We start from the raw sequence: 57,465 nt of genomic DNA, 5'->3' as shown, positions 1-57,465 counted from the left end.
TCTTTGGCGCGGGCCTTCCATTGGAGGGGCGCGTGGTCAGTGACGAGAGTAAACCTCCGCCCTAGTGAGCCCAGCCCTATGTAGCTTCATCAGCACCCTCTGCAGATGGTCCAGGTGGTCTTCCCAATGCTCAGAATGGATGACCACATCGTCCAGGTATGCCGCGGTATATGACTGGTGAGGCCGCAGCAAGATGTCCATCAAACGCTGGAACCCCGTGTAGGCCAAAAGGGAGGGTCCGGTGCTGCCAGTGCCCACCGGGGGTACTGAAGGCTGTTTTGGGCTTGGCTGACTCGGAAAGGGGGACTTGCCAGTACCCTTTGGTAAAGTCCAGAGTGGAGATGTAGCAGGCCTTTCCTATGCGGTCAAGTTCCTACGAGTTCATCCACCCGAGGCATTGGATACCCGTCAAACACAGAGACTTCGTTCAGGCGGCGGAAGTCATTGCAGAAGCGGAAGGTGCCATCAGGCTTGGGTAACATGTAGCTCCGTCTTTAGCGCCGACAGCGGACCATTACCCGGACTCCAGGCTGGAACTCACGGTGCTGGGCAGCCCGGTTGTATTGCCGTTGCTGCGCTTGTTGCGCCCGATGTGCTTGAAGGGCACCCCAATGATGAGCAGTGAAATCACGGGCTGGGGGGAGGTTTCCATGAAGACGTCTTTTGGCAGGTTGGGAAAGCCTGGCAGAAACATTTGACCTGTGGAAGCGGTATCGAACTCGGTGGGTTGTATTTTCGGCCCATTTCCGTCCCCGTCAGTGTTTTCGCTCATGGAGAGACTTCTTACCCTTTCCTGAGCACACCCTGTTTATACGGAGCCCGGCTGATGAGGGGCAGGTGGGGGCGATCAGTCAGTGATGAGTTTCGAGCTGGTGCTCCTCATGAATTACCAGGGCAACGCTGATGTGAAATTGGGACGCTCGTCACAGTATATATACCTGCTTTCTGAAGAGTTGCCATCAACATTAGAAGCAACATGAGTGGCAAGTCATCACTTTGTCTTTTTAAAAAGGTATTTGGTGCTTTTCCTTTTATTTATAAAGCCATTAAAAAAAATCTCATAATAACAACTTAAATGAGTTGGTTACACTTTATATTAAGGTGTCCTTGTTACAGTGTAATTACACAAATAAGTACTGAGTAATATTAATTGTACTTACTATATGGTTAGGGTTAGGATATGGGTCTGATTTAAAGAGCCGGTAAGATGAAAATTCTAAGCTTCCTATCACTGTTTATAAGTCCTGTACAACAGGTTTAAATCCACCCAAGGTTAAAAAAACATTGTCATTTTGTCAAAATATCATTTTAAAATTACCTCAATTCTCAGAGATCCCCAAACGGTTCATGCGAAGCTGTTCAAATGATTCAGTTTCCTTAAACCCCACCTTTAGGTAGCATACTGTGTTCTGATTGGTCAACTGACATAGTCGGTTTTGATTGGTTGTTCCGCACACAACTTCACGGTAAATGCGTTAGCATCTTTTTGGGGTGAATTATGTCTTATTCCTCTCATCGCGAAGCAAACAGTAAAATAAAAAACTTGAACAGTCTCGCTCCTTTTTCTTCTGTGTGGGCGTATTCAAGCCGCGTGCTTCAGTTTGAATCTGAATAGCGCGTTCAGCGCAGGGGCGTGGTCCCATTAGATATAATGAAGGGAGACTTGAAAAACGGACATTGCGTTGTTTTCAGATGGATTACTTTATCACAGAATATCTGTGATATTCTCTGCAGCAATTTTTCTATATATACCTCTCTCATGTCTCTTCGTTGAGTATTCACGGAGTTACACTTCATTTTAATGACATGTTTGTAAATGAAGATCAGTGCAGACAAAGGCTGCAGACAGCACACATACTGATAAGACGCTCGGGAGAAAACAACTTAAAGGTTGTGATTAGGAGATGCTTGTTGGTCCAAATTAAGTTGGTAATGAACCCTCTTTTATGGGCAAACACTTTGAAAATCCCGCCTTGAACTAACCGAGATTAGAAAAGCAGTCAACAGTGAAATGTTGTGAACACAACAAAAGCGATTTGTTGTACTGCTCTGGTATGTTGGTAAAAATAAATTTTAGCCATTGGTTCTTCTGATCTTCATTCTTTGGCAGTGAAAATAAAACAAACTTGCCTTCACAATTAAAAACAAACTATCTCCTCGACATGTTGCTATCACACCAACCAGAGTGTCTGTGTGGGGGGTGGGGCAGGTCAGAGTTTTGTTTCTCCCAAAACGGTAGGCGGAGATTATTATGCAAAGTGTTCTAGTGAGGTACATAGAGATGGGCAAAAGATTTGAAATCTATAACAACTCTTCAGCGATTCAGAGTCGACTCCTTACTTTAGAAGCCAATAACTTTATAAATTGTGTACATTTTGGTTTAATTACTTTGCACATTGTTACTTTGCACATCTATAGGTAGATTACTCTATAATCTACCTATAGAGTAGTACTGCATCCTTCATAACTCCAAAAAGTCTTTAGTTTTATTATATTCATAAGAGAAAGATAGTCAGTACCGATTTTTCCCGGAAAAACACGACCGACTGGAGGCGTGACGTGTGGGCGGAGCTAAAGAATCACGAGCGCGAGTAGGCTTTTGCGTTGAGAGCGTCTGGAAGCTGTGACACCGTGAGGAAAAAACCAACCAAAACAAACCATGGCTTACAGTCAGATTCAGCCGTTTATTTATGATCCAGAATCAGATCCCGAGGCTGAAACTGAAAGAGAGCAGCAGCAGCAACGACTCGCTCAGAGCGGGGTTCCAACCAGGCAGAGATATTTTAAGCAGTTTTACTCACCGCCTGCGGCGCAAGATCGTGGCCCTTTTTCGTTGGGATTGCATCATCCTTAAGAAATAAACATACGCAAATCCGTCTTCAAACTGGGCCATGTTTGTAAAACAAGCATCTTCGAAATGCTGGAAACAAACACAAACACTTGCACAACTCCGTTGATGCTCTGTAAAAATAAACTCCATCCGCTGGTCACTTAATGCTGTTTTTTTTTTGGTAATCTGTGCAGGGTTGTCTTGCCCTGGCAACCAAAAATACACTTCATTTTGTGACATTTCGCAACGCTCTCGCTCTGATCAGTGAATGTCTGTGCTCTCAGTGCTGTGCTATACGGGAGCACGCGCTCTTCCGGCAGAAGTGCCCTAGCACCCATATAAGGAAATTCCGCTCCATCTAACGTCACACAGAGCCATACTCGAAAAAAACTTTCCGAAACTTGTGACAAACCGGAAGGAGTATTTTTGAAACAGAAATACTCCTTCAAACGTACAACTTAATTTTTGAAACTTTGTCCATGTTTAGCATGGGAATCCAACTCTTTAACAGTGTAAAAAACTCAGTATGCATGAAATAGCATTTCACCCCCCCTTTAAACAAACCTGCATTTTAAAATGTTTAGTCCCGTCAGCCCTGTGGACCATCATGAAACTGTGCTCTTCAGACAACAACAGTGGTGCTGTAGCGCCACCTAACTGCCTCACAGAGCATTTCACCTAACAGCATGAAGCACTGCACTGCAGTGGACTGCAGCAGTCTCTCCCATCTGTGCTGCACTAATGCAACGTCTCAGACCACAACATATGAGAACATTATCGTATGAGACAGATATCTGTATGTACGTAATATGTCTATTCACCTATTTTCTGACAGAATGTACTTTATCTTTTATATCATAAAACCTGCAGGTCATGACCTCTGTGTAATCCTCAATCACAGACCAAATCGTGTGTTGACTGAGCAGGCATGACATCATAGTTTCCATACATTTACCTTTCAGAGGCTTTATTTATGGTCGTGCTGTTTTAATCCCAGTCAGTGATGTTTTCATTTGGCCAGACACCCTTTTCCATTGGTTCACAGCTCTATGGACAGTGAAGGAGTAGAAGGAGAGAGAATTGGAGAGAGAAAAGAAGGAAAACGGTTTGTCTCCCCATTTTGAAAGAATTAGAAAATGCTATTTACCAAATATTAAGACATTTTGAAATTTTGTTGTAATGAACAGAGTAAAACTTTGACTGTACATCAGTCACTGGCCAACACTTATAAAGCATTTATTAATTATATTAGTTATGGTCAATGTTATTTTTTTTTTATTGATACATTTCAACATATAAAATTACATATGTTAACATTTGTTAGTGTTTTGAAATAAAATGACCAAAAAATTGTATATTTTTAAATTAACATTAAACAACAAAATAATTTCATAAAGATAAATTAATTATTGGTTAGTTCATGATACCTAATGGATTAATAGATACTATAAATTGCTGTTGATATGAAATGCCAATAATGAAAAACCTTGAGTCATGGATTACTTTTTCTAACTAGTCTATAAACATGTATCACTTTATGAAATAATTAAACATAAACACCGGCAGAATATAATAAAGAACATTCTTTTCAATATTCGGAGTGGGACATGATTTCTAAAATATGATAGATATTTAGGACGTATAAATATTGACCATATTATTCAAAATCTTTGCTTGTGCTTTTTGACCTACTATTTGACATTACTACATTATTCATTGAAGTAAATACGTGAGATCTGTCATTCCCTGGCAGCTGCCAATCATTTGCTTCTCTTACATTTTACTTTCAGTAAACACTGTGGGTGTGCTCTAGTGAACTATATGTTTGTTGCTCTTTGCATTTAAATTAGAGGACAAATTAGCATGTAAAAGGCCTTTATTGTCATTTTCTCAGATGGAGGCAGGTATATAATCAGAAGAAGATAATAACCTCAGACAAATGCAGTTTCTAGACAGGTGAATATCACACACCACAGTGTTTATTGTTGCATTACTTTCCATGGGAACAAATGATTATTTATTAAAGAGATTACAGTGAGTGGCATCTCTAGTGTTTCCTTAAGTGGCAATGTATGCTTTTTGAATAGCACTGACAGCTCATTGCTGAGGTTGAGAATTAATTCCACTGTTTTATTTTGAATTGTTAATTTGCCGCGGCTGATAACAAAGATGTTTTCCATTTGAAAGGATTTCAGAATAAGCCATGACAACCTGCCCTTCACAACGAATGAAGAGATTAATTCAGCTGTACCATACAAATGTTGATCATTAATGTATTGCTTTGGAGTCACTACAAAAAGATGAAAAATGCCTATTTAATTTTATTTAAATAACACGATAACAAAAATTACAACAAAGAATTTCATAATCATATTATAAATAGTATTGTAAGTAAGAATACATCCTAATCAGACTCTACTGCCATAAATAATGTTTTCATCATTATGTTATAATGCAAAAGCTTTTTCTTTTGCACCTTACAATCGAAATTCCACCCAATTAACTTAAAAAAATTCAACTCAATTGTAGTAATTTTATAGAGTTTTCATTCATTCATTTTCTGAAACCATTGTTATGGCATATTTTCATCCTTGTGCAATTTACTGTAGTTTTAAGGAAGCAATTCAGTTTTTATTTAGTGGGATGAAATGTTTACATTGCTTTGCAGTATGTACTGAATTATCAACAAAAAAGTATTCGGTTTTTAAAATACATGAATTGGCCTTCCACAGCATTTGCGTTAATGTTTTTACAAAAATTAAAGTACTCCTATACAGCACTAAACTAGTGCACGATTGCAGTCGTTGGTAATATAAACTGTACTATATTTTACATTATATTAGCACATGAATATAGTCCTCACTTAATTATTGTTTGAGCATTCTGAAAAACAGTTCTGAAATTGCATGTTCTTTTACTGAGCACCAGAGGGAGGTGTAGGTCTAAGCCTTTGAGACGCGCACCTACCCTAAATTTCATTTCAATTCATTTCCAGAACTAGAATCTGGGTGTTATCACACAAAGCTGATCAGTGATAGACAATACTGAACTATTCATAAGACTGTACTTTGTTTTACTTTTCATTGCTTCTGCTGCACAGTTTAACTCCTCCTGGAACTGTGATCCATAAATCGTCTTGTCCTTAATCACCGGACGAATCAGCTAGACCAGAGCTGCAAGTTGGGCGCAACTTTGAATTCTGTGCTGGTTTGCGTCAGCTGACGTTCTCTAAATATCCTAGTTTAACCGGGACCAGGGTTTACTGTTAGGTGAAGTTAATACGACGAGTTTCAACGGAACAGATGAGGCTTTTAGAGACTTTTGTCAAAAGCGCATGGATGAGGAGGATAACCGCGCCAGGACGACAGGACAACAACTGAGCCAAGAAAATCCGTTCACTCTTTAGTCTAGGCTGCAACTGGACAGAGACCTTAAGTTGATGTTGATAAGATACGGCCACCCATTCTTCTTTAATCTCAGTGCTTTAAGCTGCTTTGTGTTCGATCCGCTGCCCACGCGCGCAGTTCAAAGCGCGTCTCGATGCGCGTGATTGTTTTACTCAATCGGTTTGAAGGGTTCGGTCCAGTGCGTGGTGGCCGTCCGAACTGGACAATTGGACACTTAAATATCTTCAGTTTTCCTGTCACATCTTAATAAATGGGGAGCCTGGATAATTGTTCTCTAAGGGATTGTGCATTCTGTTAAACTCATACCGCACCACTTGTTTTGAAATCAGTAGACTACATCTTACACAAGATGTACATCATAAACATGATACTTTTGAAAGTGGTTCTTCCACTGATGTCCATCGTTTTGACACGAGGTAAGACAGACTCTTTCTTCTTCGTGTTCTTTAATATATCTGTCTCAATTTGTTTAACTGTAACGGACTATATTTTCTGCTATTTTTAAAAACAATCGATTTAGGCATTAATTAAAATAACTGTGTGCTATTCTTTAGAGGTCCACCATGCAGTTTATCATAGAACCGATATTAAAGAATACATTTTGTAGAAAAGTGTAACTTGGTTAAAAATAAAACAAAACAGCCCTTTTGGTCAAACTGGTAGTTCGTCACTCTTCACTAGCGGTCAATATTGTATTCCTGACCAATACCAATTATTATTATGAGTCTTATAACCGATATGCAGAATCAGATTGTTGTTGTTGTATTCCTGCTTTTTGACACAGTATTATTTCAATAGCCCGTGTTTCCTGTAGAACGTACATGAATTGTTCATATGTCAGTAAAAATATCCATCCATGTAGGTCTTAACAGAGAACAACATAACGGATGGTTAAATATGTTGAAAGGTGGTTCTTAAAATTTCAGAATTATTTCACACTATCTCTTTATATTTACAGCTTTCAGCTTTTAGAGTTGAAATAATATCATAATTCATGTAGTGCAAAGGTCTGGTTGAGCATGAACTGCCATAATTATTTCCGTTCTGGCACTAAACAAGCTCTGTTGTGTTGAACTGGATTAATTTACGAATGTTGGTAACATCAGAATCACGGCTTGTGATGTAACAGGGTAAGTCTGCAGAGTCTGCCTTTTTACAATCACATGGGCTGTCTGAGATGTCCTAGACATTATGCTACATTTAAGAAACATCTGGTGAATTGTGATTGGTTTTTTTTTGTTGTTGTTGTTGTTGTTTTTTTGTGTGAAAGTGAACGCAATCCGCTTGTGTTGTGGAATGAATCAACAGCTCAAGTGCAGTGTGCTGGATTTATTGCAGCAATATTTTTTTGTGCTGTTTGTACTCATCTATTAATGTATATATTAGCACTGGAAAATTACATATTAAACATCTCTCTTATTTCTTCAAGTACATGAATCAACACACTTTTATATTAGGAAAACACAGACTACTTAACAACATGTTGCTCAAATGTTCACAATGTTGTTGTTGTGGCCTAATGTTCAGAGAGTCGGACTTGTAGCCCAAAGGTCACAAAGATGTAAGTCTCGGTACCGGCAGGGATTGTAGGTGGGGGAAGTGAATGACCTGCGCTGTCTTCCACACTCTGGAGCAAGGCACCGAACCCCCATCTGCTCATCGGCACCACACAAAAATGTCTGCGCACTGCTCCGGTTGTATGTTCGCTGTGTGTGTGCGTGTGTGTGTGTGTGTGTGTGTTTGTTTGTACACTAATCACTGCTGTGTGTATGCACTTGAATGGGATAGATGCAGAGCATTCTTGGCTATGTAAAATTGTGGGAAATAGGCTACTGGCATCTTTGAGAGCTTTATCAAGAGAGTTTATCATGCTTTAAATCCCCATTTTAGTGGACTTTATAAAGGTTATTCAGCCCCAATATGTTTAAATGTAGTTGCAGTAAGAATTAAATCCTTATTCAAACACCCTTATCTAATCAACTGCAGTTAATGCCACAATATTAGGATAACAAATATTAATTTATATTTTGATTTATATGCGAAACATGCCACATGTGTCTTGGTCACAACAATATATATATATATATATATATAAATAAAATTAAATTTATGCATTTAGCAGATGCTTTTATCCAAAGCGACTTACAGTGCATTCATGCTAACAATTTTTACCTATCATGTGTTCCCGGGGAAATCGAACCCCTAACCTTGCGCTTGATAACGCAATGCTCCACCAATTGAGCTACAGGAACACAATAATATATATATACACACACACAATCACCGGCCACTTTGTTAATTACACCTGTTCATTTGCTTGGTAACACAAATTGCTAATCAGCCAACCACATGGTAGCAACTCAAGGCATTAAGGCACCTAGATGGGGCGAAGGCGACTTGCTGAAGTTCAAACTGAGCATCAGAATGGGGAAGAAAGGGGATTTAAGTGACTTTGATCGTGGAATGGTTGTTGGTGCCAGAAGGGCATGTTTTTGGCAGATTTCAAGAGATGCAGCCTCATAAGTCTTATTTATTTATTACTTGAACAAGCCTTTAAAAAATGTGCTAGTGTTGAAGAGATGGCAAAATAGGTCAAAAATACTTGTATGTTTGCGTGACACTTTTGGATGGACATTTGTCAGATTTGTGTGTGATTCCAACAATTTATGCCTAATATTTTTTTAATTACGTAAAATTAATTTGTAAAATATTTGTAAAATCTTGAATTGCTGTGTGTTGAATTGCTGTGTCTGAAAAGGCTCTCATTTCATTTGCTACTTTTTCCTCGAGGAGATCCCTAAACAGAACATCAAACTTGAGTATGATTTATGAACTGTTGTCAGTAACAACCACAGAAACTGGTTTCTTGTCATCTTGACTTAATGTCAGGACACAGCTAAGGAAACAGCAGGATGTTTGCAGCTGATGAAATTCTTAAGAACACTCTCAGATGATTTAAAAATTGATTAACAACATCAGAAATGTGACGTGTGTGAAGACTGCAAGTTTTTTCTTAAAACACCTGAGAAATAATTTTTAATAAAAATCACTTTTTTCCACTTACTTTAGTATGAAAATATTTGCTAAAAACATAACTAAATGTAATATGTGAAAGGTCATGTAGAAAGTGCTCGACTATTTGAATAATGAACTTGCATATTTTAAATCCCTGTGAAATATAAATGCGTTCTTCCTTCTGCAGCTTTAATTAGAAGGAATTATTGAATAACTTGTCTGTGTGTGTGGCCTGTCTGATGTTAAGTGATGTCTGGTCCTGCTGTGGTTGATCCTGACCCACTTTTCCCTCTTACTATCAGTGCTCCCTCTTTAACTGCCACTGAGCACAGGATCCCAACATCTGTTATCCCCTGGCCCATTGCCATGGCAATACTGGGAGTCTTTTCTAAACGGGTAATGCCGTAGTCGTGGGTAATGTAGTACAGGGCTGAACTTCAGCAACAGGTCATTGTAATAAAACCACAGCGTTGGCATAAGCCAGCTCAGTACATGTGACGCAGCCCTCTGAGCTTGAGTAATGATGAGCTGTGATTAAGTTGAGGGACTAATCACTAAAATGGTGAAAATACAAAGTTCTGTCATGAAACTCTAGATGGCACAGGCCGATAGGTCTAACCCAATCCGACAAAATGACATCATTTACGATCATTTATTTTTCTGTCAGCAGCCAATGAGCTTGCAGCTAAACATTCAAAATACTCGATTAGTGTTCACTGTGGCAGATGCAGCACACTTCAGAAACCCTCCACCTTCCCCAGCTCCACCTGTATAGTTCTCTGCAGCAGCCGCGTAGCAGATCTATTCCACCAAGACCAAACACACTGACATTGCCATGTAACAATGTTAAACTCTCAGAGAGTTGTCATGGCAGAACCATACCGACCCACCAGATGCAAATGAGTAACGTGGGAAAAAATTAATCAGAAATGGCATCGAATAAATCTGGAGTAAGAGTGTTCTGTGGTGGTGGGGATTTTGATTCATCTAAGTGACTTTGGAATCCATTCACCGATAATATTTGTTCAGGGTTGTTTAATGATTAATTCAGTTACCCTTTCTGCAGGTCACTGTTCTGTGATGAAATGAATGATAGAATGATAGAATGTTAGAATGAGTCAATGAATCGTCTGTCCAATTGATTCATCTTTCATGACTGAAACAAGTCTTAGTATCCTCTAATTTAATTTGTGTGTTTATAAATAAAAAAATACATATAGAAGCCCTCCATAAGCATTCCAAGCAAGTTATTCTGTTTTTTTCCACTCAAAGTTAACAAGTTGTTAAAGCACTTTTTTTTGGCATATGCAGCAAATAAATAAAACCGACTGAGTTTTTACTCTTTTAGAAGAGTTTTTTTTATAACGTGCGGTCACATGTGGATTGAAAAAGTGTACAGGATCCTTAATTTTTCTTCTTCAAATGCTAGCTAAGATCAGCATTATTTTAGTGTTATTTATAGTAAAATGATTTTTTTTTTTCTGAATCCAAACAGGACTTTGTGTTCTGTGCCGTGTACTGATGTTATTGTCTTGTATTCTCCAGTTGTATCATGTTCTGATCATTATGTTCTCTTGTCCTTCTCAAATTTTGCATGACTAAGCATAATGACTGCAGATAGCTAAATTAGAAAAAAAAGATCAGTGATGCTGTCCTCTCAGACAAATGTGAACAAAAAGGACTTCTGTGAAAAGGATGTGTTTTCTTCAAAAACTGTATAAGCAAAACTGATCTCATCTCATCTGGCTGTCTTTGTCTGTATGTCTGAGCTGACTGAGTGTATACAAATCCAACAAGAAAAACCCAATAAAACCAGTCAAAAGAGAGATATCAAACTTGAGTGTTGTAGAACCGTGTCACTGTATGTAATAGTAGGTCCACTGGTGAAAGCTGATAACCCTGCCTCATGGTATTATTGCAGAGAGGGCTCTCACGGCTTACTGGCACATCATGTTAAGTATGAAAGCTTGCTTAAGGCAGTGTACTGCTGTAGTGCTCAGCTCTGGTTAGCTTCACCCAGTACTGGTATTAAATCTGTAAAGTACTGTATATATTATCTGCACCTCTAAAGTCACCAAACAGAATAATGGTCAATAATGGACAGTATTTCTCTGTATTGTCATTGGATAATCCTGCCTCCAAACCGACTCCACTGGTTGTGTATAGAGCCAAAGTAGGCGATCAGTCTATGAATAGCTTAACTATTATTGTTTCTGCATATCAAGCTGGAATAGAGTATTTTTACATTAAAATTAAAATATTATATGGTCAAGGCTGTGTGGGTATGTTTCTGTTCCCTTTTATGTTTGCTAGCATCAAGTGAATATGATGATTTTTGACATACCTGCAGACTTATAAGTATGACAGTATATTTTCAAAGAAATGGCTATAAGTTACCTTTGTGTATTTCAAGAAGTGATTATCACAGATCATGTAATACATAAACTTATCATTGGTGGCTGCATCTGTGTCACTGAGTTTGAGACACGACGAGTTAGTTTCTTTTTGAAAATTAGGGACAGACTTGATGGTTGTTTTTCTGCTACTACAATGGCTTTTTGGCGTATCAAAGCGATTCACACCTCTTTTGCTGATTATTTCCAGCTTTGCCTGTCTGCTTCTAGATTAACAGCCTAGTGCTTACAGATAGAGCAAATTGTGATGAGTATCATGATGGACGGCTCTCAGGGAAAACAGCAGCGCAGCAATGCTTCTGTGTTTCTGATGGTACTGTTACAATAATCGCTATTTCACACATTCACAAGAAGTAAGGCCGCATAAGCTAGCTATTTTAGTCTTCATGAGCTGTTCACAGATTTGGCTTGAACTTTTTGTTAGAGTGATGAAGAATATGGAAATCCTCTCAACCTTTGACTTCTCATCCCTTATCACTGCTTGGTTTTAAGTTGTTTCTTTCTGTAGGTATTTCATCAGTATTAAACCTGTGAGATACTAGATCCTCACGATTCTAAAAAAGGGGAAAATGAAACAAGAAAGTTATTTTTACTCTCCTGAAGACCTCTGATAACTGCCCCGCTAAACTAGTGTAATAATCATAAATCCTCTTGAACATTCCTATGGAAATCGACAGGGCTCAGCTTTGAGGGTAAAAAGTAAAAGGTAAGCTATGCTCACTCTTGATCCTAACACACAAGTAATGAAAAGGGGATTTCAAAATTTAGGGTGTGCAAGAGTGCTGGGCAATAGCAGTCATGTCAGTGTGGTACTAGAAACTAAATGATTGATCACTCATCATCATTATCATCAGCAAAATTACTAAAGGAGTCTCAAAAGCACTCTCAGTAAACAAAAGGTATGAAAGCAATCCCTGGGGCAGTTCCTTTTCAAAAGGTACTCTTTTGTACCTTTTAGGTACCAATATGTAAACTTTAGGTACTAATATGGACGCTTTAGATAAAAGTTTCCTGCTTTCATACCTTTATTTCAGAGTGTGAGAAACTCATCATGACTTTATTACATTAAATGAAATGTCAGGTCCTTTATTTTATTTTTTACGTTTATATTATTTTCATAATGTAATTAATACTATTTTATTATTTTGATAAATTATTGAATAATAAAGTTTTGAAGTGTTTCTGATGTTGAGACAAACTATTCTCTCTCTCTGCATAGCCAAGTTGTGCAGAAAAGACCCTTTAATCATATGTATACAATGTCTGTGATGTTAATGTTGAACTTTTTATTAGACATTGTGAGGACTTTTTGCAGTTCAGTATTTGTTGTATACAGATAAGATTGAGCAAAAATTGTTCATTCTACTCATAAAATGATTGGGAATGTTCAGTAGTCTTGTTCATATAGGTGTTGGATACATTGTAGCTCTCGTTCCACAAAGCTTTTAAGCAGCTCAGAGACCAGAACTCATCAGTCCACCAGCAGAGTGTTTTATTTATTTAATATATTTAATATATATTACAGTTTTGTTTAAATTATCTTGTTATTTTTGGATTAAATATCTTCCAGTTCTGTTTCGTTCGTATGTATTTGGTCCACTTGTTGCGCAAGCCTCTGCTTGTTTTAGAAAACGTAAAATTATATCTGCATATAGCAGATGGATTTTATCTTATCTTCACTAATTTTAAATTTAACAATGAATGCACAATTAGTGTCTGAACACTTGGAACATAGCATACTTTTATAGCGCTTTTGCATAATTTCAAACCTTAAAAGATTGTTCATTTCATTGTGGTTCCTTGGAGAAAAAAACGAACTGCATGAAAAACAGTCTTGTTCGTACAGGTTTGGAATGAGGGTGAGTAAATGATGACAGAATTTTGGGTGAACAAATCTTTTAACACCATAAGAGGCAAAGCTGTAAAACTCTGTTTGCTTTTTTATCGTGCAACAAATGTCAGAACAAATTCTGAGCTGATAGTGCATGCTGTGTGGAAGTGTCTTTTCCGATTGACTCACAAATACAGTGAGGAGACTGGACAGCTGAACAGCAGTTTGGACTGTGTTCTTGGTCCCATTTGTTGACGGAGGGCTTTCATTTTTCATTAGCCTTTGTGCTCAGTGTCATGACAGCTGACTTATGAAGCACAGTGCAGCCCCCCGTGTCAGGTCAACATGTCCAGATGACAAATATTGTTTTAGTTTGGCAGGTCCTTATGAAAAATTTTGTTCAGTTTAGTACTTCTGTTGAAACTGGCTTCTGTGGTTTTGTGCATTTTTTAATTGACATCTGCAAATCAGCTGATTATATAGTCTGATAATGTAAGATTTCAGTTTGTTATATTACGTGATTATACAGTACTTCCTGATTTCAGCCATCTTTCTTCTAATACATCAGAAATTTGAGAATAGTTAGGAATGTTGTAAGTCTTCTTTGTGGAAGTACAATAAATGAGAACTGGAGCTTTCAAACAACATCATCACAAATCAGCCTTTTCCTCCTCACAATTATGAGAAAAAAAGTCAGAATCTGATATGAACTCAGAATTTTGAATTTATTTTCCACAATTCTGAGTTTACTTCACGCAATTCAGATTTGTTCTCAGAATTCTGAGGTTACATCAGTTTTTTTGCCACAAAATACAAAAAAAAATGCAACTTTTCACATTTTTTCACTCACAATTCAGACTTTTTTTCTTGCAATTGACTGTTCATATTGGGGGAAAAACTGAATTGTGAGATAAAATAATAAAGTAATAATAATAATAATTATCCCATGGCAAACTTGGCTGATATTACAAGTCTTTTGAGGCCATGCAGTTATTTTATGTGAACTACTTAGCAAAGTCCACACTGTAAAAAATAGGTGTAATTTTAACTGTAAAATTTTGTAAAAACGCTACGGAAAAAAACTGATAATAGGTTAACAGTAAGTTCCCGTACTATATACAGGGAAAAACTGTAAAAGATCTAACAAAGCATTTAATGTAAATTTACAGTAAAATTCTGTTAATTACAGCTTTTAGAAGTAAAAAAAGAACAAATCAATGTATAATTTACAGTCTAAAACTGTAAACTGATATTCCCAGAATTCCCTGCGTGACACTCCACGTTTGAAAGTATTTTGTTTAAATAATCATGTTTTTAAATAGTTCTTGTTTTCAGTTATGTACATTTGAGCTTTATGTTACATCTTCTGTTGCTTAATGAAAGTTTTTTGCATTATTTAAGTATCACGTGTGTTACCATGATGGTGTTTTGTGTTTCCATAAATGTGCACCTTCTATATGTTAATATATACTTCTGCTTGTGGTGAAGCTACTTGTGATGAGCTTTGATACTTCATGTGGCTTTCTCTTATACAGTACCATCTTTATTATTATGGTGGTTGTCAGTATTTTCAAGGTACAAAACAGATTTAATTTTGTGTGTTGTTGAATTTACTGGTTTATATTCACATTTTCTTGTTTGTAAATTACAGCTTTATATTGTAAAATTAACAGTTTTTGACGTAAATGTGTTTACAGTTTTCTGTATTTTTACAAAATTATTCTGGCAACCACAGCTGCCAAAAAGTTTTTGTAAAAACAACAAGAATTTTTTTACAGTGCACATTATGAATACATTAAATCAAATCTATTCACTGAAACAGCTGATTCATCATTTCACAAATCAGAATGATTTAAATGTTTCTGAATCAGACTGATCTGGCTATTGAGTTTAGCTCAGTTTGCTAGAAGTAAAGAATATGAATGATGACTGAATATAGCATAAAAAATCTCAAAAAATGTATGTGTCTTAAAATAATTATTACTTACTGTAAGTTTTGAATCTTTTCATAAAAGGGAAACAGGTCAGTTTAGATAAAAAACAATCATTTAAGATTTTATAGGGAATTTGGACAGAAACATTGTTTTACGGCTAATCAATGAGCCAGCAATTAATTAAACAAGCAGTACAACATTAACTCTGCATGGATATTAATGTCCAAAATATATTAAAAACACTATTAATTAGCACAGAAACAAGATCGCCAGTTAAATACATTAACTTGTAAGCAACAAAACACAAGATACTTCTCTTTACAATAAAAACAAGGGCTTTATTGGGTAAATCTAAGATATAAAAACTAATCTAACACATAAACATACACACTCATATATTCACACAAGTTGCAGAAAGAGAGAAAGTGGGGAAAGAATGAGTTTAGAAGAGTGAAAATATGAAATCCAAAGTTTATAGCAATGTAATGCAATTGCATAGACCTGAGTAACCATCAAACATCTAATTAACCCTCACATTGAGTCTCTCAGTGAGGCTATAAACTTTATATTAAATGCACCAGTACAGCTAGAATCTGGAGTTTGTACTTGCATTGCCTTTGTGTTAAGGGATTCCATATTGTCATTGTTGCAGAAAGGGGTTTCAAAAGGTTGCAGATTGGCTTGAAGTTCAGTGGTCGCTCATCGGCTGAAGTTGTAGAGTCTTGGCCTGTTTGAAGTTTTAGACAGGCACTCGAGGTCGGACTCGGAGACACTGCGTTGTGGCAGAACTTAACTCAGAACATTAAACTCTCAAAGGAAAAGAAAAGAAATTAAAGTAGAAGCGTGATGAGACTAGATGGCATTTCTCCTAATGGTTTTAGAGGAGCAGCTGGCGTGTAAGCCATAGCATGCTCAAATAACATGGTGGCAAAAAGGCAAGAAAAAGCTACATTTGATGGTGTATTTAAACATGGCTGTTGCACACATCCCAAATGGTGTCTTGAACAATTAGACATTGTCTTAGCTCAGGGTGTTGCTATGTTTCTCCTCCCAATACATATATTTTAGCTTATTATCAGTCACATGGTCCACATTTATTCCGCTCTTCAGATTATAATTTGAACATGATTTCAGTAACAAGAATATGATATATTTGAAAATAATTTATTGGAACAAACAATTCAAACAAGAAGATTCAACAGACACATAATAAACATGATTATGAACACTTAAGCTGTTCACTAGTTATTAAAAATACATCACATGGATCACAATGAGGGATTAGAACATTATAGACAAATATGTGGGTTACATACAGTTATGCAATGCACTGTTTTTCATTAAAAAAAAATCATTAAGATAATTTTAGTCTTAAAATGGTTTGGATCCGGACAGATTATTGACGTTGTCTTGTTGTCCTGGGCATCTGTGTGGAATTTGACCCTTTGGGTTGTTCAACACCAATCTGATCAAATCTGAGATTGTCTGATTCACTCTGATACTCTACAAAGGTGATAAAATATAATCTCATAATTGTTACGACGTCTGGCTCAAGGGGAAACAACAAAAGACGGACACACACAAGCCAAAGCTGAGCTCAAAAAGAAAAGGCTTTAATAAGAAGAAAATAACTTCAAAAATAAAGAATACTTCATCAGTTTCGTCAGTATGCAGGGTGTCTGTATGAATATATAAAGCAACCCAAGCCCAAAACAAATGGGGGAAAAATTAATAAGACTAAAGAAAATCCAAAACTAAACAAACAAAGAACGCTCCATCAACCTCCAAGCCAACTCTCATTCCCCCAAATTAACTCATCCAGCAATCTCTTTTAATAGGAGCGCCCCAGCCAGAACGACAGGTGCAGTCAATGAAGTCGTAGGCGGGGCAACCAATCACCACTTTCACAAAGTGAAAGTGTAGAGACCGTCACATAATCCTGACCTGACATGCACCATTGGTTCTTTATGGTTCTGTTCCGACTAATGGGTATCACAAACAGTATATGATTTCTAGAGTAAATGTTTATCTTTTAATGACAAAGGATGTGTGGATGGCATTCTGTGGCTTCTCTCTTTATGCAGGTATCTATGCAGGTTAATGCAGCATCATGCATAGGGCAGTGCACTATTATTCTTTGTTCTGTGGTTGGAAGCAGCTTCAATATCCTGAGTGCTGTAATCTGCTGCTGTCGCTAACATCCTCTAACCTGTCGTCCAGCAGCTCCCATTCAGCAGGGCTTCTCTGTTTGCGCAGGCTCTCATGAGTAGCCCTAAAGCCTGGGAAAGCCAGTTCCCCCCTCCTCCCGCTGTCTGCTCTAATCCAGGAGGCTTTCTGCCTGCCATTGACTCGCAGTAAAAAAAAACATGTTCATCACTGTATAAACGGATTCATATAAATCAGCTACATTCTTTTTCTTAAATTTGATACATTATTTTATACCCTCTTTTTTATTAATTATTATTCATGTTTCAGATTTTAGTGGGTGTATTTTTTTAATAGGCTCCATTCTCTTTCTATATGAACAGTTTTATTTAACCATGTTGTCAGTTTTGGTATTGATTATTACACATTTTAAAATGAACCACAAAGTAATGCATTGTCCTCCCACTCAAAATCTGTTTCAGTCAATAATTGTTTTCAATTTTTTTTATAAAAGCACTTTGTACTATGATCATCACTGTTTAACCAGTTTCATCTACACTGGCATGCAGCTACATGCTTAATTTTATAAATTATATTAATTATCTGCATTTTAAGTATCTTTTTACCTTTTATATATGAATTATTTTTTAACAGGTTACATTCTCTTTCTATATTAAGACGTGTTGTGTACCTCCTACTCAAACTTTTCTATGTCAATTATATATATAAAAAAAGAATAAATAAAAAATCCTTGTGTTTTGAATCCCATATACATCACTTAAAACATGCAAATACTACTACTGACATATCTGATCCTTCGTGCCTCAGAAAGGACTAGAATTTTCCCAAAAAGAGGGGAAAAAATTTTGTGTTTACTGTTATGTAAGGGACATTGCCTCAGTAAAATGCAGCCTTATTTGAGAGAGGGATTGTTTCCTGTTTTAAGTGGTTTAACAGTAGAACTCCTCTGGCTACGTGGAGGTTTGGGATTGGAGTATCATGCACACGTCCCACAGGTAAACACATGCTGTGTTTACAGACATCCTTTAGCCAGGGTGGGTGAAGTACCTCTCTGTATCTTATTGTAGCCGTGGTTCTTAAACCCTCCTATTTTTAGACAGCTAGATTTAAGCCCAGTCTCAGAGGCAAGGAGCTGCTGCACCTTATTTACCAGCAACAGGCTCACGGTAAAACGTCTCGTCTCCATCTTTCATTGCTCCTTGTCCTCCACATGCTATTGTATTGGTAGATAGATGGAGAAATCTTTGTAAGTTGATAAGATGAATGTATCCACTTGGGAATTTACTAGGTTATTTGGTCCAGTTCTGAAATCACAGGACCCATATTTACAGTATATCTCAGGACGAAGTGAGCACTTTTGAGATGTAATATATATATATATATATATATATATATATATATATATATATATATATATATATATATATTTTTTTTTTTTTTTTTTTTTTTTGATTTGACGCTAGATATCTTTCCATTTCATCCACATGTTGTGTGAAATGACTTTATTTTTCTATTCCCAGGTGTTCATGGTCAAATGGTTCAGATGGACAGCAGTAAGTCAGGATTTGTGGGCACACAGGTAGAGCTACGCTGTCAGTTTGTCAACAGCAACCCACCTGTAAAAATCTCACAGGTCACCTGGCAGAAGCTTGTCAATGGCACCAAGCAGAACATTGCCATTGCCAATCCAGCCCTGGGGGTGTCGGTACTGAACCCCTTCAAAGAGCGTGTGCATTTCAAGAACCTGGCCATCCGCCAGCGCACGCCATCCCTGGAGGACACCACCATAGTCTTCAGCAAACTAAAACTGTCGGATGAGTCCACCTACATCTGCGAGTACACAACCTTCCCAGCTGGCAACAGGGAGAACATGGTTAATCTCACTGTTTATGGTATGTAATGCTGCTGTTCTTCTAATAAAAACTGTACAGAAATCTTCTCAGTCCACCACTGTCACAAACGCGGACTGTATTATGCATTTAAAAATATGACTTTAGATGAGATTTAAGAATTACTGAATGACTTCAATATCAGTTGGCAAGTAAAGATTTAAAAGAATAGTTCACCAAAAATGAAAATGTACTCATCCTCAGGCCATCCAGGATGTTTGTTTTTGTTCATGAGAAAAGAGGCTATTTAGCACTACATCACTAACGGATCCTCTGCAGTGAATGGGTGCCGTCAGAATAAGAACTCAAACAGCTGATAAAAACATCACAATAATCCAATTGGAAAGCATAATGTGACACAGAAATATTACAGTAATCCAGTGGTTGTCTGCAGTGCATGAAATATCCCAGTGTTCTAAGCCTATGTATTTGTCCTGCAGCTCGTCCTATGATCCAGATGAGTCTGTCCACACCCTCCATAGCAGCAGGAACCAAAGATCTGAAGATGACTGTTGCCACGTGCGTTTCTGCCAATGGGAAGCCACCCAGTGTGATCACATGGGAAACTGATTTAGATGGAGAATCCAACACTCAGGAGATACGCAACCCTGATGGGACAGTCACTGTGCGCAGTGATTTCTTGGTGGTTCCCAGTCGAGAAATACACCAACAGTTGCTCACCTGCATCTCCACATATAATGAGGAACAATACACAGACAGTGTGATGCTCAACATTCAGTGTAAGAAACCAGCTATACACTACTGTTCAAAAGTTTGGGGCCAGTAAAATAAAAAATAAAAAGATAAATAATACTTAATCAGCAGGGATGCATTAAACTGATAATAAGTGACAGTAAATACATTTACATTGTTCCAATTTCAAATGCTGTTCTTTTAAACATTCTATTCGTTAAAAAAAATGTCTCAGGTTTCATAAAAATATTAAGCGTTTTCAACAGAAATGTTTCTTGAGCATCAAATGTCTACTGAAAATTCAGTTTTGTCATCAAAGGGATCAATCATTTTTAAAATGTATTCAATTTTAAAACAGTAACATTAAAGGGTTACTTCACCCCAAAATCAAAATGTTGTCCTTAATCACCCATGTCGTTCAAAACCCGTAAAATCTTTTTTCGTCTTCAGAACACAATTTAAGATATTTTGGATGAAAATTTACTTGCCAGTGAATGGGACAGTCACCAGCCTCCCGGTTTTCATCCAAAATATCTTAAATTGTGTTCCGAAGATGAACGAAGCTTTTACTGGTTTGGAACGACATGGGGCTAAGTGATTCATTTTCATTTTGGGGTGGAGTATCCCTTTAAATTTCCCAATATTTTTAAAAAAGACTTCTTTCAAAACATTTTAAAATCTTACTAACTCCAAACTTTTGATCCAGCATTTTTTTTTATCACCTTAAATTAAATTATTAATTGAATCATTTATTTCAATGTATTATTTATGTCCATTACTTATTACATCTATAATGTTTTATTTTTCATTTTAGCTTAATAGTAATTGCAGTTTAGCTTTTTATTTAAAATATATTTAAAAATACATCATCATGAGTTATCTCTTAAAATTATTTTATTCTAAATCTAAATCATTACTGTTCAAATCCATTTTATTAAGTGTCCACTGAAGGAAAGGGAAAAAAAGGTTCTGGAATAAATGTATGCCCTTCTTTCTCCTACAGATGAACCAGAGGTGATAATAGAGGGCTTCGATGGGAACTGGTATTTGAACAGAGAAAACGTTCAGCTCACCTGCTTGGCTGATGCCAACCCACCCATCTCTTTGTTTCAGTGGAGATAGTAAGTCACTTAAGTCTACGTAAATAACAATTCTGTGCTAATTTATTTATTATTCAAAGAATGTTCAGTTAAAATGCATTGAAATGGGTGATGATCTCAAAATATACAATAGCCTTATTATAAAGTATCAATATCAAAGAAATGTGTTGATTACCACAGAAAATAATGTAAACTGTTTGCAATGCACTTACTGTAAAATGGAGATCCACGGGGCAAGGCATTTCTTGTGAAATATGAAGCTCATAGTTTTGTTGAACTGCTTATCTTGTTTCTTCTAGTCTCATGGCTGTACAGTACATGTGTGTTTTAATAGAAGTGCATTACTGTAAACACAATTATTGAGGGTCAAGTCAGAATTATTTTCTGTGGAAAATTTCAGCCTGATATAAATGTTATTTCACTTTGAATTAATTTTCAGTATTAATTTCAGAACACTCATCTATCATATTACAAACATTAATGCTTTTTTTTCAGTTGTTGTTGGCATCTTAACATCAGTCAAATCTTTCGCAAGACCTGAATTCAACCATATCTCTCTCTCTAGCTTGAATGGAACTATGCCGAGTAAAGCAGAGCTTCGCGATGATGTGCTAATCTTTAAAGGTCCCGTAACTTATGACATCGCTGGCACATACATCTGTGACGCCACCAACAGCATTGGGACAGGCTCTGCGTCTGTTGAGATCATTGTCACAGGTGCGTTGTTTATACTTCCTACTCGACTGAAAGCATGTGGCTTAACTGCTTCTGTGCATGTGGATATGCATGTGAATCTTTAGTCTTACTTTCGACTGCCTCTGAAACATCACCTAATCATGCCATTGTTTTCTAAATAAACAATGTAGATGGTCACTACTTGAAATGTGGAAGCTCAGTCTCCTGCCTGTATTTAGTTCTTCAGCTCTAAGGTGTTTTGCTTTGATTAACTCGCTTGCTGGCGCAGCACTTTGCATGTGGCTACAAGTTGTCTGCATGTGGCTCCTGAATGAACCTTGCTCTGTGAGGATCTCTTGAATCCTATTTTCTTCTTTGCATGCTTTGAGCACAAGGTGTGGTCTATAGAAACGTCATGTTTGCGTTTACTTGTGTGTACATGTACTTTATGTGTTGTCCTGGCCTGCTGCATGTTTCAGTTTCTTTGCCGTAGTGATGGCACCTGGGATTGAATTTCCATGTGGAAGAAATACAAAGAAAAGAAAAGTTTCCCCCATTCCCACTCCCTCTTTCTACCCATGTTGCTTTTTTAAAGACCTCTGTTGCTTTTAGTCCCTTTAATCTCTATTATGTTAGTGCACTCCTAAAAGTTTTTACACTACTGAACAAAAGTTTGGGGGAAGTGAGTTTTTACTTTGTATTTATTTATTTATTATTTTTTTAAGGATACTTTTCAGCAAGGACACATTCAATTGATCCAACGAAAAACATATACAGTATAATATTGTTACTAAAGACTTTTTATTGATCAAAGAATCATGAAAAAAGGTTTCCACAAAAATATTAAGCAGCTACATTGATAACAAGAAGAAATGTTTCTTGACCACCAAATAAGTATATTAGAATGATTTCTGAAGGATCATTTGACATTAAAGACATTTATAATAAGGAGTAATGACTTCAAATAGAAAACAGTAATAAAATTCTAGTAATATTTCACAGTATTGCTGTTTTTTTTCTGTATCATTGATCAAATAAATGCTGCCTTACTGAGTGGAAACGTTTATATATATTACAAAAAAAAAAAACTACCATCCCTTAACTTTTGAATGGTACTAGTGTAACAGACTATGGGCTGTATAAAATAGATACACGCCATTTGATATGATCCTAGACCCCCATTTCAAAAGGAAAAATTACATCACAGGAGAGAAAACTGTTGAGAAGGTCTTTAACAACCCCATATTGTTATACTTAATGGGGGTGATCTCTTTCCTTACCCAGAATTCCCTAGCTACCTACACGAGGTGTCTCAGGAGCCACAGCAAGCAGGTGCCATCATTGGTGGAGCTGTTGTTTGTGGTACAGTGCTGTTGGCCGCTATTACACTCCTGGTAGTGTTTTTCTATCGCCGGAGATGCATGTTTAAAGGAGATTACAGTACCAAGAAGCAAATCCTTGGAAATGGTTACAGCGTTGCTGGCAGCGCGCCATCACACCCCTCGCTACCTCACAGTCTGACCTTCTCCGAAGACTCGGATGAAGAGAAGAAGCTGCAAATTTACAGAGGCTCCAATACCTTAGCAAGAACTGTTCAGGAGTTCCATTGCCATGACAGCAGGATGAAGGCCTACCACGCAGGACTGATCGAGGACCATGAGAGATTCGAACGTAGCGAGCAGACTTACATTTATGATTATGGATCTGAGGTGGAGGTCTCAGTGGACATGATTCCTCAGATGGACGGCTCTGTCATCTCTAAAGAAGAGTGGTATGTGTAGAACTCAAGTCTTGGAGCTTCTCAGCATGGTCCTTTTCCGCTATCTTCTCGTTCCTTGCCATCTCCTTCCTTTTGAGAAGGCTTTGGGATTCAGACTGACAATGGGTTCAATTCACCTAGAGGACATTGTTGATATGAAAATCCAAACCAATGGTGGATGTTTGGAGATTGACCAGAGATTGGCCATGTTGGTGACTTTGCCTGATAAAATGTCTCTGTTTCCAAATCTAGCGAGCTGTTTACTGTATCCATCATAATTATGCATAGTTATTTGCACAATTATGCTGCCTCTTGAAATGCCTCATTTTAGCTAAAATCTAAATACAAAATCTCACATAGAAGACTGTCCCATAATACACTGTCATTAGTGATATACATATTTAAATGTAATTAATTATTTGACCAAATATTTGTGTATGTTTATGCCTATGGAGTATTGTGCTGTGAGCTTAGCAACAGGCTGACTTTAAACTCTAGTGAAGTCGATTGTGGTCTGTGTTCTTCAGTGCGAAGCATATGTTTCTGCATATGTTGGCCACTCAGACTGATCACTTTCACTTTCACTGTTTTTTAGGATGCTGGCTCACAAGGTTTTCTAAAAGTGCTGTTAGCTTAGCAATATATTAACTTCAAACTGTATTTGAATCAGATATGAATTGCGTTCTCCCTTTCTGTGACACTATATTTCTATCTTTGTTGGCATCCCTAATTGGTCACTGTTGTTCCGTCACAAGGTTTTGAACCAGTGTTGTTAGCTTAGCAACATGCTAACTACAAACTATATTGACATCAGTTGTTTGTTGTGTTCTGTGCTGAGTGTTTATGCATATAGACAATTGTGCTGTTCGCTAAGCAACATGCTAACTTCAAACTTTATTTAAATCATTGTGATTTGTGTTCTCTAGTACAGAGCACTATTTACATGGCATGCCGAGTTTCTACATATGTTGGTGTCTTATCAGTTATTTTCCATTACGTTTTGAGACGTTGGCCGGCTAGGTTTTGTAACAGAGGTAATATCTCTAACATAATCTAAGGCATTTGTTTGGAAGAGAATACATGTCTTGACATTGCCGATGTAATTAGAAAGAATTTTTGCCTCAGGATAGTGTTTACTTTTAAGAGCAGTTGAAACTTCACTATAACCTATGAAGTGTGTCTTACACTGTGTGCATTTTTTTGTGGCAGCATTGCCAAGTTTTGTCAAACATTGTTTTTTTTTTAAATTAAAACTTAATTTCTGGCTGCTTTAATCGCAGGTTTCATAATACAGTACAATAAACCGTACTTTCCTGGACTGCAGTAGACAAAAACCACCTATAAAGAATATGAACATGTAGATAATCACACAAATAATCTGTGTCTGTACAGTAGCTTTCAAGAGTCAGTGATTTACTGCATGTCTCAGTGGCTGCAATCTACAATAAGAGTTCACGTTTGATATTTGAAGTTATTTAAGATGAGATAGGAACATTGTACTAACATTGTACTAAATAAGTGCTTTCACAAAATGATAAACTATTTGAATGACACTGAGGAACAAACTGGTTGAATGTTAAATCGGTCTGTTGCAGGTGGGGTTCAGCTAATGTACTTCCATATGATGTGCTGTAAAATTTGTAATACCTTGTGTTTTATGCTAATTCGGAAGATTTCTTTGGGAAGTTTCTTCATTTGTAAATTTCTTTTAGCAAAGAGGTCATTTTCACAATAATAAAATAAATTTCTATGTTGGTTCAGGACAGTTTGTAAAACACATAATTTGTTAACGTTGCTTAACTTATTCAGGAAACCCTTGATGTGTTTTTTTATGTGTTAAAGTTTATTATCCTGCCAAGACCAACATATTCATATATACAGTGTTTATGTTTGCTGTTCTCCTGTTATTTGTATTTATTGTGAAAGCACACTTGTTAATAAGTCTTGTGAATTCTCTGCTGAAATAAATAAAAAAGTCAGTTAAGATAGTCAAGATAAAATTAAACATTTTCTTTGTCTGATTATGAATAATGTTTTGTTTCTGATATATCAGAATCAATAAATGAACAAGCACAATTTTCCAAGCAGAGCAATTCAAGTGGTTCGTTTGGGGTCATCTGATCAGGACATTCTTTGTGGTGTCAGTCACTTATTTGTGGTTGGGTATTGTTTCGAGTGGACACATTATGCCATTAGCATCTCTTTTTCAGCCATTAGACCGCCCCACAACATATCCAGATCCCCACAGTTGGCATTTACATCATTGTTGTTTTATGTACACAGTGCCATGAGGGAAATCTCCCATGAATCCCTTCCATAGCAGCTCCATTTGTTGGTTTTGGAGTTTGCACAAAAGAAGGGCATGTGAGTCGGATGTGTGTTTGTTTCTCATCAACACAAAACAATAAGACTACAATACGAATACAATAGAGCTATTCTCGTTAATGTTAAAGATAAAACATGTTTCAGAGGCATGTCAGGTTTGAATACTTAAGTACAACTGAGTATTAAAAAGTCAGTGACTTGTGTTATGGAGTGTATATGGTGGAATTAGCAAAGAGATGCCCAACATGTATTTTTCCAGCAGAGAATCCCCAGCCACTGAGCGCCTCAGAGACGGTGATGGGTGTCCTTGGATGGGTGATTGCACTGGGCATCATCCTCAGTATAGCTGGCACAATATATCTGGTCAAAAAACAACAGCGGCCACAAACACACAGGGTCAGACAATGACTCGTAAGTATTTAACTCATTCCCAAATGCTACATTTGCAAGGATACGTATATACAATTCTGAGATTTCTTTATTGAGGCGTAAGGAATGACTAAAGTGTCTACAAAGCAAATTTTCTCAGTTATTGACCTTGCTAAATTTTGCAAAACATTGTATGTAATTTTTTTTTATATTTCATTTTTATTTCATATCAGGCCTATTTAATCATATTTATTTAATAATATATATTTTAATTAATACTTAAAACATGCTTAAATGCTTATATATAATAGACTTTATATATAAACCTTAAATATAATATATAGAACTTAAATATAATATTCATTTTTATATTTCATAATAAATAAATATTATGTAAGTTATATGTAATATATATGTTTAATGTATATATTATTGTTTTACATGATTAGTATTAAACAATAGCAGAAGTGTGAAAAATTAAAAAATATTAAATGTAATATTATAATGTATGTATATATGTACATATATTGTTTGTACAGTAATATTGTTAATGACTTTTAACATTCTCGTTGTAGTCTTTTACATTATTGGACAATGAATTATGCCAAAGCTAAAATATATATAATTATATTACTTATAACTAAGCATAAAGGTAAAATGCTTTTTTTTTTTCAATGTTATGGTGTGGTTTTAGTAAAAAAAAAATCTGACATTCTGAGACATGAAACAAATTGCAATGTTTTATGGCATTGTTTTAGTTAAGACTCTCTATCTCTCCCTCTCTATTGTTGCAGAGATAGTTCTTTTCCTGCCCACAAAAAGCCTTCTTCATCTAAAAAGAGGGCAACTGATGACTTCCAGGTAAGAAAGCACTCAGTAAAGCCACAGAAACACCAGTGAGGGCCATTTTATCAGATGAAAAGATGCACTAATGTACCATGGTATGGCTACGACCTGAATAGAGGAACTGAGGCTTTAATGATAAACCTGAATTTCCTCTGGTCTCATTGATATAGTGAGCAGAGAGTGCCTCCTTCTGGAGAAGAAAACTTCCCCCCGTTGAGTTCTAATAGTTAATCATCACAGAGTATGTTTTAGCAATGACTCTGTATAACTTCCTTGAACTTTGCTACTTTTGAAACATTTATGTATTCTGAATTTGAAAAAAGGTCCAAACTTGATTGTGTCTGCACCAGCATACGTAATATCAAAGTGACAGTGTCAGCCGTGTGCCTGAGTGCACTCATTAAATATGCACAGCGCTCATTCTCTCGCTCTCTCTGTCTGACCTTGTATCTTTGTTCCCACAGAGCCCCGGGAGGTTCTACGATGAGCTCCCAAACACGGCCGACTATGTGAGTTACCGTTTGGCATGTAACAAAGAGGATTATCTGGAGCAACACTCTCCTCCCATTCAACCTCCCTTGACCTTCCTGCCCCAAAATCCCTACACTCAGCACCGTAACAAGACCGCTATATTCACGTACCCCACACCCCCCGGCCCAGTCTCTTCATACTCCTTCCCGAAAGAACAGTATGTATAAATATATTTGTGACCTGTCTCTTTTTGTCTTTCTTCAATTGCTCTGGTCATTGTGTAGCTACTTTTCTTAAACTGTGAATAGATCTTTAAAAAAATATATATTATTCTCCAAGCATAATTAGATTTGCATGCATTTTTTAAAATTTTTATAATAATATTAATATTAATATAAAACGTCATTGTCTTAAAGTAGGTCAGTGGTTTAATCAGTCTGGACACCCCATTTATAACAGACCCATATTGTGTATTGTATTCTGTACAATTATGCATCACTCCATTGTTTTATGTCATTTCTGAACAGGTCTTTTTGCTGCTTTCGTAATAGTACATTTGAGACAATAATATTGTAGCAGTAGAAATATATTTCCTAAGCTAAATTCTTAAATATAATTAAAATAAAGAAATATTGTATGTATGATTTGTTTTTGATAATATCTACTACTGTATTTAATTGTGTGAAACTTGCAACAATCACATGATCGGACCAATATTTCACAAAATAATCATTATTCACTTTTCTTTGCATCTTTAAACTGTATATGCTGTATTTAAATGTATGTGAGAGTGTTTTTGTTTTTTTACATGCACACCAGCAAATTCCAGGAAGCATTTATGTAGAACTGTGATTCTCTTTGGTCATTTGTCCTTTATTATTGTTTACATTATACTTTGTGACAATCATGCACTATGGTTTAAAGTTCTTCCATGCACTGCAGTTCTAATCACTGCTTAAGGAGTATTTAAATAGTGTATAGAGCATGAGAAAGTGTGCAAAAATGTGACAGATTATATTTTATGTATTGTTGTATTGTTACAGTTACCATAAGGTATTGGAAAAGCTGTTATGAAATATTTGAATATTTTAACCACTTGGATTTTTTTGTTTCTTTTTTTCTACTAATAAATACATAAATAAAAAAATGAACATTGGCTTCAAAATAATAATAATAATTTTAATAATAATAATAATTTTTTTAAGGTTTAGTATGTATGATTATAACTGATGAGTCTGAATATTTCTTCTTGCATTTTAGCAGGGTATGATGATGCAATGCAGTACAAAATAGAAGTGCTTGTGATTTACACAAGATTTATAATGAAGTAGTAATCTGATTAAACCTATTTATAGATTGCATTTAATATACATGACATACTGTATGCCATCTGGTGTGAGCAAAATATTACAGATCACAGCTGGTTTGTAAGAACTGATTTCCAGTAATCACATAATTCATATTATGAAGAATTTATATGAGTGATGCAGCTGTAAACTATTTGTGCTCAGACCCATAAAACTTCAAAGAAGTATTGAAAGCTTCTGAATGTCATAGCATTAGATAACAAAATATCAAATTAATGATAGTTTAATTTAAAGAAATATAAGGGTTTTAAATGAACAGTTGAATCAAACAATACATCTAATGTTTAAAACTATCATATCTGTACTAATTTAGACACTTTGAGAAACGTTAATGGAGCATGTTTATGATTAATGTGATGAACTGAAATACTTGTGGTTATTCTGAGGTGAATTGCCTCTCTACATCCAGAAAAAAATCCCCACAACATATGTTCAACAAAAATACATATTTGTATGCAAACACAATGGACATGTCATATCATCATTTTCATTGGCATCTGCGTACACTATATGGGTGTGCACCCTTGCATTCTTAACTGTCCTATGTGGTGTGTTTATGCACTTTATACAGAAGTGTAACATGAGAAACTCATGAATGAATGTACGGAGCACTCCGTTTCCTCTGCTTGGCTGAGCTGTCATGAATGGAAACACACACACACACACACCATTATAATTCTGACCTCAAACCCAGAGAGGGATGAGATCAGAGAAGAGCCAGAATCTGTGATTAAACTGCATCTCCTTGGGCTGTGAACTTGGCTAACTAACCCCTGAAAATCTTTTTTTTTTTTTTAAATGACACATTAGCCACAACCTAATTTGGATTTAGACTTTATATGCAGTCTGCATTAAAACATTTTGGCAGTTATACATGGATTGTGTGGATGGTAACCAAATCCAGATTGATGAAAAATATGTCTTACTGATACAACTTACTGAATTAATTAATGCTATAAGATCATTATTAATGGACTGCAATTATTAGAATTTTTTATTTATATTGGAGAATTAATCATTGTGTTGGAACTCAGCATGTATCAGAAGTTTTATATCTTTTCTCACTGAGGGTGATGGAATGCAAGAACGGCCATCAATCCTGCCACCTTCAATAATTTATGAGACACAGCTATCACTGTGTCATCCTAAACCTTTCTGCTTCAGTCCACTGTATTCTTGTACATGGCGGTCTGTGAATTATTAAAGCCAAATCAGTTTAGAAAGACTCGGTTGCTTCTTTCTCTCATTGAGCTTGTGGACTTCGGCAGTAATCATAAGCTCAGAGAGGTCACATAATATTTATTGGATATCTCTCTCTCTCTGTCTTTTTATTAATTTGTAGACGGCAATTGTACTTTTTTACATCTTGGTCAAGCCATTGGATAGGAGAGTCATGGCACCATGGTCCACAGAGTTTTAGGGGTGCCTTACATTTGCCTGACAGTTTTATTTCTACCCCTCTACCTTCAAGGTAAGAATATCAACAACTATTTCAAATATATTTTCAATATCTTCTGTTCAGTGCTGTCAACCTATACTTTCAATCATATATTTAACTGTACCATTTGATTGGAAGTATTTGTTGATACTCGATACTCTGATATGCAGATTATTTTTTTTTTTTTTTTTGTGGTTGCACACCAAAATTAGGAAAATTATATATATTCACACAGTTAAAGCGCAAGTGGAATGAAATCCACTCACAATGTAACATTTATAACTCAATCACTGCTAATAATAACCTGGAGTAATGCCACCTTCAAAATTTTGTGTTTGCTCTTCCAGGCGTAGAGATCTTGGATCCGGGGCAGGTGGTTTACAGTGAGACCAGGACCAATGGCGTGGTGGGACGTGGAGTGATCTTGGAGTGTGGCCCTACCTTGCCCGATGTCTTTATCTGGGGCTTCACCAAACCAGGCACAGACATCATCCGTGCCGTGGTTTACAACTTTGGAAAAGGTCCTAAGATACAGAAATTAGCCAGTGACTTGGGTAATCTGACAGTAATCAGCAAAAGCGCCTCTCTGTCTATTGAGAAGCTTCCTCTGGCTGCAGAAGGAGTGTATACCTGCCAGGCGCTGTATGATACCCCTGAAGGAGCCAAGCTGTATTACTACTACGTATTTCTGCGCGTTTTAGGTCAGTGGTAATCAGGGGATGTATAAGTACTGATTTGATCAATGGCTGACTTGGTTCATTAAGGTTGGCCTTGACATTTAGGGTGGTGCAGAAACCCTAAATTAACAGCATACGTTCTCCTTAACTAGCATATACATATAACAAACTATTGTTTTTATATTGCTAGCTATGTATAACTGGTCAATAGTATAAGTATAACTAGTATAAGTATAACTTAAAATATATTGGCATGAACTCGAGGCTCCATTTTGTAATTATTTTAATAGTGCCTGTGACCAAACCTTACATTGTGATGAGCGACTCTTCACCAGTGGAGGGAACATCAGTGACCATGCGCTGTGGCCTGGAGAATGGCACGGGGCCTATTAATTACATATGGGAACAAGAGAGCCGGGAAAGCCAGCTCACCACCGTGGCTGAGATCTATGACGACAACCAATTTAATATCACTGATGTCAACCGAAATCACACTGGATGGTACAGGTGTATTGCCAGCAACCAGGTCAACCAGCAGCGCAGTGACCGAGTCTCGCTTGACACCATTTGTAAGAGACTCCCAAGTACTCTTTGAAATACACAACAAAGTTTGGTGCATCATGTCGTTTTAGTGTGTGAAATGAAAATCAATTTCAAAAACAATATCCTAGGTAAGACTGTATGGCTCTTTTCCAGTTGGTCCAGACCAGCCTCAGATCGATGTCACCCCTTATTCAGTGACGGAGAGGGGTTATTCTGCCTTGGAAAGAGAGACCGTTTCTCTCCTGTGTCAAGCTTCTTCTAATCCCTCAAGTCAGTACGTCTGGTTCTACAACAACTCCCAGGTGTTCACAGGTCCACAGTACACCATCACAAGGGTCCTACGCATGCACACAGGCCACTATGCATGCCTGGCTCAGAACACTTACCTCAACACCCGCTCCAGGAAAACCATCACGCTCACAGTCTACAGTGAGTGCTCCCACAAATCCCTGCCTGGATTCTGGTGGCCACCTTTGCTGTTTCTTCAACCTGTTCTTCTATAGCTTCCTCAAGTTCCTTCTGTCATTTCTTGCATTTGCATCCTCTTACACCTTTTATTTCACACAAACACGCTCACACAAAGGTACAGTTATGTAAGCAAAGGTGTCAGACTTCCAGAGTGGCCGACTGTCGACGTTCATCTGGAGGAGGTGAAGGACGGTTCTGAGAGCTGAAGGTATATGTCTGGTGTAATTGTTTCTGTGCTATGACAAGTCAAGAAAGGACTGGTGGCCTTGTATTGTTTTGTCATAACACCTTAATCTTCCCTTTATTCTTTGAATGTTACATCTATTCTTGACTGACCTTGAATGATATGACTTTGAAATTTGGCTTAGTTATGGTAGTAATTATAAGACAGATCCTAATGGGTGATGTTTTTTTAACATACCAATGCAGTATTTCAGTACTTCTGAACTTTCTACAAGTCGACTAGCTGTTACAACTGCATAAATAACAGACACCTAATCTGACCTCTTCATTTGGCTCAATTTCAAGAAAGCCTCTCTGCCTCTCTCAGTTTCCTAAATTGGCCCAAAATTTCCTAAGATCCATTTCACTGCCCTGTGTTACACAATGATTTTGTTCCCACAGATCCTCCAGATGGCGCTCAGACTTGCTCAATCTTACCAGTAAACAATCACACTGACCGAGACTTAGGTCTCTGGAGAGCAAAATTGGGCGTTTATCACCATGTGGGTGTTTTCAAACTGCTGGGTGTTTCTAAATCATGCAATCTAAATTATCCCCCTTACCCAACCCAAGTATAGGTCTTTGCAGGAAAGTAATGGGAGTTTCAAGATCAAGGTGTTTTTACACCATGATACCTGATTGGTTGATGCAATAAAGACGTTAGGTTTAGGGGTGGGGTTGGGTAAGGGGGATCATTTAGACTGCATGATTCAGAAACACTCTGCAGTTTGAAAACACCCACATGGTGATAAACACCCACTTTTGCTCTGCAGAGACCTATGTCTCACCCAACCCAACCCCTAAACCTAACGTCACTATGACGTCAACCAATCAGGTATCATGGTGTAAAAACACCCTGATCTGGTAACTCCCATTACTTTCCTGCAGAGACCTATACTTGCACTGACCTGGCCCTCCAATGTACCTGGGAGGGTGGTATCCCTGCAGCCTCTTTGAGATGGACCCCATATGTGTTTGGAAAAGAGAGCGAGGGACTCACAAATATCTCACTCATTGGTTATGCTTTATTTTTAAATCGACCCGTTTCAATGTACCCAATGCCGCCAAATATAAACATCAGTGGGATTATTTACAACAGTCGTCAAAGGACAGATGTTAACCTAGAGTGGAAGCTCCAGACTGAGGGTAACCTCACTGGGTTCTTTATCGAGCGCCAGAGGCTTCCTGAACCTGTGAAGAAATGAAACATTGACCTTCACTGGCAGAAACGGGCAGATCTAAAGTCAGATTCCCGACAATACCAAATCAACAATCAGGATCCTGCCGGAACCTATGCATTTCGTGTTACTGCCATCAACCACTGGAAACCCTTCAGAGATAAAGAGCCCAGGTGAGAACACTCAGGGCATTGAATATCTGACAATCAATGGATAACAATTATTTACATCAAAATTCCCAAGAAAGGCCAGATATAAATTGATGCTGTTTGAATACGTTGGAGTTTTTTTGTTGTTGTAAAAATGATCTTTTAACCATTTTTTGAAATAGTAACTGAAAATCTAATGCTGTCTTTTTTGTTGTCCATTCAGGTGAAATGCACAATCACTTGACCACTTCCATACCCACACATTCTTCTGATCCTTTCCTCTTACATGATCTGCCTTTTAACTTGTCCTTTGATCTTTCCTGAGGTTACTTTGTCTACTCATTCTGTCTGATAACTTGCCTCTAAAGAAAGTGTGTATAATCGTATTTACTAATTTATGCTGTCTTCCAGCCGTCCCTCCCTTCAATGCCTACCCAGCTGTGATCGGAGCAGCCATCGGGGGCATGATCATAGCCACTATAATCACTATTCTGCTCTTCATTTATGTGGTACGGAACCGCAACAATAACCCACGTGAGTTACAAATCTTTAATGTTTCAAGAAATCAAATATTGCATAGTTAACACTCTAGCAAGGTTGCATGATAATCTGACTTTCCCATTTTACAGGGATTCATGACTTGATATTTGGAAGGTACGTTTAACAATTGATATTTTAGTTATTTGATTGTTTATTTCTTTACTATTTTAATATTATTTGTGATTTTAGGCAGAACAGCCAGTCTAGAGAGAACATTAACTTTCCTGAGGATGAGGTTAGTGGAACAGCAGAGGGGGAGAGAGGCGAAGGACAACCAAGCCAATCAGCTAGTCCAGGTACCTCATACCGTTGGCATGCTCATCCAACTCAAACCAAAAAAATAAATAAAAATAAATGATAAAGTTTCACTTCAAAAATGAAAATGAAATACTTTTTCTTGTAGCGGCATCAATGGCACTGCCAAGGCCAACTGCAACACCTGCAAACCTCCCCCCCGGTGAGGAGCCAGTCAACGTAACTATAACTGTCATGGCCTCAAGCTAAACTCAAGGTTGATCCTAATCATGTTTATCACCATACAATTACTACACGATGATGCACTTTGGGGATCAGAAACACATTTTCAGCATCAACAGAAGTAAATAAAGAGGAACATTTTTTGTGTGTTGAATGTAATTTTATACTAATATAAATTTTAAGAGTTTACTAGCAAGCCTCTTCCATTAAGATAACAGCTCCACATCAGTTACTGTAGTTACCTGGTTTTGTTACAGCTAAAATACGAGCACATTTGGTCAATTAACAGGATTGTTATAATTTTTGCTACATTTAACTGTTTACTTCTGAGGTAATAAAGCACATTTTCAGCAATCCTTCTACATCAATGCACATTACTTGAATACCTTTTCATTCACCTTTCATGTGTCTATTTACAATGAACTAAACTGATTCCAGCTGCTTCTAAATCACATTGGATGAGATGACAGTTTGATATTTTTGAACAAATGGTCTTTGCAAGCAAAATGCACTCTTTTCTGAACTATCAACACTTAATAAAATGAAGGCAGAACATTACTGGTGCTAATTTGATTCTCTAGACAGTGAACTGTCTGAAGCAAGTTGCACTATGGTCATGTTACATGCTTCAAAAAAACAAGATTTTTTCCTTTCTTAATTTTCTAATTTAAACACCTGACTAAGCAAACCAGCATGATTAATGACAGATTTATTTTCCTTTATTTTATTTTTTTATTTCATTTCATAAATTCAAAGATGTATTTGTTTTTCACATTCAGATTCTCACATGTTTTTAAGGGGCAGAAATTAAATCCTCTCTTCATAAGTAAATGACTACAAATCAGCAGCTTCTCCTCAATCCTTCACACACAAAAGACATATAAAACTACAAACATAAATCTGAACACATTCCCCGATCAAAAAAACAACTTAGTGTACCTGTGTACGCATGTGTGACAGCAGACTTTGCTTGTAAAAATGTGGACTCGCATTAATTCAAAGGCAAAATCTTTTGGTTACTAATAATCTCAGACAGCTTCTGTTTTAGTTTCAGGAATATCCTCTTGAATTCCAAACCATCACCCTGGAACACAAAAGAATAGTTTTAATAAGACAAAGCTTAACTATTCAAATCAATGATATTATAAAAATTACTCTTCACTCAAAAATTCTTTGATATTAGTTTTACTTGTATGTCCAGTTAATTTAGAATCATCATAGCATAGAAGTAATTCAGTGGTTTGGCTTGTTTTCACCTTTGAGAGGCGGAAATCTACTAAAATCCGTTCCTCCATTTCTAGGAAGTGCACTATGAAGATCAGCTTGTTATTACGGCGATCCATTGTAGACACTGTCGCCTATGAATCAAAAGAGAGAGAAAAAGAGATCAGATCAATGCATTATACAGTTCAAGATTTAGTGCTAAGGATTTCAAATGATTTTAACTGATTGTTTTATCAAGTTACCTGATTGGTGCAGCTCTGTTTCCATGTGTGACCCATAGCAATACAGGCATCACGGAGAGCAATGCAAGATGGTTCTGCCTTTACCGTAGTAAAGAACCTGGTCATCCTTCTCACCAACCGCTGCCATGGGCTCTGAAAATTAATAACAAATATCCATTATTCAGTAAATAAATGGGTACACAAATACAAGAAATGACCCATAGTCTATTAATTAAATCTTTAGAAATTACTACAATATGGGTGACACAAAATTGAAGCGCTACTATTAAATAAGAGCAAATATTTTTGACAGAAATAGCTGAGCCATAATAAATACATCAGCATAATGTCATTAACATTCATTTACCTGACTGGCACCCGGTGTGCCAAGCAGTTGGCTGCCCAGCAGCATGTGGTCAGGACAGGTAGGCTGTGAAAAGCTGACATCAGTGTGCACTGTAACCTCCTTCTCCTCCCACAATCCCTGCGGCTCAGGCTGAGAGCTGGAGATCTGTGCTCTGTCATCACTGCAAAAACACACAGGTAGTGATGGATGAGCTCCTTAGAACATAATACAGCACTTAGTGTACAATTTGTATTTGTACTAAATATCAAGTCAGCTATCTTGTCTATTCATTTGTGGTACTGACCTGTTTTTTCGTCTCAACTGTGAGAGCTCAGAGTCAGCCCTTTGCATCTTGTTTACTGGTGTTTCACTCTGTCGTTTCACTGCTGTGGTCAAAAATTCAGATCCAAAAGAATCAAAAACATTCTTGAAAGACTCACAAAAAGAGGTAGACCGATGTATCGGTTTTGCCAAACACATATTGCCGGAATTGCGATAGTTTTTCCAGATTGAATCCGCTGCTGGACGGTCTAAGAAGCTCTGCTGTATGAGAGCGGCCTCTAAAGGCAGAAATCACTGACACCATGTGCTGTTTGTTTTGACATGTGACCCTGCTATGCACAGCAGGGGAAACTTCACAAGGACAAATGTCTGATCTGATGCAAATGTCATGATTGTTACCATATATTTGCATTAGTTTATATCCAGATGGTCACATAAATGCATTTATTAGCAGCAAAGCTGCAGATTTAAAGCTGTGACGTGAGAAATATGAAAACAGCTGAAAGAAATCGTTTTCCCCATTACATTATATTTGTTCCAAATCATTGTTAATGTACATAATGACTTCACCTTAAAATTGTGTATTGTGGATTTTTCAGTGAAACGTTTGTCTTTCTGTGGGCATAAGATAGTCTATACTTCATGTAAAGAGCTATAATGTAGATGTATGTTTTAATCTGTGTTTTCTACTGATTATTTTTTTTATTGTTTAAGTTTAATGAACAATATATAATTAACATTTATTGCAACAAAAAAATTTATTAATGTGCAAAGTATGGTTCAAACTATCGGTTGATTCATCTGTATCGGCCAGTGTGGTCCAACCTAGTTATCGGTGTAAAATCCACTATGGGTCGACCTGTCCTCACAAACATAATTACTGTGCAGATCTTTGAAAGAAGTACCTGATTTGAAACTTCTGCTAAACCAACGATGTTTCTTAATTTCAGGAATAGTGAACCTGTCCTCTGGATTTTGCAGTAATATCTTAGATAGCAGACCTGAAAAATAAAATGAAACACAATCTTCAGCATCACAGGTGTTTTTAAACATGTTTCTCTGCATTTGTGCAGGTGGGTGGTTGCTTTCTGACCCAAGTCAAAGGAGCCAGCAAGTCTGGTCTAAATGAAGACTGAAGGAAAATTAAATGAAATACTGAAATATACTGAATTAAATAACTCTCAAGAAGCTTACTTAGTGGAACAGCATCAATTTTCTTCCAGGGCGTGAGGTAGATTTTATTTTCTAGCCAATGCAAATACTCTTGACAGTTTTCACTCGGCTGGTCCCATGGTAACTCTATTGGAAAAAAGCAGCTTGCAATAGTGACTCTCCACAAAGATGCAGTCTCTGACTGACACACGAAGGTTACTGTTGTCCTACCTCCAGCTAACATTGCAGTGAGCACAATGCCACAAGCCCAAGTGTCCGCTGGTTGAGCGTGGAATGCTGAGCGTGACATCAGCTCAGGGGCCACATAGGGCAGAGTTCCACACAGACGGGTCAACACCCGCTCCCGGCCACGGTGACGGAATATGGTAGCCAGTCCGAAATCAGAAATCTTCAGATTATCTGACAGAAAACATAAATAGGATATATATAAAAATGACATATCTAGTGTAATTTATAATACACAAATGTTATTCAAATTTGCATTTACATTTATGCATTTAGCAGAAACTTTTATCCAAAGTAACAATATTCATTATGCCAGGTTTATTTGACAACTACATTAGGTAAAATGCAGATTAGAAACACAAGATATTGAAAGATTGAAAATATTGAATTACAAATATTATTTTAATTTATAAAACAAACTTATTAGATGCATTACGTCTTTCCACTAGAACCGGAACAAAGGTTTTTAATCTTTTAGATGCCACAGACCCATCTTAAAATTATATACACACACACACACACAAATATATATTTTTTCTACTATAAAGACCCAAATTATACTGTGATGTAAATGTATTATTTAATTACTTATTTTTTATTTTGGTCAATTTGAAAAAATATATTTTTAAGCACTAAAGCTTATTTTTTTATATATTTATTTTATGTATTTATTATTTACACTATAGTGTAAATAATAAATACATAAAATAAATATTAAAAAAAATAAGCTTTAGTGCTTAAAAATATATTTTTTCAAATTGTTATTATTATTATCATTTACATTTTTCTAATGGCTCCCTATCACTTCCTTGTCCTCTGGGAGCCCCCAGACCCCAAAATATATATTTCCTGACATTAATAACAGAATACAATTTCATGTTTTAGACATAGTGTGGCTGGAACGTTCCACTGACCAATCAGAAGCCAGAATCTGTTTAACAATCACATTTAATACGAGACCATTCAGAGCGGTTTATCATTATTAACCTTTATCATCAAGAAGAATATTCTCAGGCTTTATGTCACGATGCGTAATCCCAACACTGTGAAGATATTCCTATAAGTGAGAGAGAGATCTAGTTTTACAACAAAGGAAGCTATAGAGTGAAAACTGTGCACAAACACACCACTTAACACAGACTCAAAAATTAAAAAATAAATTAAATAAAAATAAAAATCGCAAAACTGACACTTACCACACCAGCTATTAGCTGCTGAAAAAACCTCTGCGCCTCCTTCTCTGGCATCCCAAAATCTGGCTCTGTGAGAAATACAGAATCTTCAATATTTGCTCATCGCAAACATTCAGACTCCTCAGATCTACATTATACTGCCACTGGACAGACCCAATAAATATGTCCTAATCTATGCTTAGCTCACCAATTCTGTCAAAGAGCTCTCCTCCGCTACAGTACTCCAGGAAGATGTACTGTGTCGTCCCCTCACTCCTGTGGCCAAAGAAACGTACGATATTTGGGTGTAAAAGCATCTTGCATATGCAAACCTCCTTCTTTACATTCTCTGTACAATCCTTAGCTTTTGCCATGTCCACAACTTTCATCGCCACAGCCTCTTCTGTCTTCTTGTTGACCAGCAGTCGCACCCTACAATAATTTGAAGTAGATGAATACATTTTAAGATGATTCAGCTTGAGACTGATCAAAAGGACACTGGTCACTTACTCTCCATACGCCCCCTCTCCAAGGGTCCGCACCACATCCCAGTCTTTAACAAAAGGCACAGCCATGATCTGACCTGGGGGCACAGGTCAGAACATCTTTGTGTAATGCAAACTAGTAGCAATAAGCACTATTTGTAAAAAGAACATAAAAGGCTAAAACGACTATATATATATATATATATATATATATATATATATATATATATATATATATATATATATTTGTTCTGAGTAAATTAACATAATGACACACTTGCTGAATAAGACTAGGTAAAGTTACGCAATACAGTGAAACGTCAAATCGCATAACAACACTGGGCTGTCAGTTGTCAATTTCGTTTAATCTGTCAAACACACATACCTTTTAAGAGTCAACTATAACAGTGTTGAAGCTGTCCCATTTGATGCAGGTTATTTATTTATTCTGTTTGTATATTTACACACACCCGTTATTAATGTCTACATAAGAGTATACATCCGTGGTGATAATAATTCAAGCGAGTCCGTCTAAACTTTGGCGCGTTCTGGATACGTGACATCACCGGAAGCGTTCGGAGAGATCATTTTTCAAATAAAAGCTGACATTAGCAGCGACTTTAAAAATGAGGGGAAGGGTTTTGTATTAACTTAATTATTTTATGGTACTTTCATGTTTGTTTCGTTCGAATTGTACTGTAAAACTGTTCAGTAACTAAGACCACCGGACCATTAAAAATAAAACATCGTAGCAGATATATAAACTAAATTAGAATTTAAGTTAGATGTGCTATTTTATATGTTCCCACACTTTTTATTATAGTTTTTAAGTAATATTGGTTAGGATAAGATGTGTAAATGTTTGATTGCCTGGGTTTTTATTATTATTATTATTTTCGTACAAGCAATAAAAAGTCTTATAAAATTTGAGGGCTTTTAATTTGTATAGTTTCCTGCGCTTGAAAACTATACAAAATAAAAGCTACCCTGTCTCGGTGATCACTGCAAATAAATTCACATTCATAATATTAAGGCACTTTTTGTAATACGACATTTAATTTTAGTATTTAAATGTATTATAAATCATAATTATAAGTTGTCATAATCACCATCGTAATTATCACATAACAGGAGCTGAAAGTAGACTTGTGTCGCATGTCATTGCTATGGCAACATCAGTTCGGTTCCCTAAACACTACTACGCTGGTGGTTATATCTAAAGCTAGCTGGACTCTAAGAAAGTGATATAACGTTATATATATATATATATATATATATAAAAAAAAAAATGTTGACATCCCAGCGAAACAGGACACGATGTCGGGAAGTAACTGGACCTGGACATTCAGTGGCATTGGTGAGTTATTATTATCATAGACGTAACGTTAACGTTACATGAAAAGTTTTATCTTTCTTTCCAACTTACTGTAAAATTTGTCTTTCAAACTTTTCAATCAATATTCCTGTCAATCACTTTCAAAATAATTATAGTTACGATAATTAAAGATAATGTAAATGTAAAATGATATGCAGATATTTAATGTACATGCATATTATTGAGTTTTGCTTGTGTTATTATTCAACTCAAATATGTGCATTTCAGAGAGCAAAACATCCTTTATCCAAAGACGTAGATGACCTATTTCTGAGGAGGAGGAAACAGGAGGCAATCCAGAATGAAGTGCTGGAGTTTACTAAGGATCAAAGCTCCTGTGATGTGAGAATGCGATGGGAAAAAAACACACACCGCAGGATGGTGTCAGCCACCATTAACAGACGTCTACAGGAAGCAAGAGAGCAGTACCAGATGGACATTGATGAAAGGAGGGAAAGGTCTGAATGGAATAATCTCAATTATTATTTAGAAATCGTCTCATTGTATAGTTGTATGACTTTGGCTCTTTTTACAGGCTTCGTGAGCTGCTAGAGTCAGAGGAGAGGGAGATCTTCAGGGAGATGGAGGCAAAAAAGGAGACAGTGTTGGAGAGGCAAGCTAAGATGCTTGAAAGAGCCCAGACTCTTCGAGAGAAAAGAGAGAGCGAGAGACAAAGACTTGCAGCTGAGAAACTCGATCAGTTATTCAGGTAAGAATGCCCTATCATTAGTGGTTGGACAAACTTGAACTTTGATGCAGACTAAAAGATGTTCAATCTTCCTGTGTTTTAGAGAGCAATGTGAGGAGCTGCGTGCCGTGGAGATGATGCGCAGACAGGATGAGGTCTGCTCTGAGCGTGAAGCTCAGATCCGAACTAAGGAGGAAGTGCAACGGATGCAACAAGAAGAAGACAGACTGTTCGTCCAGATGTGGGAGAGCGACAGGCTGGCCAAAGAGGAGCGTCATAACCATGAGGTTCAGCGTCAGAGAGAGAACAATCTCCAGCAAAAGGCATTCCTGCAGGCACAGATGGAAACGACTGAGCAGCAGAGAATGCAGGCGAAGCAACTGAAGCAAGAGGAGGCCCAGTTACTGGTACTGAGCATATAACAGGATGATGAACCAATCAAATCAACCCACAGTTATTATAGGGATGCACAATATGTCTGTACCATATTGTTTACTGGCCAATATTAGAGATTTTTTTTTAATTGAATCATATATATGGCATTTAATATACACTTATTATATTATTACATATAAATAAATATAAATATTAGAACTGATGTTTTTAAATAATCTAAATGTATTTACAAAGTATTAAGTATACAACTATACTATTAAAAATGATATGTAAAAACTAAATAATAAAAAAGTATCTCACTTATAAATATAATCTTTAGCAAATCTCAGAAATGTTTATACATTTTACAAACCGAACATTATAATGCCTTGATGGATGACATTTTTTTTTAAATACAATAAAACTTTGAAGCTGTGGGACTGACTCTGTTGAACGTTGTGCTCCTCAGAGAGAGCACAGGGAGATGCTTCGCCTGGAGGCAGAGAGAGAACACAGACAGAAGCTTCAAGATCAGGAGAAACGACGTAAACAACTGGACCTTTCGCTTCGGCTGAAGATGAAGCGCCTGGCGCGAGATCGGCAGGAAGAGCTGGCACTGGATATGAGCATCCTGGAGCAACTAACAAATGAAGAGCGAGATGAAAAGCAAGATGAGGTCCTCAAAAAGGTTAGATTTCAGCCCACACTGTGGCCATTTTTGTCCATCACTTACAATTGTTTTAATTCTCTCATTATGCATACATTGTTTTTACTAAACAGCTGGAGCGTCAAGAGGAGCAGCGCAGGTACCGGGAGCATCTGGCAGAGCAGCTAGAAGAGCAGAAACGGCAAGAAGCTGAGACGGAGCAGCTGTTTGAATCAGAGCTGCAGCAGGCCTGGGCCCGCAGGGAAGCACAGTGGCGTCAGGAAAAGGCAGCGAGGGACCGACTCATGAAGGATGTCATGGACACTCGTCGATTGCAGATCCAAGAGAAGTGTAAGGAAATTGCTTTAAGATCAGCCATTTTCACACACCCACACACGTTTGTTTTTGTGAAAAGTGGGGACATCCCATAGGCGTAATGGTTTTTTTATACTGTACAAACTGTATATTCTATCGCCCTTCACCAACCCTACCCCTAAACCTAACCCTCACAGGAAACGTTGTGCATTTTTACTTTTTCAAAAAAAGTAATACTGTATGATTTATAAGTGTTATTAAAAATGAAGACGTGGGTTATGTCCTCATAAGTCACCCTCTCCTTGTAATACCTGTGTCATACCCATGTCATTATACAGAGTTGTGTCCTGATATGTCACAAAAACAAGAGCACACACACATAATAAACTATTACTTTAAGCTAGGACACATTTAATTGATTGACGTTGCTATAAATACATTTGTGATGTCACAAAAACATCTTTTTAAAAAAATGAGGTTATTTTCCATTCATCAAAGATTTCTGAAAAAAAATGTATCATGGTTTCCACAAACTATCAAGCAGAAGAGGTGATTATTTAATGATAATAATAATTACTGTTTTTGAAAACCATGTCAGTATATTTTAAAATTAACAAAAAAAAGTTTGTAATATATACATATAATTATATACATTTTATTATATATTTATTACAAATAATAACATAGTTATTACATCCAAAAATAAAAGTTTTTCAGAATGTTACGTTTTAATGCATTTTTGATCGCATAAATGATCTTAGTGAGCAAAAGTATCTGGCAAAAAAAATTTTAATCTTGTTTTTTTTTTTTTGCTACCAAATGGTAGCATGTTATATCTATACATTATTTTTTTTTGAAAGTGCTATTTTTCTCTTTAGTGAATGAGAATATGCAGAAACAGGCTGAGCCTTTCAAAGAAAGAGAAGAGCTTGACCGAATCCTTCAAGAGAACAAATTGCTGGATGAAGAAGAAAAGAATCGGTAGGTTTTTGTCAAAGTTTTGTCAAACTTAATCATACTTACACCAAGACATTAAAAAATCATACTTTCTTTCACTAATTTCTAGTTTACGGGAGGCCACTCGGGAATATCAGGCTGATTTATTGGCTCAGATGCTGTACCGCCAGCGCATTCGTGAAGCAGAAGAAGCTGAGAAAGAATACGAGTTCCAGAAGGGTCTGCTGTACCAGGAGCAGTACAATAAGAAGATTCAGGAAATCCTTTCAAGGCCAATATCTGGCTCCATGGCAGTCCATCCCTTCAGGAGACGAGAGCGCCCCTGCTCCAGCTTTGGTGCTCAGTTGGCATAATTCCAACCAATTCTATTCACAACATAAGTAACATTCATAAGTATGAAATATTCTAAAAATGATATAAAAATAGAAAATACATTAAAAAAGAAAAATAAGGAATTTTCTGTGAACTTACATGCTTAAATACCTTGATCGTTTCTGAATAACTATACATTGTATGTTTTACACATTTGTGTGATCTGTGATCAGATTCATTCTCCATGTGCTGAAGTTTGTATTCAGACAAGTCTGACTGGATTAACTTGTTTCGAGGTAGATATTTGCACGTTGAAAAGTTAATTACTTAAAGGAAGCCAATCATTTCAATGAATAGTGTCCTCTTTTTGCAAATCAAATCTAATCTAAAAACAATGGAAAGATGTCCAGGGTTGCTATTAAGCTTGTACACTACATAATAACAAGTAGAGGTCAAACGGTTAAGGTTTAAAAATAACAGTGAACTATATACATTTTTCCTTAATGATTTAACAACAGGGTTTTAGACCGGTAAGCTGCTGGGTTAATTGATTAGAGGGTGAATGAGTGTATGGGTAACTTCTGACGCTGCACAAACCACGACAGCTTGTGTATGGTGAAGAAGTTAGTCAACACATAATACCTTACTTAGGAGTGGTAGGGGTGTGGAGCAATTGGTCTATGTCATTTTTGTCTCATTTTCTCACTTGGCTGTTCAGACAGGTTTATCTTTTAACCCAAGCCAGTTTGGAACTACAAAATTCGGCAGAGTAAATATACAATCTTTTTAAGCTTGACATGAGGAATATACAACATCTGAATAATTCAGAGCGCCGATAATCATTGTGTCTGTGGATATTGGCACAATTTTTAAGAGAAAATGCGTGAATATGAACTGTATGTCAAGGTAGGTCAGGCATTGGTACTCTTTAATTCTTTTGAATGACAGTATGTGGTCCACTAAGATTTACAGGTTCCAGCTTTATAAATAAATCAATTAAAATTTACAAAACAGGGTAAACACAGCTAAACACATTTACACATCCTGAATGTCCTCATTACACTACTTAGGTATTCTCATTCTGAATAAATGTTTCATCCTGTGGTCTACACATGGCTTGTGTTCACTCTGCTACTTGCAGATAAGAGTACAGAGAGGCTGCTGTGTTGCTCAGCCTTGTGTCTTTGATTAACGATGCAGACAGTGCACACTATCTGATTATTCTAGGCAGCTTCTGCTTTCAGATATTTGTGAGAAACTCAATAAAAGTACATATACTGTATATATATATATATATATATATATATATATATATATATATATATATATATATATAATATTTTGATAAACTTCACATTGTATTATCACAGTGAAATAGGCCCAGTCATCTTGGTGCACTGCAATGATGTGTTTCTTTGTATTTAATAGCTTACACTGTTTGTGTACTAATAGTAGACTATTTTATGTCTTAATGTCTAGCTGAAAACATTAAAGCAAAAAATTTATTATTTCATGGAGTAATCATTTATTAAGACTAAAATGCTCTCAAATGACTGACAAAACCACACTGAATAGTACATGTGGGTCAATTATGTGATTATTATGTATTTGTTTGGTCTGGATCTAATAAGTCATTAAAATGATATATAAACAGATAAATAAAATATTTTATTATTATAATAATAATTAATTTATGATTTAAAAGATACTTTAGAATTCTACTTTTTAATATATTTATTTATTTATTGCTCTAAAGGCAAATATGAATGATATAGCTGCCCAGAGAAAGGAACATGATCTCTAAAAAACTATTATTTTAAAAATTTTGTTATTATTTATTAAAAAACAAACAAAATAAGCTGCAGCTATTTTACATTTAAATTTACATTTAGTCAATTAGCACATACTTTTATCCAAAGTGACTTACAAGTGAGGACCAACATAAAAAAATGTATCATAAGACCCAAATTCAGCTTTCAATACATGGCACATAATGCCAAGTGTAAGCTAGTGAAACAACCTAGTAGAGCATATAGTTATATATAAGAAAACAATTTTGATGTCATGTAACAAGACAGGACCCCCTTAGTCCCTCTTCTTGCGAGAAGTTTTTTTTTTTTTTTTTTGGCATCGTTATTGGTCATTCACACATATGTATATTTATTACATCTCATGTACAACTATATGAGGCAAGTGCTTGTAGCTTTGCATTTGTTTTCATTCGGTTTTGAGAACTAATTTCACTGTAAACGACAGTTTTACAAAGGCAAACGCTTTTATTAAAAGCTCTAGTAATATTTTCGCATTGCTGTTTAAACAGAAACAAGCGGACATTCTTTGAAACTTCAGCATTTAATCAGGGCATTCTCATTTCCGGGAGCAATGAGCATGTTATTTTTCGTGCAGTGCTGTAATTGACCAGAAGGTGTCGCTGTAGACACACTGAACTGTGCCATTGATCCATGCGCCTCTGCTGCTGCGGTCATGTCAGTCAGCACGATAGAGTCAATGGAGAAGGGAAGAAGGGAGGGCAGCAACTACTGCATTTTGACATTTACACATTTTTCTCTCATTTAACTAGTTCATTTAAGTCATTAAACTAAACTCAGTGAGTTGTCGTGGCCATCGTTTATTTTAATGCTTGATTTTTATGTGGAGGAGGAGATGAAAGGGGCTTGTCAAACTCATCTTCATTTATGGGAACATACACCTGCCGCGATCAGGCGCGGCTAACGCGCTAGCATTAGCCGTCAGAGGGAGTTCAAAAGTACAAACACGCACACCGGGACGACATGGAATGGTGACAGGACACAGAAAACCTGGATTATAAAACTTGTTGGGAATATCATCGTATTCAAACGGAGATATTTTAACCTTACGTCTGCTGATGTAACTAGTTTTGGTGGGTGCAGCTGTATTTGGGATCATGTCTGTGACTGAACTCTACTCTAAGGTGAGTTGTTGGAATTAGTTTTATTTCACCATTAAATGGATAAATAAATTGTTAATAATATGTGACCGGTGGACAGTAATATGTAATTTATTATTTTGTGTGAGAACGTAAACGACGCGACGTGTTCACCAATTTTCGTTTTTTTATGTAGCAAGACTAACGTTAGCTTAAAATCATTTAATTCATTTCAAAACATCATAAAACCTCACAAAAGGTAATATTCAACTACTTGTCGCCCTGCGGTTCTGCTTAACTGCCTTTAACTTCCTATAAAACAAAGGGAAGTATCGCAGACAGGTGTGTTTCTGTTGGTTTCGGTCTGCAGGTAGTTTCGGTGTTCGCGATGCTCGAAAACCGAGTGAGCTCCCTAACTAGACAGCATCTTTGAGCGCGATCACATGCGTGTTTGTTGTCACATAATACCGTCTATGTAGGCAGCGTACTAAGATAAGAGATACAGCCAGTGTTTATGACGAGCTCTTCCTCTTTTGAGGACTTCAGTTATTCTGATAGTGTTATATATAATATTTCTCTAAATATGCTGCAACAGGAAATACCTTTGTTTGCGTTTTAGATGTACGTTATCTGTCAAACCCCAACTATTTCAGTTTATTGGGAATTCATTTACTATATTTATATATGTGTGTGTGTGTGTGTGTGTGTGTTTGTGTGTCATAATTTTATTTATTATGCTTTTTTTTCTAACTGTGCCTTCCTGTAAATGATTATTTAGATAGTAATTGGTACAAATGAGAAAGTAATAGAAATTCAGCAGTTATGCTAATCCCACAAATATGAACTGACATTTGTTTATTCATATTATTTTATTTTGACCTCTGGTGGAGATATTTCACAGAGGGAAAGCTGTTAATATCATTTTACAGGTTAGGAAAGACCTTTGTAATATTTATGGCCACTTATGCTGCAGGTGACTCAGTATTTCCAAGTTGTTTGGGCTTGTATGCAAAATGATTTTTTTTTTCAGGCTTGGACAGACTGCTCAGTTCAGCCTGATTCTCATAGTGTCACCACAAGGGTGGATTTATATTACATCAGTTCAGTCCAATATTTCAGCCTTTGTGCTTTGGTATTGTTCTGATATTTTGCCCTAAAAGTATTCCACAGCTTTCAGGTTGTATGATTAGATTGTGTGCTGTTACCTTAGCGATCATAAAAAGACCAAACCAGTGATGTCATCGTAACCACCCTGCCCATGTGTGTCACTGATTACACTGAGAACAAATAGTATTGAATTGATGGTCAAGCATTTTTCCAGTGGCCACTGGTTCAATGAGGATGGAATGGACTGGATGTTTTCCCCCTTTTTTTTTTAATACAGCCAAAGTCATCTGTGGCACCCCCCTCTTTCTCATCTCCTAATTAATCTTGCTAATCTGCTTTTTTGATAATCTTTATAGAAAGCAATGGAACAAATTTACCATCTGTTTTTTTTCATTAACAAACCTGCTACTTTTAAAGAGGCTGATCTCTTTGATGTGTCCCACTCGTAGACTGTATAAAAACAGGTCCCACCTAAAACATAGATTAAAGACGTTTTGAAGGACAAATCATTTAATATTAAATCACATTGTATTGTTTGGTGCTGCCTGCTGTGAGTGTGTAAGCTACCATGTAGCATGTTGTTGGAGCTTTGTGTCTTTCTTTGGTTATTAGTCTCAGAAACAGGATTAGTTTGGGGCACAATGCACCCCTGCTGAAGTTTCTTCCCCTCTCATTTAGGTGGGAGGTTTGTTGAATTGACCCCAACACAACCTAGATTTGATGGGATGGACAAAAAGAGTATTTAAGCCCAAGTAGACTCCATGTGAGCAGTCTTTTCTTCTTTTGTGGTGTTTAAACAAAAACACCCCTTGAACATTTTTGTTCTTGGTTCTTTTTTGTAATGTATTGTCTTCTGTTTCCATTACTGCATCTCCTTGATTAAACTGTATGTTACATCACTGCTGAGGTCTCTCAGTGCCTCAGGGCAGGTAAACAAGTCATGTGCAGATCCAGGGGGAGTATTGGGCTGGATATGCGATCACACTCCATTCACTCATGGTTCGGCTAGTGCCACTGCTTAAGTAACAAGAGTCTTTGTGAGTGTTGGCTGGGGAGAGAAATGTGAGTTTGCATTGCGTCTGGTTTAAAAAATTGCTTATGACCAGTTCTGGTTTTCACATACCTGGCTTCATCAGCACAGTTTAAAGTTAAATGATACCCAGTGGTTTTGAGTGTAATACATAGATGTCAGGGTGATACTGATTAAATTTTGAGGTGTTTGATGATATATCATATATTACGATATTTATATAGTTTTTTTTTTGTATTGGGGTAATTATTTTTTGAATAAACCATTATTTCAACATAAAAGATTTTTGTTGCAAATTAGAATAAATATTTTTAAGACAAAATTGAAATAAAAATAAAGGTAAAAATAATAGGGGTGCACAATATATATAGGCCGATAATTCATGCGCGTGTCGTCAGTAAAGCTGGTTCTTCAGTCAGCGGTAAATTCCATCGGATGCGCGATTTCACATAGAGCAGCTGTTACTACACAGAGCCGTTGATCACAGACAAGCTGCACAAATCCACACTGATAATGAACGAGATGCGCATTAATTATCAGCCGATGTTTATTGTGCATCCCAGTGTGTTAATCACTAAACGAACACAAGAAGAAAATTACATCATTTTATTTAAATGCATATTTATAACTATATAGCAAACAGTATTTTTGTAATAAATGTGAATATTGTTAATAATAATGATATTCATTTTGTGTTAAAATTATAAAAATTGTCAAACGAAATGGAAAAAAAAACACACAAAAAACATGTATTGTAAATATGCAATATCTCTCAGTTGTAATGAAATATATCACTTAATGCGTTCACCTTAATGCATGTTGCAGAAGATTTTTTGCAGGGTGACTTGCATTGCGTTCAAGGTACACATATTATCAGTTCTCGCTTTTCCTGGTGTTCGAGCTCATGATCTCGGTGTTGATAGTGTTTGAGCTGCAGCAAGGCAATGCAATATAGACTCCCAATTTGTTTTTATTATGTCCATATACAGAATTGGGGAAAGGGGTGCAAATTATGAAACCTTTATTTGGTGCACCTGCTCTCCTCCTGTAACTTTTCATTAATTTAACCGGAAGTCTCCCGGGGCAGTTCACCTGTTAACCCCTGCTACAAAGCCTCACTCCTGATCCATCATTGTCAGGTACTGGTGTCAGATTTCAGAGTGATTCAGACAATCGGCCAGATATTCCTGGACCGTGGACAAAGATCACAGGTTGAAAAGAAAAAAAGTGTGACGCGTCCACCAGGAAACACCTGATCTTTCCTTGTAGGGCTTTTGTGCGTGTTCTGCAGTGATCAGGGTGTGTCTGACACAGATACAGAACTAACCCTTTACCCTGAAGCCTAAGGGGAAAGTCTAGTGAATCCAGTGAAACCTGACCATTCCCCCACAGGGATATACTAGGAGTGTAAAAATAGTTTATTTGTAATAGTTTCTGTTATTTATAAATGTTTTTAGATTGTTAGCTTTCTATTCAAGCAGTCTTTAAAGTCAACATGAAATGGATTTCTTATTTAAAAAAATGTATCTGTGCATTGTATTTGAAATGAAATTATGTTTAAATTTTATTAAATTTTCATAAATGTGATTTCTAATTATTTAATTAATTTTATTTATTTATTTTTAACATTCAAACATTCAGCAGTAAGATTTGAGGACAGTTATGCACACCACCAGGACTACAATTACAGTATAATCAAAAATACATTAAAAGCAGTAATATTGTGAAAGATTACAATTAAATTTTTTTCTAGTTAAATGTCTTTTTGAATGTAATTTATTTATTGAAATTTCAGCAGCCATTACTCCAGTCTTCAGTGTCACATAATTCCTCAGAAATCATTTTAAAATACTGATATGATGCTCAAGAAACATTTTTTATTGTTATTAGAGTGCTGAAAAGATCCTCGAAATTTGTTTTTCATGATTCTTCAATAAATAGAAAGTTCAAAAGAACAGAATTTATTTGAAATGAAAATATATTTTGTAACATTTTATGTCTTTACTGTAAATATCCTGTTTTACCTTGAAAACACAACAAATGTTGTAAAATGCAAATCATGTTTCATGTTGAATTGAAGGTTTTTTTTTTTTTTTTTCCCCACTGGTGGAATTGATTAATAAGTTGTTTGCAAACACTACTGATCTTTCTGATAAACTGGTAGCTCTGGATAGCAAATGTGCATGGAATATTAACTGTCACCCCGTCCCGAATATGGGACGCCTACGGTGACTATACTATATTACAATCAAATCTAATCTAATCTTGACAAACTATATATCGTTGGAAAGGTCTAAGACTCCCAAATATATATTTTACCAATATTCTTTGTTAAAAATTATGTAGGAAAAGTAATAGATTAATTTATGACAAGAGTGCACCCTCAGAAATCTACATTACAAAAGGAGTTTTGACCTTTGTTTAAAAAAAGACTTATTCGTTGCCTTTCTCTATCACATTTAAAAATCATCAGAAGTTATATATCACTTGAAAAAATAAAATCTCAAAATTCATCCTTTAAAACCCATTTTAAAATCAGACATTGCATTACCATGTAAATGGCACATCAAAATCATGTTACAAAATGTTTTCAGTCATGAATTATACAAATGTAGGTTTGTATCATGCACATTCAAGTCTATCTTCAAAAACGTGAGTGACAGTTAGTTAAGGGACAAGTAGATTCCTTAACCACAATTTTCAGACCCAGTTTTAAGTTGCTTTTCTGTTATCATTATGGATCCTTTGATTTCCCTTTTTGACCAAAATAAAATCTTTAGAGCTGTCGCAAACACTCACAGCTAAGTTAAAAAGCTGACGTGGATGTTTTGTTACACTGCTACAAGAGACTGCACAAAACCAGTCGTGCAGGTTTGACCCCAGTCCTGACCAGCTCCCTTCCATCACAGCTTTTCCTCTCTTTATCTGTGGCCTTCAGTACGGTGTCTTTCAAGCCACACTGAGAGCTAATGAAACCCAAACCTCACACTTCTTCACAGACAGCGGAATTGTTTGATGCTTGTACTGTATTATTTGTGTCAATATAGCACACACACACACACACACTAGTCAGATTAATGGTTGCCCTTCTTGGCTTTTATCAGTTTCCGTCACTGCTTCTTCATGCAGTATCAGCTTTTATGGTTCAAAGATCATACCTGTTTCAGATTGATTTTTCTGTTTAAGCTTTTAACCAAGTATACATTTATAACATATTCCAAGTGTTAGAAACTCATAAATTCAGCTTTCCTCTGAGGATCCAGTATTTATTAATCCCAGTGAATAACAGAGTCCTTTATAGAAGCTTCACAGTCTAATAATTCTACATTTAAAAATGTGGTCTGATAAGCTAATATTATTTAATTTGGATGAAATTATTTTGTGTAAGTACTTTTTTGTTTCTAAAGAAAACGTTCACAATCTGCATTCCCTCGATTTGACTTGACGGATTTGTTCAAGTGCATTGTTGAACATCATGTGTAAAGCATATATGCAAAGCATCTTACTTGGTGGTATGTGATGAGACAGCATTCATGTCATTAGGAGATCCAGTCTTTTTATGATGTCAGTTGTTATGATGTCATAATATGGGTTCAGGCAGCTATAAAGGGATGATGTAGCCACTACAAGCTGTCAAAACTTGATTCTTATCCTTAATCTTCCATAATCTGCCAATCATGCATTCTTTACCTTAAACTGAATCTTTCCACGTCCGTTTACAGAAACATTATATAGTCAGTACTGATTGCACACGGACACTATGGGTGTGTTTTGATGGGGCTTTCTTTGTCTCTGAGCGCTTTTTAAAATGGGACATGCTCAGCACTGGAGCACAAAGTGATATTAATTAGTGTTAATGTATTATTTGTGTATGAAAGGGGACCAGTGTTTCTCCCCAGGCCCTCTTGTTTCGTTGGGGTACACCCCTCCTGTGCCTATAGCGTGGTTCTTTATGTTGTCATTGTATTGGTAATGAGGCATTTGTCCATTCACTATGTTCATAAATCCAAAATTAGGCCTCAGTTTATATCATGGGATTGTATCACACATGTGCTGTTTAACACTAAACGTAATTATGAACATGGCCGTATCAACTTCATCATCTGAAATCTCCACAAGAGTATTGATAAAATTGAAAAAAAATATATAGATATTTTCTGTATATAAACTGTAATTCCACATTCTGCCAAATATTGTCCCCCAAACATTGTATATTAAATAAATAAAAAAAATTTTTTTTAAATTAAAATGATAAAAAAAAGATTTTTAATTAGCCTTAGTTAGTTTAGATATGCTTTATTAAATTTTCTGAGACCTGAACCAGAAATTGGATTTCTTTAAAACATCACATCTGTTTAAACAAATATGTTTGTTTTATTGCTGTATATTTTAATTATGTTAATTAACCCAAATACAGTGATGCTGATCTGAGAACACTACTGTAATGCTGTGCCCTATAATGGTTTAATGAGCTGCTACAAGTGATATTTTGTTAGTCATTACTGTACAGTACATACAACACCATAATTGTTGTTGCTTCCTTGACAAAGTAGAAAAGCGCCCAGGCCTCCCGTCACGATCCTCCACTGAGGCTGTCGTAATAGACTCCCATGTTTTGTCATCGGAGAATGATTTACAAGCCAAATAAGTGGATGGTCTTGCGCAGCAGCATTTGCATGTGGCCTGCTCTACTGAAACACCTCTATATTAGGGCAACTGAGAAAATAATGAGGGCATAGCATCATATTTCAGTTAATTCATTTTGCTTTCTGTACATACGCCCATCTCTACTGTATGTACCTAAAGCATTCATAGTTCACCCAGAAATGAAATCATCATATTTTCCAAACCTGAATGACATTTAGTACATACTGTAAAACACAACACGTTTTACTGCACAGTATCCAAGTTGCTATTTTCCATAGAATGGAAGTGAATGTACTACAGCCATCAAAACAAGATTTCCAGTGAATAACGCACATTTCTGCCTATTTTTCACATAAAGCTATTAATTTAATATGTAGCACACAATATATTTTGTACTTATTGGAGCTTGGCAGCCTATAGTCACCATTTCATGTTAAGTTATATTGAAGAAAGCGCATTAAATGTCTTAAAACATCAACAAAACATCATAAAATGTTCTATGAGTTTAAATGATTTGAGGGAGAACTTTCATTTTATGTGAACTTTCCCTTTAAATATGTGAAGACTGTTAAATCCGGAGAGTTTCCCAAAAGAGTTTAATTTAGCCTGTAGCTCTTATTGTCAGAAGTGATGCAGGTCTTCATGGAACTAAGGTACTTTTGCTCATCACACCTATTCCAGATTCCTTGTACTTGCATAGAGTTCCTGAAATGTTTGAGCGTGTGTATGTGTTTTGAATATTCTCGTATGGGCGGGTTTTCCTGGGTTTATCTATTGAATATGTTTTTCATATGACTGTTAAAACTGGTCAGTTTTGATCTTTATCAGTAATAACAGATTGCTTGGATAACAAACCAACAGCCGTTTTAAAGGGTTAGTTCACCCAAATAGCAAAAATTATGTCATTAATAACTTGTCCTCATGTTGTTCCAAACCAGTAGGACCTCCGTTTGTCTTTGGAACACAGTTTAAAAATATTTTAGATTTAGTCCGAGAGCTCTCAGTCCCTCCATTGAAACTGTGGTGTACAGTATACCGTCCATGTCCAGTTGTGAGACGAGAGTTCAAAACAAATCAGTTTGTGATATCCAATTCGCGAACGAATCATTCGATGTAACCGGATCTTTTTGAACCAGTTCACCAAATCGAACTGAATTGTTTTAAAACGGTTCGCGTATCCAATTGCGCATTAATCCACAAATTTCTTAAGCTGTTACCTTGTTTAATGTGTCTGACACTCCTTCAGAGTTCAAACAAACCAATATCCCGGAGTAATTCATGTACTCCGTAATTCATGTCTGAGTTCAAACAAACCAATATCCGCGAGTAATTAATTTACTCAAACAGTACACTGACTGAACTGCTGTGAAGAGAGAACTGAAGATGAACACCGAGCCGAGCCAGATAATTACTCGTTCACGAGTCAAGAACCGTTTGCATCGGTTTTCGGATCATCAGTAGTTCTTTCGAACAGTTCGATTCAATAAACTGGTTGAAGAAAACCGTTCACCGGTCCTTTTGCGCTCGACGTAATGGCATCATTGGTGATGATTCCCTTGATTCAAGCCTTCCGTTTACCAGTCATTGTGTCAGTTCTGGCTCGGCTCGGTGTTCATCTTCAGTTCTCTCTTCACAGCAGTTCAATCAGTTTACTGTTTGAGTAAATTAATTACTCGCGGATATTGGTTTGTTTGAACTCCGAGGAAGTGTCAGCCACATTAAAACAGTTAACAGATTAAGTCACTTGTGGATTAATGCGTACTAGAGATGTGAACCGTTTAAAACGATTCAGTTCGATTTTGTGAACTGATTCAAAAAGATCTGGTTACATTGAATGATTTGTTTGCGAACCCGATATCACAAACTGCTTTGTTTTGAACTTTCACAACAGACACGGAAGAGAAGAAAATGCTGAATAAAGTCGTAGTTTTTGTTATTTTTGGGCCAAAATGTATTTTCAATGCTTCAAAAAATTCTAACTGACCCTCTGATGTCACATGGACTACTTTGATGATGTTTTTCTTACCTTTCTGGACATGGACAGTATACCGTACACACAGCTTCAATGGAGGGACTGAGAGCTCTCGGACTAAATCTAAAATATCTTAAACTGTGTTCCAAAGATAAACGGAGGTCTTACGGGTTTGGAACAACATGAGGGTAAGTTATACTAACCCTTTAAGTCATTATTCTGTGTGTCTAGCACAAAGGTTTAGTCAAAGGTAGTTTCCAAGCCACAGATCCAGTCCAGTTACGCAGCACAATCCTAAACAACAGGACATCCCTTTTTATTTAGGTCTAGTTTAGTTTTGTAAGGTTTTTATTACTACAAAGGCCACGAGACATGCACTTTAGCACCAAGGTGCTAAAGTTTGATAAGATTAAAAACCATATTTCAGAGTATTTATGCAACTGTTGTGCAAACTCGTTTGTGTGAGAGGGCACACATGAAATAAGCATTATGAGGCAGTGTAGCTAAACCAAACCTTGTCTTGACCTGCTGTGTTCTGACAGAAAATGAATTCTTTTTTTTTCTTTTTTTTTGGTAAATTTAAAAAAAAAACTCTGATCATCTCAATCTTTTGTTTTGTTTCATTTCATTCTATTTTTTTTTTTTTTTTTAACTTACTGGCCCCAGCTTTTGAACAGAGTTTTTTGGTAAATGTTTGTTTAAAAGTTGTGCTTTGTTTCTCTTTTTTGAAAATAAATATAGATTGTTTTGAAATGATGCATTGTGCATCATTCATACATTTAAGAAGTTGAATAAATCATCTTATACTCACAGCATTTACATATTTTTTTATCTTTTAAGTTGCTCTATAAATTATAAAAAATACCCTCTTCAACTGTCAAGCAATAGTGGGTAGCTCATTGTGACTTGCTGGTTGCTAACATTGGACCCTTGAGGGAGAGCTTACTTATTTTCCACTTCATGAAAATTATGCAGTGCTCCGTTAAAAAGTTTAAAATGAGTCTGTGCTGTCAGCTCTATATCATCAAGCTGCTTGCATCTCTTGAGCCATATTTTGTGCTGTAGCTTTGAACATCCTTAAAGGGTCATATGACTTTGCTAAAAAGAACATTATTTTGTGTATTTGGTGTAATGCAACGTGTTTGCAGTTAAAAAAATATATATATATTTTCCACATACTGCACCACTTGTTGTTCCTCTGTGCCCCACCTTTCTGAAACGT

The 57,465-nt window shown here is 36.4% G+C and overlaps 3 protein-coding genes and 1 pseudogene across 6 annotated transcripts; 3 read left to right on the top strand and 1 right to left on the bottom strand.

Annotated features, from left to right (window-relative positions):
• Positions 1-5,840: 5,840 nt before the first annotated feature.
• Positions 5,841-26,287, top strand: LOC113064277 (nectin-1-like). The gene is made up of 6 exons (XM_026234963.1): positions 5,841-6,653; positions 19,118-19,489; positions 19,927-20,226; positions 21,183-21,300; positions 21,845-21,996; positions 23,239-26,287. The coding sequence occupies exons 1-6, from the start codon at positions 6,587-6,589 to the stop codon at positions 23,733-23,735; spliced, it is 1,506 nt and encodes a 501-aa protein (XP_026090748.1). The 5' UTR covers positions 5,841-6,586; the 3' UTR covers positions 23,736-26,287.
• LOC113063678 (V-set and immunoglobulin domain-containing protein 10-like 2) lies at positions 26,174-34,767 on the top strand (annotated as a pseudogene).
• On the bottom strand, positions 33,437-40,470 carry LOC113064276 (serine/threonine-protein kinase Chk1-like). Of its 4 annotated transcripts, none has more exons than XR_003278799.1 (14): positions 40,297-40,464; positions 39,937-40,009; positions 39,635-39,858; positions 39,451-39,515; positions 39,242-39,311; positions 38,240-38,428; positions 38,051-38,155; positions 37,762-37,857; positions 36,879-36,960; positions 36,596-36,755; positions 36,250-36,381; positions 36,040-36,141; positions 35,723-35,867; positions 33,437-33,630 (listed from the first exon to the last, which is right to left on the bottom strand). XR_003278799.1 is itself a non-coding variant. In XM_026234961.1 (14 exons), the coding sequence occupies exons 3-14, from the start codon at positions 39,999-40,001 to the stop codon at positions 35,775-35,777; spliced, it is 1,383 nt and encodes a 460-aa protein (XP_026090746.1). In that variant the 5' UTR covers positions 40,002-40,009; positions 40,297-40,309; positions 40,345-40,470; the 3' UTR covers positions 35,506-35,774. The 4 variants fall into 4 exon arrangements, 3 of the variants coding, with proteins under 3 accessions (XP_026090746.1, XP_026090745.1, XP_026090747.1); XM_026234961.1 differs by lacking the exon at positions 33,437-33,630 and having other exon boundaries at positions 35,506-35,867; positions 40,297-40,309; positions 40,345-40,470; XM_026234960.1 differs by lacking the exon at positions 33,437-33,630 and having other exon boundaries at positions 35,506-35,867.
• Positions 40,471-41,199: 729 nt separating this feature from the next.
• On the top strand, positions 41,200-44,722 carry LOC113064275 (cilia- and flagella-associated protein 53). The gene is made up of 8 exons (XM_026234959.1): positions 41,200-41,268; positions 41,515-41,744; positions 41,822-41,995; positions 42,078-42,381; positions 42,819-43,037; positions 43,130-43,346; positions 44,189-44,291; positions 44,377-44,722. Exons 1-8 carry the CDS (start codon positions 41,200-41,202, stop codon positions 44,618-44,620), a joined length of 1,560 nt encoding a protein of 519 aa, XP_026090744.1. The 3' UTR covers positions 44,621-44,722.
• Positions 44,723-57,465: the final 12,743 nt, after the last annotated feature.

This window comes from Carassius auratus, chromosome 46, assembly GCF_003368295.1.
Source record: "Carassius auratus strain Wakin chromosome 46, ASM336829v1, whole genome shotgun sequence".
In the NCBI taxonomy this organism is placed as follows: domain Eukaryota; kingdom Metazoa; phylum Chordata; class Actinopteri; order Cypriniformes; family Cyprinidae; genus Carassius; species Carassius auratus.
Note: the sequence above shows the minus strand (reverse complement) of the source record. Positions and strands in the feature narration are given on the sequence as shown.

What these genes read in the sequence shown, in the direction of transcription:
- LOC113064276 (XM_026234961.1), bottom strand. Translation starts at nt 40,001, where the DNA reads ATGGCTGTGCCTTTTGTTAAAGACTGGGATGTGGTGCGGACCCTTGGA. An exon ending in AGAGCTCTTTGACAGAATTG is followed by an intron (nt 39,516 to 39,634) that starts GTGAGCTAAGCA and finishes TATTTCTCACAG; the next exon opens with AGCCAGATTTTGGGATGCCA. An exon ending in AGCAGCTAATAGCTGGTGTG is followed by an intron (nt 39,312 to 39,450) that starts GTAAGTGTCAGT and finishes TCTCACTTATAG; the next exon opens with GAATATCTTCACAGTGTTGG.
- LOC113064275 (XM_026234959.1), top strand. Translation starts at nt 41,200, where the DNA reads ATGTTGACATCCCAGCGAAACAGGACACGATGTCGGGAAGTAACTGGA. An exon ending in ATTGATGAAAGGAGGGAAAG is followed by an intron (nt 41,745 to 41,821) that starts GTCTGAATGGAA and finishes CTCTTTTTACAG; the next exon opens with GCTTCGTGAGCTGCTAGAGT. An exon ending in AAACTCGATCAGTTATTCAG is followed by an intron (nt 41,996 to 42,077) that starts GTAAGAATGCCC and finishes CCTGTGTTTTAG; the next exon opens with AGAGCAATGTGAGGAGCTGC.
- LOC113064277 (XM_026234963.1), top strand. Translation starts at nt 6,587, where the DNA reads ATGTACATCATAAACATGATACTTTTGAAAGTGGTTCTTCCACTGATG. An exon ending in GGTTAATCTCACTGTTTATG is followed by an intron (nt 19,490 to 19,926) that starts GTATGTAATGCT and finishes TTTGTCCTGCAG; the next exon opens with CTCGTCCTATGATCCAGATG. An exon ending in TGTGATGCTCAACATTCAGT is followed by an intron (nt 20,227 to 21,182) that starts GTAAGAAACCAG and finishes TTTCTCCTACAG; the next exon opens with ATGAACCAGAGGTGATAATA.